Source organism: Girardinichthys multiradiatus, chromosome 5, assembly GCF_021462225.1.
Source record: "Girardinichthys multiradiatus isolate DD_20200921_A chromosome 5, DD_fGirMul_XY1, whole genome shotgun sequence".
NCBI lineage: Eukaryota > Metazoa > Chordata > Actinopteri > Cyprinodontiformes > Goodeidae > Girardinichthys > Girardinichthys multiradiatus.
Genome location: NC_061798.1, coordinates 46,110,384 through 46,182,472, shown reverse-complemented (window position 1 = coordinate 46,182,472; position 72,089 = coordinate 46,110,384). Strand labels below are relative to the sequence as shown.

Sequence of the window (72,089 nt, the reverse complement as noted above, 5' to 3'; positions counted from 1 at the left end):
ATCACTGTGCTCAATTGGCCTCCCAACTCTCCTGACCTGAACCCCATAGAGAATCTGTGGGATATTGTGAAGAGAACGTTGAGAGACTCAAGACCCAACACTCTGGATGAGCTAAAGGCCGCTATCGAAGCATCCTGGGCCTCCATAAGACCTCAGCAGTGCCACAGGCTGATTGCCTCCATGCCACGCCGCATTGAAGCAGTCATTTCTGCAAAAGGATTCCCGACCAAGTATTGAGTGCATAACTGTACATGATTATTTGAAGGTTGACGTTTTTTGTATTAAAAACACTTTTCTTTTATTGGTCGGATGAAATATGCTAATTTTGTGAGATAGGAATTTTGGGTTTTCATGAGCTGTATGCCAAAATCATCCATATTAAGACAATAAAAGACCTGAAATATTTCAGTTAGTGTGCAATGAATCTAAAATATATGAATATTAAATTTTCATCATTACATTATAGAAAATAATGAACTTTATCACAATATGCTAATTTTTTGAGAAGGACCTGTATTTGTCGTTCACTCTAGACATCTAGCCTTTTTGGAAAAGTGGAACGAAGAGAGCCGTTCTTGAAAGAAAATCTTAAGAAGTGCTGTTTTTAAGTTTCTCATGAGCCATGAAAGGTAAACAGCAAACTTGTGAAAGAAGGTCCTCTGGCCAAACTACACCAAAATTCAACAATTTGGCCTGCATGCAAAACTCAATGTGAAAACTAAAAGTGCATATCTGCCTGAACATAACATCCCTGTAGTGAAACATATTATGCTTTGGGGATGCTTTTTTTAGCAGGGACAGGGAAAGCTTGTCAGAGCTGATTGGAAGATGAATGGAGCAAAAAACATGACAATGCTGGAAAAAAACCTGTTAGAGGCTTCAAAAGACTTATAATAGGACAAAGTTTACCTTCTAGCAGTGCAACCGACCTTCAATATACAGGTAGAGCTACACTGGAATTGAAGGACCAACAGCGGCAACAGGACATTGGCAGACGAATGGTGGATGGATATATTTTAATGAAAAGAATGATAAACTTGCAGACACGTAGGAAACATAGGAACCAGTAAGACAGCAAGAGAGAACCCAACAATGAAGGGACAGAAAAGAGGAACTCAAAAACAACTGAGGTGAAAGAACTACATTGAAAACAGTGGGTGCAATTAAAACATAAACGGGTTACAGATGTCAGTAATGGTTTAGATCAAAGCATATTTTTATTTTACAATGGCCCAGACAATGGCCTGATCCAAATCCAATTATAAATTTGTGGACCAGAAGACCTCAAATCTTATGTTCACAGATGCTCTTCTTTCAGTCTGACAGAATTCAACAAAGAATGGGCAATAGATTAATTCGCTACATATGCAGGGCTAGAAGAGAACTCAAAAGACTTGTAGCTGTAACTGCAGCAAAATGTGCTTGTTTTCAGTATTGCATCGTGGTGGCTGAAATCAGAAGCACACCACACTTTTCAGAATTAATAAAAAAAAATGTTTGTAAATCCTGTAGCATTGTCCCTCAATTCCACAACTATGCACTACTGTGTTTGTGTATCATGTAAAATCCCAGTAAAATACATTAGTTAAACATAAAGAGGTATGAATTTCAGCATCAAACCATGCAACTGAGGTTTCCAAGCCCCCCCTTTGATAGCAGAAAGGTTTCCTATTACTTCCAAGCCATTACCACCACAAAGTAAGGGATTACACAGACACAAGAACAGCGATTCACTGTCCGCCAATCTGTTTTTTTATTTGAAAACTCCCCCAAGCTTTTCCATTATCTTCTCGATATCAAGCTTGACCTAGGGAGAAAGCCTTCCCTCAGAAGAGTCAATCAAGTCTAGAATTTCTCCCCATGTTGCACCCCAACCCATATCCTTCTATCCTGAATATTGCTTTAGGATACAAGGGGGATGCACCCCCTCCACCTATATTCCCACTCACCTAAAGCCCTGACCTGCTTCAAACCACTCCTATACTTTCTTATCAAAAACAGCATCGTCTACTGCCATAATAGTCCTTTTTTTACCAGCTCATTCCTCAGGTTTTTTTTTTGACATGGACACAGGATTTGGTCAATGATCTTACAGCACTGCTATGAAATCATGACTTCTGGATGACTATCCTTCTCTAGATGGGTAAAGTATTTTCTAAAAATGGATACTCTTTGTTTGTACAGAGGTGGGTTTGGGTAAAAAAATGAAGTGCTACAAAATGGATGTCTGCACAACATTCCACCTAGGGTGGTTTTACCTATGATGAGAGCTGTGAGTTGAGGACAGTACAACCTGTAAAATGAGATTAAAGACACTAAAATACAGATCATAATTTGAATAATAATTAATTTTGTTAGTTTTTTATTATAGTTCAACTCAAGACAGCTGTTTATAATTCTTTGTGATCAGACAAGTGCAAGTTTCACGTCTGAGTTAATCAATTATCACAGTTTGTTGTAACTATGACATGTTTCTGAATCTCACTGAGAACAAGTTTGGGTCAAATTAATCTCATGGGTTTTCAGAAGATGATGCTGTATGAATAAATTCAAAAAATACAAGAAAAAAATATACAGCTTCTGGAAAAACTAAGTAAAATCTTACAGCTTCCATAGTATTTGGGAGAAGACAGCGAGGTGCCATTAATATAAATTCATTTTATAAAGTAATCATCAGCAGTGATCATTTGCATAGAGTTCTGACAGTTTTTTGGTCTGGAGCATACACATGTGTGTTTACACAATGTCAAGGTGTCATGACATTGGCAATGAAATAAGGAAGCAATTTTTGCAGTGTGAAAATGGGTATATGGTCATTTTCAAACAACTTGAAGTCCATCATTCTACAATGAGATATATAGGCAAATCACACAGCTCCATCCATCCACCCATCTATCATTTTTCACCAGCTTATCCTTGCAGGGTTGCCGGGAGCCGCTGCCTATTGTCCAGGAGTCACTGGGCGAAAGGTGGGGTACACCCTGGAGCGGTCAGCAGTCCATCACAAGGCACCACAGAGACATGCAGGACAAACAACAATTCACACACACTTATAGCCAGGGTAATTTGGAGAAACCAACTGCATCAGATCCAAAGTCTGTTTAAGGCACAGATCAGCATCCACTGGCACAGTGCTCCTGATGTGCAGGAATGGGCTTCAGCAAACATACAGTATTTAACTAATACTAATACAACAATGCGAGAGTATTATAGGAATCATAAACTGTACATAATTATATTCAATATGTTGACAAGCTAGAATAGATTATTGTGAACTGGGATGATTAGAAAGAAAGCGGATAAACTCTCAGGAAGATGGTTTGGTGGTGATTAGCACTGTTGCTTGACAGCAAAGAGATCTCCAGTTCAACTCTCCATTGGTTTGCACTGGGTTCTGTGAATTCTCCCACAGTCTAAAAACATGCATACGATGGCCGGGTGATCTGTGCAGAGCGTACCCTGCCTCTCTCTTTTCAACAGCTCAGAAATATTCCAGCCCTTTTATAACCTTTTTATCACCATGAGTAGTGGGTAAATAAAATTAATGACTAGTCTGTAAATAATTTGATTCTAACTGGCTTGTTTATTTTTCTTTGTATTACCCCATGGTGGATTTTCTCTAATTTCACTCCATAAGAAGAAACATACTAACATTTTTGTGCTAGAGGGTATTGTTGGAAAAAAACGATAAGAGAAGAAAAAAAGATCTGACATTTTAGATTTGCACTTCCATGCACTTTCATATTAAATAATGTATAGGCAGCAGAATGTGTGGCCATCATTGATATGCAATATGCGTTATAATGAGATGCCGTATTAGCCATAATTTTTAACCCATAGTGTCAATGATTACATTTAACCTCTTTTAAACTGAATGACTTATTGCATCAATTCAGTTATTATAGAGAAAAACACACTAATCTCATAACCACTTAAAGCCATGATTAGTTTAGGTAAATGTTTTACATATATATTTATAGTGTGCAGCTACAATGCGCCACATTAAAGGTTTGGCATCATTTAGAGTGGCTGACATATTAATGTTAAAATTCCTGGTTTTTCAGACTTACAAATTTCATATCATGATAAATTAATTCAAAACAAATTCTGTCTTTAATGTGACATCCATTAATCAATCCATTCCTTTGATCCATCCATCCATCAATCATCCATCCATCCATCCATTGTTTATACCTGCTTGTCTTTGCATGGTCGCGGGGAGCTGGTGCCAAAGGTCATTTGGTGAGAGGCAGCGCTCACCCTGGAATGGTTGCCAGTACATCACATGGCAACACAGAGACACACAGGACCAACAACCATGCATGTGCACACCCATACCCGAGGGCAATCTAGAGACCCCAATTAACTTAACTTAGGCAAGCCTTTGGACTGTTGGAGAAGCCGATGTTCCAGTGGGAACCCACGCATGCAGGGGGGAGAACACGCAAACTCCATGCAGAAAGACCCCAGGCCGGGATTTGAATGCAGAACTTTCTTATTGCATGGCAGCAATGCTACTAACTCTGCCACCGTGCAGTATCTTTTCATTTAAAAACACACACAAAAAAACATTATGTTAGGAAGAAACATTTAGGAAATAAAAAAAAAAAACTGGTTGCTTAAGTGTGAACACCTTGAAACCAAAACTTTAGTCTTCTTTGTTATAAGTCTATCAGCATGACTTAGTAATATTTGTCCACTATACCTTGCAATGGTTCTTAAAATCTGTCAGTTTGTGAGGAGATCTCTGGTCCACAGCTTGCATGAAGTCATTCTAATGTGGATTCGGGTGTATGCTTGGACTCACTTTTATGCTGAAAAATTAAATCACTTAGGAATTTTAGCTCTCTTGGAAACAATACAATGGCTATGAGTCTTCGACACAGCTGCCTAGAGTTCGATTTCCGACCCTTGGACCTTTGTTTTATGTCTTCCCCCTTCTTTCTAGGCTCATTTCCTGTCTATTTCCTGTCTTTTTGTTATTTTTTTGTGGCCCACTGGGGCCACAAAATATAACAAAAAACTGACTGAATGTTGGAACTGTTCATAACTTCATCCACAATTTACAAAAAACCCAGTTTTATCTAAAGAAGTTAAAACAGAGCATGATGCTGCCACTACTTTATTCACAGTGGGAAAATTTGGTGATGAACAGTGTTGTAAACATACCCCTTTGAATTGTAGCCCAAATGTACCACTTTTGTTGCTTTACATCATAATGTTCCCCACAATGTCTTGGGAGGTTTTTGCCAGGCCTTGATGTTTTCTTTGGAAGAAAAGAGTTCTGTCTTGCTACCCTACTACTCTGTTGAGGCATATGAAGAATACAGAAGATCTTTGTCACATTTTTACACAAAGTCCTCCATCTTCTTCAGTGTTACCGTCGGCCTCTTGGCAGCCTCCTAGACTCATTTCATCCGTGTAGTTGTATCAGTTTTGGAAGAAAACGTTTTGTTTCTGTCACTGTTTCCCATATTTACTCCAGTTATCAATGACTATTGAGGACCTTTTTAGTGTGTTTTATATTTTTCCGCTAACAGATATGTTTGTTTTTCAGTTAAATTGGTAAGAGTATGTGTCAAATTGAAACAGGAAAAGTTCAGATGATTTATGTTGGATTCTACTTTTTACATTTCAAAGACCTTTTAACAGGGTGTGTAATTCTTTGAGAGCCACTATAGCGTTTAGGATGGATTTTAATTTACATAAACATTAATAATCAGGAGGGAATATTAACCTTTTATTGACTGGCTGGATTTATTGTATTTCAAAATAAAAAAAAAAGGTATTTAGATTTGTTTAATTTGAGGACAGCCGCAAACATACCTACCTTCACTATACAAAAAAACCACACTCCCTTCTAACTTGAGCCAAGTGTGATGATATAAAAATAAATAAATGTGAGGGCACAAAGGTCAAGTTTGAAATCCAAATAAAAGAATTGTGTTTCTCTTTTCCTTTCTTTCCAGAAATTTCCCTGAAAGCAAGCATCAACAAATGGAAGAGGGGACAAGCGGGAAGAAAAACTCTTCATTGAATATTCATTAACCGGTGCCTAGGTGTATACATGGCTCTTAACCACTCTTGTTTATGACTTAAGGACTTGTAGTACTGACCTTAGTTTAACACAGCAGCAGATACCAAATTAACCTCTAGCCTCCACAGGGCTAGCCATGCCCTGCTAACAAGCAACCTGTCTAGACACACAAGAAGTACTTTATGATTCCACCTTTCACAATCCCCCCCTCTTTCTCCGGGTCTCTCTCTCTCCTTTGTTTCTCTCTTACCTTCGCTCTCCACCTCTCTATCTCCGCTAACACAAACTGGCACATCCTCTTGCCCTCTATCCTCTTCTATCATTCTGCTCACCATTTCATCCTTGTTTACCCCCCTACACCGTTTTTCATGTACCTCCCAAGCTGTGTGGTGTTTAGGTCATGCACTGAACAACCTGAGTTTATTAGAGGAAAGACTTTCCCTTAACCTTCACAGAAAATCTCTCAGATACTATAATAAACAAAACGAAATTATATTAATGTTTCTTAGGGCTTAGATTTTATCATCAAAATGAAGAATCATGTAACAGCTGTAATGACCATTTAGTTTCACTTGGAAACCTTTACATTTTATTTTAAAATGCAATGTATCCCAAACCCAAAAGCACTGTGATTATCAGTCAAATTCAATCAAATAAATGTATTATAATTTCAGTATATGCCCCATAGTAAACAACATAAAGAGGCAATATTGTTATTTTGTTTTAGTCAGTTAGTCATTTTCTACCACTTATTCCATAGTGGGTCACAGGGGAGCTGGTGCCTATCTCCAGCAGTATATGGTCGAAAGGCAGGGTACACCCTGGACAGGTCGCCAGTCCATCGCAGGGCAACACACAAACGTCCAAGCACACACTCAGTCATACACCTAAGGGCAATTTAGAGAGACCAATTAACCTAACTGGCATGTCTTTGGACTGTGGGAGGAAGCCGGAGTACCCGGTGAGAACCCACGCATGCACGGGGAGAACATGCAAACTCCATGCAGAAAGACCCCCAGCTGGGAATCGAACCCATCTTGCATCTTGCTGCAAGGCAACAGTGCTACCAACTGTGCCACCATGCAGCCCTATTTTGTGTTATTTTTTACATAATATTAAGTTTTTACATTATTTTGAAATAATGATTAGTTGTGGGAATTACAAAGATACAGAATCTACAAGACCACAGGCTAAAATGTAAAGAAAGCATTTTTTTTGGAATTTACTACATTTTACTAAATCTGTAATGACATTTTACTGTCTTACGCAATGACTATAATAATGATAATATACTTAAAAAAACAATGGAATTTACTACACTCCCCACCAGGCCAAAAAAAAAAAACCAACAAGAAAACACTCCGTTTTTATGATATCTCTAAGATTGTACTTCTCTACAAATCAAATGTTTTACAAAAATAACCATATTTGTTTTTATTTTAAATGCAGTCTCATTCCTACTTTGTCCTCCTTGCCAGATTTGTTCATTCAAATCTCAACCAGTCGCGTAAATAAAATCTTTTCTCTAGAAACACTCATTTTGCAGTATAAATCATGTTTCTAACCGTGCTTAGAAGATATCAGTCGAATCAACCTACTTCGCTTTTATGATGATTGTCCTTACGTTGTTTCCGTACACTATACGCACCTGATTGGTTGATTCGCTGCACGCCGAACACAGTCGTTTGTGAAACGTTCAGCCGGTGAGTAAAAATGCTAGCAAATATGTCGCTTCTGTTAAAAACTCTGAAGACTTTGAGATTTGCTCAGCGGCTCGCATTTATACCACATTACATGAACATTTTACTTATACATTTACCAACCTTTTCATGTATTTAGCGGCTGACAGACTCATGTACGGAAGTAGTTAGCCTGTTAGCTGCTGTTGCTAATTAAGCTAACTTCATCCCGCTAACACACTTTTAAATATTGTAACGGCGCCTATTCAAATAATTTGTTGCAACGTACTTTAGTGTTATTGTTTTAAAGAGATTTCTTGTGTGGTTCAACGTGTAAACATCGCCGAACATTGGTGAATTACCCTTCAGTTACCTCCATTGCTAACGTCCATTGTTGAGATAAACAAACCCTAACATTGTTTGTTTTAACCCAGTTCAGGTCAAGATGAGTCTGAGAAAACAGACCCCCAGTGACTTTCTGAAGCAGATAATCGGTAGGCCTGTGGTGGTCAAACTGAACTCTGGCGTTGATTACAGAGGTACTGCAGCTGCTATGCTAAAATCCAATGGTATCCTGATGAGTATCATAAATGTAATCCGAATCACTGCTGATGTTTGTCAATGTGCAGGGGTTTTGGCCTGCCTCGATGGTTACATGAACATTGCTATCGAGCAGACAGAAGAGTATGTCAATGGGCAGCTCAAGAACAAGTATGGGGATGCCTTTTTGAGAGGAAACAACGGTAAGGTAGCACACTGCTAATTAAAGGAAAATGTGCCAAGTGTCTTCTATAACAGGTGTCCATAAAAAGTCCCCAAAAAATTTACATTTGCCAGCCATATCTTCTGCTTCTAGATGCTAAAAATAAGAAATGATCAAACATTTTATGTACAAAGTTTGGAAAATTCTAATAAAAACATATACTATTGAAATGCATGTCAAATGGTATAATGTTTTATGGGGTTTCAAGTAAGAGGTGTTTATTCAGAAATGAGTAAATAAATAATACGTTTAATTTAAAAGCCTGAGACTTTAAGTAAGTAAGACATGCATCATTTTAGGGACAGAATACAGCTGAGAACACCGAAATACTATAAAACGTTGCCAGTTTATGTTGAGATGATATATTTTAGGTCAATTAAAACAGTAGGAGCATTTTATAGCCCAGAATTCCTGGGTAGCTATATCCCTTAATTTACATATAATTGTGACCCAAAATGGAGTGTTCATCACGAAAATGGCAATATTCCCAAATGTTTCTGAGCTTTCTACATTTTTCGGTGGGTAGAATGGAGGTTGACTTGACCCTTTATTGCAGCAGTCTCCAACCCTGAGAGCTACTGTCCTGCAACTTCTAGCTTCATCTCTACTCTAAAACACCACTTTGTCCCTCAGTAGCTTTGTACAGTGTGACATCATTACTTAAATTGATTAATTCGCCAGCATGTAGAGTCTACACAGTAGGACAGTCTGATTATGGGAATTTATAAATGAGTTATTTCTGTCCAAATTTAATTTATTTTTATCTAACACAAGCACTGACCGAGTTTAGAAGTACATTTATCCAGTTATCGCATATAGATAATGAAATAAAGCAGAATGTGGTATAATAATTGATTTGTTTTTATTGATTAAATTTTGTTTTCTTTCTGTTTTTCTTTGGAGCTGAAATTAAAATGCAGTTTTGATTAATTTGAAAGCCCTAGTGCACAGCCACTACATCCATTCATTTGAACTTTGAAGTTTATGGATTCCTCATCCTCACAGGTGGTCTTGGTTAGGTTTAGGAAGAGGAGAACAAGCTAGCATGCGCTCCAGGGATGCTTGATTATTTTTTTTCTTGCCATGTAGATCATTAAAACTTTCAAAGGTTGATTGTGCTGCATCATTGAGAACGTTTTCATATTTTAATGCAACCGTAATTCTTCCTAAAATCCCGCTCTACTTAACTTTTTTGGGCACTTTAATGATTTTATACTAGTTTATTCTTCTGAGGTAAATTAGACAAAAACTGAGAAATATTTTTAAAGTCTGTCTCTACAATTTCTTGATTTATACTCAAGTTTTAGTCTAGATCTGTATCCAGTTATTTTCCTTTTTCAGCTGAAGCTGAGGAATAGTTTAAATCCCTTGAGTCCTGTTTAGACATGCATTCATAACATATATTTAATGAACTCAGGTTTATTCATGATGTGAAACCTTTCTAGGCCCTTGGTAGACGGAGAAACTAATCATGTATGTCAGAGATACAGAATACTCCCAACAGGACTGTCACGTCTTTCTCTTTAGTGATTATTCAGCCAACTGTAAAACTGAGCTGATTAAATGCTACTTTTGAGTTAATTGACATCAACTGATTATTAACCAGCAGACTTTGATAATAATCTTGTGACCGGATAAGAAAAAGTGAATCGAGACCCGATTGCACCTCTGACAACATTGTCAGCATCGTTGTTTCGAATGTTTTATGCAAGTTTTAAAAATTAAAAACATTACGCTAAAAACTTATAACTTAGACTTGTTATATTTCTCTTAGGTGTGCAAATCTGTAACAAATTTTTAAACAAAATTGGGAAATTTCTGAATCTTATTTTAAGGAATTTTCTTTTAATAATGAGAATAACTCAAATTGACAGATTTTTCCGTAATCCAAAAATAAATGCTACTTCTACTAATACCACATTTGTGTTTTGACTTAATCAGTGTGGCTTGCTGCTGCTCTAGGTACTCTTTACTACAGTCAGTCACTGTTATCTAAATTATACATTTTGCGTTTATAAAATAGTTTTGATTTGAATTCTGCTATTGTTGACCAGTATAAAGTGTTGAAAGATGAAAGGCTTCCTTCAGACCGGTTCTGTTAGCATAGCCTTTCCAAACACAGATTTTCATGTTTACTTGGCTAAATATTCTTGTAACCCACAAGTTCAAGGATTTTAATATTTAATTAGAATCATAATGTCTGTTTTTCTAAACTGATGTCTGCGTCCTCACTTCTCTGGCTACATTTTCCAGACAGTACAGTATGATTCAGTCGTGAATGTGAATCATGCTGGTGAGTGGTGTTTACAGTCTCTAGGTGGGATTATTTTAGTCTCGGTGGAGCAGGTGGTTAAATGTAGATTAAAGATATAAACAGAAATAACTTGCCTGTCTGCTGTTCATGTAAACCACTCTTCCAGACAGACCATGAATAATATGCATTGCCATAATTTGCCAAATTATTGGATTCTTAATGTGAGCCCTTGAATTCAGTCACTTCTTGTGCTTCTAGAGCCATCTGGAAGCTGTGGCAAAAGCTTTGAGCTTTTTAGAATTATGGCGCCGAAGTCCGAAATCCAAAAAATCTTTAATTCTTTACAAATTCTTAGTTCATTCTTGGGCATTGGAAGCGATTCCTACGTGTTCTTAATTTATTCTGGGATACGTGAAGCATTGTCCACTCAGGGCCGTTGACCCATCAAACTGCCCAACTCTCGTTTCTGCCCTGGGAAAAAAATTAAAAGCCAAGAAATTAAGAAAAAAATGTATATAAAAAGAAAAGAGGACAAAAAACTAAATAAGAAATATAAAACAAAGTAAAATTCAATTTTTCTTATTACATTTTATGTCCAAAAACAAACACTTTAGTTTTTACATTTTATTGGCAAAAACAATCACTTCACTTTAAAAATTTTAACTATTAAATATCAACAGTCAGCATTCAAATAATTCATGCCTGCTAGTCTATTTTTATTGTACCTTTTTGGAAAAATCTCATGAATAGTAACAAATACAACTTTAATTGTATCAGGTTGTTGGATGCTTTCAGCATATTGTTAACTGATTCCTTACGTTCGTGCAGTATTGTAAATCATACTGAATTCTAGAGAATATTTGTGCAAATCAAGCCGATCACCACCTGTTGTACCTGTGTCGTAACCATATCTTAAGGTGTCACAAATTAGGCCCCAACATTTGCAGAATTCCAAGAATCCTCACAAATCGTACAATTTAGCAGTTGCGGTGATTGTTCTTCGTGGTCTGTGTGGAGTAGTAGCAGACACCACTCAGGATGACCAGAACTGTTTAAGTCGCGCTGCTGTAGGTCCCACAGACAATTTGTGGCGGGTCTTCGGAAGTAAAGGGTAGGGATGACTTCAGAGATCAGAAAACATCAGGAATCAATTGTTGTTTGCAACATTGTTTTTGAATGAACCAAGCTTTTTGCCTTTTAGTTGGACTTGGGTCGGGCCACCAAAATCAGCTGCATATTTTGGGTAATGGTAGGAATGTTGTTTCTGCTGAAAACAGAACTGAAAAGGGAATCTTGATGGCTTTAATGTGCTGAACCTTAACTGGTCTTTTGGAGAGAACAGTCCCATAAACCTGTAAATTTTCTGAGGCATAATCCTGTTTAATGACTAAAAAGGTGAATGTTTTATAAAACTTGTTTTTATTTCCCTCTTTTCTCCTGCAGTTCTGTACATCAGCACCCAGAAGAGGAAGGTTTAGCAGAAGTAATTTTTCATTTATTTTATTGTCAGTGATGTTTTAGAAAACAACAGTTTGTTTTTCTGTGGTTCTGTAAAGCTGAAATTATTTTCTAAAAATGACATAAGTTAATAAATTGTGAATTTCATTTACATTTTCACACTGTTATGACAAAAATAAAATTCTGTTGAATGGCTTGTATAAAGTCCTTTTGTTTTTTTTTTTGCCTGAAATTAACAGGAACAGTAGATGGTTATAAAAGTAAAAATCCTCAGAATATTTTATGGTTGTGTTAGAATTGGACACTGGATAAACTTAGTAAAATCCAGCTTTTAGTTTGAGTACATTAATTTAGTGGGGGGAAATATCTCTATGGTGTCCTGGGTTCTCTCTTAAGCTCTCTTCTTTTTGGCTCATCTCACTTGGTTTCTATATGATTTAGCTCTGGAGACAGATGTAGCTATGGATGGTTGATTTTTGTGTCTGAAGCATTTTTGTGTTGATTTGGTCATTTATTTTAGATCAGACATAAAGAAAACCTGTTTCTAGTTTTCTGACAAAAGGCTCTAGATTTTTAAAATGTGCCGATATTCCAGAGAGTTCATGCTGCCCTTTATTCTGACAATGTCTCAGACCTATGGAAGGGAAAAAGGCCCACAGCACCACAAATCCTCCACTGTACCTAACAGTTATCCACATACTTTGTTCCACACCAAACCCACCTGAAGTATTGTCTCCTCTAATCAAAGCACACGATCCATTATAGTTAAGCGAAATGTACATATTTGTTTGTGATGGTAGGACAGGAACTAGCTTATTTTTTTGGCCATTGTTCCCAAGCATCTTGTCAGGATGGATTCACTAATGGCGTCAAATTCTGCTGCAGTTCAGTCAATAGGGGTCCTCGTTCGTCCAGCCTCGTTGCCCCTGGCTTAAAGAAATGAAGTTCTGTGTGGTATAAGTTCCTAGAAAGTTGGATCAACTTAAAAAAAGAGTAAATTACAAACGAATGTTTCAGTGTTACGTTTATGTTAAATGTACTTTTGGGGTACCAAAATAAACTGCTGGTCATTTCTATTAAAACCAATTATTGCCAAACATTTCTTGTTTTCCCACTGACTAACTAGTCTAAGTTTGGAATAGATGGTTTTCATTGTGAGATTATTCTACTGCAACAATAGATGAATTTATAAATTTTACACATCTTTACCAGAGCTGCCAATAAGTGTGGCCGGCACTAAAAATAATCCCCTTCAGTGAATTGTCGGAGCAAGCCGAGTCATGCATATCTAGCACAGTTTTCCCACACTGCCTGGAACGGATTAGAGCATAATATAGTCATTTGTAAGCCTTAAAGTGCCGGTTTTGTAAGGGATCCTTCTTTTGGTGGCCTCCAGAAACCATAATGGGATTGACTCGTTCAAATTCTTCATCTTAAAAAGACTTGAGAGTTTCAAGTAAAAACACAATTTTTTGTTTAGCTTTTACCTCAGGACTTCTGGTGTTCAAACAGAACATTTATGTTACCTGAAGTGGTCCTACATCTTTTATTTTATCCTTGCATACACATCAAATCAGTTTCAGAGATGCTATCTAGAGTTTGGAGTGAATTGTTGGGCAGGTAGCATGATGGACCCCGGCATACAGGAGCAACCTGTTGCTCTTTTTAATGCACCATTACAGACAGAGTCAATATGTACCTGAGACAGAAAACATTTCTCAGGCAGCCAGATGTATATTAGTGAACAAAGAGAGCGACTGCAGCAGGAATCTATGAATGTTGCCCCCTGCAGGCTGCATTAACATGTAAACGGATCAGTTGGATCGACTTCCTCTACCCACTGCAGCTGCCTTCAGAGCCTTAGTTCTTTTAAAATGACTCGGCCCACCTTTTGTCTGCTTTGACTCTGCGCAGGTTCTGTTTGCTTGGTCGGGATTGGATGTACGCTGGGAGCCTTCGACCTGTGAAAAATCAATGCAGCAGCATATGCAGGGATTCATTTCAGAGTGGCCCATGGTCATTTAGCAAATAAGTTCAAAAGCAGCATCACCTCATTACACAAAGATAAAAATCTTACAAACGTGATTCATTAGATTGCTAATGAGAGAGCCCCATTGTAGACACAGCAAGGAAGTTAATTTCCTTCCAAGGGTGGATTTTATTTTTTTATTTTTGAGAGCCTTGTTTTCCAACCTGTACATGCGCACTCTGGCCCCTGGAAGGAGACAAAAGGCTGCCAAGGTCAGGCCTGATTTGAGAATGAAGGACGTGGTATTGATCAAACTCCGCCGAGCTGCAGCTTTAGAGAAAATGTTGTATGGTGGGGGTGATTGAACTGCTGTATACACACACACACAGAGCGGCACTGAGTGATAGGTCCACAGGAAACGTGCACACTGCAACACACAAAGAACCATTATGGCACCTAGTGAGGGGTTAGCACAGACAAATATTTACCCACTGGAATCATAATTGAGCTGCAGGCTGTGTGGCCTCAACGGGAACCAAATTATTATTATTCACACAAATGACCTTGTAGTAGATATGCAAACCAATTGCATGCTTCTTTTTGGTAATTAAAAACTTTTGTTGCAGCTATTTCTTCAGCTTTCCAGAGCATTTTTGTATCCATATGAATTTTAAATATTTTCAAATCCTTTATATTTAATCTAAAGCACTAAAAAAACAGATTTTTTTATTTTTTTATTATTCACACTTGATTCTGAGTATGTGTTTCCTCCCTTGTCAAGGGTAGTTTGTGCAAGGTTCAGGTCTCCACTCACCTCTCCGCGGGGGCTGAAGGAGGAGGATGCTGCAGTGGTTCACTGCTGATAAACGCAGGTGAGTGATGGAGCGGAGAGGACAAAAGAGGATAGAATAGGTGACAGCCTTGTTATGTTTGGAGGAAAAGGCAAAAGGGGGGGTTCAGCTTGAAGTCTTACAGCACCACCGTCTGCCTGAGACACAAAACTGCAGGAAGGAAGGAGCTAAGAGGAGTGGAGGAGGAAATGACCCTGACTGATCACTGCAGCATGACTGCCTAGCCTCTTCACAAGGGATCAAAAGATGATGAGGGCAACTGGTGGTAGGTTTTATGTTTGGCTTTGCCACGTTCCCATTTAGATGAGGACAAATATCTGCCTTCTTTTAATGCAGATCTATTCACAGTGGAGCTTTTCATAAAAGTGATTTTTACCAGGCTTAAAAAATGGAACATTAATGTACACTTTTATATCGAACAAATACATTTCTCTCCTGTTTTTTTCCTTGTGCGGCCTTGACATTTTTTAAATTTATTTAACAGGACCAAATATTTTAAAAACCTATTGCAACTGTGCTACATTGTATGAAAATAAAAATATTAAAAGCTGAATTTACAAAGAAGTAAATGGGATAAACATTAACATAAAGTTATATCTATCTGTGTTCCATGATTTTCCAGGCCATGTTACAATTTACACAATTACGGGAAAGACTGCTGGCTTGACACAATTTACCAAGGACCACAAACATTCAAAAAGATGTTACCCAAGTCTGTCAGTTTTTCAGGACAAAATCTTTTCATTCCTTTTGGGTCCTTCAGACCCACTGAAGAACATAGATTAGAACCTGATCTGTCTCTCATATGCAGATGCATCTAATTAAATTAGAATATCATCAAAAGTTGATTTATTCAAGTAAATCAGTTCAGAAAGTGAAACTAATATAGGTTCATTATACATCAATATTTTTAATAGCTTTTCTCTGGTTTACAGCTAACAAATGCCAAAATTTATTTTCTCTGAAATTTAGTGTATTACATAAGACTAATAAAAATTTATACAAAAATGTTATGGCATGGCGTATGCAATCAGTTTCAGTTTATTTATATAGCGCCAATTCACAACACATGTCGTCTCAAGGCACTTCACAAAGGGTTTGGAATGGTGCAGGGTTGTTGGGGAGGTTAGATTAAACTACTGGGTGTTAGAGTTTGGCCATTTTAGGATGGGCTATGTGTAGGGGTAGTAAGTAAAATAATAAACTGATGAAGTTTGTCCATCTAGAACCAACTGGTGGCCATTGTTATACTAAAAACCACAAGGATTGGGGATACCTCTCTATGTCAGACTGATTATAACCATTGGAAAAGAGAAGGGGTCACACAGGTAGCAGAAATGGAGGGTGTGTTTGCACCTCAACCATAACTGAGCCGGTTTAGGTTAAACCTGACTCCCTCTTACTCCAACCAACAGGGAGGGAAGACGGCAGAGGTAAAAATCATTCCCTTTTAACAGGAAGAAACCTCCAGCAGAACCAGACTCAGTATGAGCGGCCATCTGCCACGACAGACTGGGGGTTTGAGAGAGCAGAGCAGAGACACAAAGAGAACAAAGAAGCACTGATCCAGGAGTACTTTCTATGGGAAGGAAAGGTAAATGTTAATGCATGTAGCTCCTTTAGTCATTTCATCTAGGAAGAAAGAATAGACCAACTCTGAGCCAGTTTTCAAGGTTAGAGTCTGAAAGAGAGCACATAGAGTTAGTTACAGTAGAAGCTCAGTCAGTAGGAGAGAGACAGGGTTAAACACTGAAAGACAGGGCAAAATGTATCATCAGTAGAAGGTGAGGATTAAGTTGTTGGCAGCAGAAGCTTGGATGATGTCCCCCCTCCATGACGGTGTCACAGGTGGATACAGAGTCAGCCCAGGTGTAGCTTCTAGGAAGAGAAAAGACAGAGAACATAAAGTTAAAAGCTGAAATAATGCAATCATAGGGAAGACCTTTGACTGGAGAGTTGTCCAGCAGATAAGCCATTAGTCATACAAAGCTGCTGCTAAACAACCTGGCTGTATCCAATAATATTTATGGGAAGTTGAGTGGAAGGAAAAAATGTGGTAGATAAAGGTTCAAAACCGCTGACTTGAGAAGATTGAAGAGCAAAGCTCATTTAAAAGTTAGGGGGAGATTCACAAGGCTTGAGTCAGAGCTCCAGGACATGGACTACAGTAGTCACGTTCCTTGTGGTAAACCACTCCTGAAACAGATATGTCAGAAGCATCTTACATGGGCTAAGGAGAAAAAGAACTGGGCTGTTCCTCCGTGGTCCTCTTTTTTTAGATGACAGTAAAGTTTGCATTTCATTTGGAAATCAAGGTCCCAGGGTCTGGAGGAAGTCAGTGATGATTTGGGGTACATGTCACTTGCTGGTGTTGGTGCAATGTGTTTTATTAAGTCCAAAATCAGCACATCACTTCATGCTTCCCTCTACTGGCAAACTTCATGGATATATTAATTTCCTTTCCCTGCAGGAAGTAGTAATACCTGCTTCAATGACAATGGTGTTACTGTTCTTGATTGGCCAGCAAACTGGCCTAAACTGAACCCACAGAGACACAGGGTGATCGCCTCCATGCCACGCTGCACTGATGCAGTAAACCAATGCAAAAGCAGCCCCAACCAAGGTTCTCCCTAATGTGTAATACATAAAAATGCTTTTAATGGGCTGACGTTACTCTGTTAAAATCCTTTTTTTTTTATCTAACTTATGTAATCAAATTTATTTGCAGAATATAAATGAGCGTTTTCACCAGTTAGAAGCCTTCAAATTTCATCCAAATTATCAGAAAAAAAATGCTTGAAATCTACCCTTCTATGAGTAATGAATTTCTATACTAGATGAGTTTCGCTTTTTGAGCCAAACTGCTTCAGTAAATAACTATATTTTTGGTTAAGAGCAGCTGTTTGTTTTTGCATGTGTTGTTTTGTGTTCCTGACCGGCTTTAACCTCTGCCTGACAGCCTGTCATGTGCTCAGGATGTAAACGATCACAGTGACCTCTCACTTTGTGCCTTTGCTTTCACATTCAGCAGCCTGGGTCAGAGGTCCTACTGGGTTTCAGTTAGATAACCATCACCTAAGGAACAGTGCGACTGTTGAAGTAAAAAAAAAAAAAAACAGACACTTCCTTTTATTTTTATTTGATCGAATCTGCATTAGTTTGGATTTGTATCTAAAAATAAGGGGGGAAAAAAACCTTCTTCCAGGACCTGCTGGCATTTTCAACCCTTGATTCTGTGCTGTCCTTCTGCGTTTCTCAGAAGCCTCATTCCAAGTTCAAGTCAGACAGTTGTTTTGATCCTAACTGAGTATGAAGGCCTGTGGTAGCCCGAGCAGCTTTGCAACTCCTAGGCTCTTTATTTAGCCCCCGAGGACACTCAACCTCAGCCAAAAATGTGACCCTTGACCTCCTTATCTGGAAAAGTTCTATTCCCAGGATGGACAGGGCTTCTGTGATTAATTTCGGCTCCAAATGGCAGCTTGATGCAGATGGTAAGGTTAGAGGAGGGTAACTAGGTGTTCTTCCAAAGCAGTATAGCTGTTAGGTTTCACTTCATGTTGTTGAGGACATTTAACAGATGCATCCAAGACTGAGGCAGGAAGAGACTCGAATGTTGTGCTCCACGTGAGTCCTTGAACTTTGACTACAAAAGACATTGCATTTGTCCCACAATAGTAGGCTCTATTTTGGAAACACACTGAGTTGCCGACGAGTGTTACCCGTATTGTCTTATTGACCGTGACCTGACCCAGTTCAGCCTGAAGGGCTGTGGACACAAAGCAAATCAGATGCACATTTCTCAGCAGAGTAAAAAGTGTTTTCATTTAATGTTGCATGTCATTTCTCTGTCTTGAAGAAATCTAAGTAATTTTGTTGTTAGAAACAGTTGAGTATCCAGACAGAGTAAAATGTTGCACCTCAGAGACATTTTTATTATTAAACTGCTCATGGAGATTTATTAGAGTCATATTTTTGATCAAAAGCTTCATCTCAGCCACTACAATGACTCACATGATTTGTGGTATCCTTTTAAATTTTTGACACAATGTCCCTTTACAACTTCACTGTATTTTATTAGGATTTTATGTGATAGGCCAGCACATAAAATTTATTTTTATTTTGTTTGCAAAATAGCTCAGGCTCAGTCCGATTGATTAAGAGGGTCAATGAAAAGTAATTAGAAAATCTCGCCACAGACGTTTAGATTTAGGTCTGGGCTTTGACTTTATTTTCTAAAACATGAATATGCTATGATCTAAATTATTAAAACATAGATCTGACTGTATGTCTTGAGTTGTCCTGCTGGAAGGTGAACCTCTGCACAGTTAAGTCTTTTACAGCCTCTAACAGGTTTTCTTTCAGGATGGTCCTGTATTTAGCTCCATCCATCCTCCCATTCACTCTGACCAGCTTCCCCATCCCTGCTGAAGAAATGCATCCCCACAGCATGATGCTGTCGCCCAAGAGTTTTACCATCAGGAAGGTGTGTTAATGGTGATGTGGAGTGCTTGTTTTACACCAAAGAGCTTTGCATGCAGGCTGAAAAACCTTCTCCCACATGTTTGCTGTGGTTAGACATGCCATGTGTCAGAATGGACGGCTATGTCTTGGTAAGTTTGCAGTTATGTCATCCTTTTTCCATTTCCAGATGATGGATTGAACAGAGGTATGTCCGTTTTTCAAAGCTTGAGGTATTGTTTTAGACCCTAATCTTGCTTTTAACCTGTTTGTTGAGTTCCTCTGTCTTCATTGATGATGTTTGTTCACCAATGTTCTCTAACAAACACTTTAGAGGGCTTCAGCTGGATTTATACAGAGATTCAATTACACACAGTTGGACTCTGTTTACTAATTAGACAACTGGTTGCTCTGGATTTTATTTAGGTGTATCAGAGTAAAGGGGAGTGAATGCAAATGCATGGCGCACCTTTCGGATTTTTATTTGTTAGATAAAAATCAAACCATGTATCATTTTCTTTCCACTTTAAAACTATGCACATGTTTGTGTTAGTCAATCTCACTAAATGTCAACTTTTTCATGGTTGTAACAAGTGGTGTGGAAAGTTATAAGAGGTATGATAAATGAATCTTCAGATGAAATTGTGTCCAGGTCAAGGTTGAACTTTGAGAGTTATCCCAGATTGTTTTGGTGACGAAACGAAGCAGAACACTGAGTGCTGCTTCTTTTTTAAGAACTGTAAAATGGTAAACTAACGAATACTAGGTGCACATCTGAACCTAATACACTAAGAGTGCATTTTTTCTCACATTAAGCAAATAATTATTGTCCCTGTTTTTTAAAGGCTGGGATGCTTGTTTTCCTAACATTTTGAAAAAGAAAACCTTAAAATCATGAACTGAACACTTTTGCTATTTTAGCAAAACCTTAACCAGAAAAAACCCTAAAATGAAGACATTCAACCTTTAATTAATGAAAAGGAAAGAAAAATGTTTCTCTTCAGGCTGAACAAAAGGGTTTGCATTAGTAGCTGCCTTTGGACTCAGAAATGTGAGCAATGTTGAAAATGAGGTAAACTTGTTCAATAAAACATCAATCAGGCTTGCTGCACAATTTCTGCTGCCTGTCCTGTTTATCAGCCAAGTCTCACCACTGTGCACAGGAGATTTGCATGAAGTACACGGTAACCCTGCATTCAGGCAGTTAACCTCCATTATGCTTCTGTTTCGAATGCCAATTTGTCTGCCATGCAAGGTGTTATGGAGTGTTTCTGGCATGCACCCAAAATAGTAATAATGGTAATGCACAAGTCTTTTATTGTTGATTCCTCTCAAACGTACACGAGTGGCTGGGGTGTCACCGGATGAAATGATGAGGTGCTGGAAGCATTCAGGAGTCTGAAAATGCTTTTAGCATCATGTTGCGCAGGATTTATTCTGCCATGTTGATTTATACGGTGTTTTGTCCTGTTTTTGTTTCGGAAAGTGTTTCAAGAGGAAACCAAAGAGTCAAGTTGTTCCCTGATCAACAATCTACGAATGACTGGACAATTACATACAGAGCCGATGCAGATTCTGTGAAGAAATATATATTTTTATTTATGATTTATGAATCATGATCAGTGTCAGAACATCGGTGTCTGCTTAAAATAATTATAGTGGAATTACATTTATCCACTAAAGGAGATGGTAACCCTTCAAATGTGGGAAAAAGAAATGTTCTCACATTTCCTTTCTTTATAGGCATAAAATACGTAGGGACAAGTCGAAATTTGTTTAATTAAAGACACATAAAAAAAAAGATTTATTTCAGTAAATCAATTCAGTGAGTGAAACATTATATGGATTAATTACACACTGAGTGATGTCTTAAACCTTTGTTTCTGTTTGTATGATAATTTTCTGCATACACCCAATAAAAGCCCAACATTTAAGATTTAATTGAACCAATGAAAACATTTTTAATACAGAAATATGGGCTTAATGAAAATTATGTTTAATACCTGCTTAAAGGTTGTTGTTTTGAAAGATTTTTTTAATCTGACAAACGAGCCTCATTGGAACGCACATTCCAATTTACTGAATATGACTGTATAACCAGTTAAGTCTGTTGGGACCCACAGCCATGGATTACAACATGAAGTCAGGTACAGACTTTTCTGGAACTTTCAAAATAAATTGCCTTAACCTACTCCCGGCACAGCCAGGGAAAGGGGTACTTCCCATGATGTCACTGTCTGTATAAAAGCACCCCCTTTCCAAGGAATCAATCTCTTCCAGCCAGACCCCGCTGCAGAGCTGGCAGGAGAGACACAGCGCGCTAATGTCTCTTTGCAGGCAAACAGACACAAACTCAAACTCTTCAAACTGGATCCAAGAGTGTCACGATCATCGATTATATGCACTAAATTAAGTTCGAATGAATTACTGTTCGTGTGTCCGGTAGATTCATTCATGAACGGGATGATTACGGTACCAGCGTTGCTTGACTTTCTCTCTGAGGCCTACAGATCAAACTTTGTTTCCAGAGAGTTTCCCAGCAGAGACGCTGCCTCTACGACGCAGAGTGAAGCAGTTTCCCGGTCTGAAAGGAGGACAACAGGGACCGAATCACCGTGGTTACCGTAGCAACTGTGCAGTTTGGTCGGCCCGACAGAGCGAGCCGCCCCTACTCAACAGCTACGGAGGTTAGCTGTAGCTAACCCTTTTGCTCACAAAGTTTTCTTCAAACTTCGTCGTCGCCCGGACAACTTTTCCTCAGCATGGTTCAAACGAGGTTATGTTTGGGCAGAGAGAAGTGATTTAGGATGAGATGATCTAAAAGTTTTTCATTTTATGAAGTTTGGTTTTGTTTGTGCCAAAGTCCAAAATTGTTCTTGCACCTGGCAGAAAAACAATGCAGATGCATTATTCTCCCACCACCATGCTTGGCTGTGGGGTTGGTGTTCTTGGAGTAAAAGGCTTTTCCTTATTTTCATTAAATAAAAACTACAACAGTGTGCAAACAGACCCCAGGTATTCGAACCAAGGACCTTCTAGTGTCAAAGCAACAGTGCCAACAACTGGGTCATCGTGCACAAAACCCACAGATCAAAAACCACCGTACTAACAGCCGAGCTAGACGTGACACTTTGATTGTGCTCTAAGTGACAGCAGATAACCTAACCCGTTAAAGAAGAACAGATTATAATGTGGGGTGGGGGAGCAGTTTTCTATCTCAACAACATTGCCTGCCTGACCAGGAGAGAATTAAAGGACAACACCCGATGCTTTACATAGGTAATACAGTACGTCTGTCTTCCTCCCTTTTATACGAAAGGCAGCAGGGCAGGTCTGAAACATCTGGATCAGAGCAGCCTCACCTGTTAATACCAGGAATACCAGGAAGCTTTTAGCTAACTTCGATTTGGACCATAGGCTCTTTGAACCAACTTAAAATGTAAAGAGTGGCAGACACATATGTTGTATTTCTCTCCCGATGAAGTGTAACAAGACAACTAAGGTAAGCTTGTGTGTAACAAAAGCCTTATGATGAATTGTGACGGGCATTGTCTTCTTTAACTGTACTGCAATGTGGCTCAGTCTTAACTGTGTTTTCATGAGTGGTTCTGCAAGATGCACAGGGTTTCATTGAGTCCAAACAACAGCTAATTCTCTAACTTCAGGTCAACCTCACATTCTTTCTTTCTACGAATATTATAGTTCTGGATGTCTGGACATGGGGAATGTTTGACAGGAAGTGCCCTCATGGAAATGCCCGTGCATGCGTGTGGTCCTCCCAGTTTGTGTGTGCAGAATCATGGTGGTAAGCTCTGTGGTTTGACTTGCTGCTCTCACACAGCCTGGAATTGGGCTCAAGGGTAAAACCAGACAGAAGAGTTATGACTTCAGCCCATCTCTGGCCATTATGGAGGTTAGAAGGAGTCTACAGTTTCATGTTTTAAATGGCATAGACACATTTATGTAAAACATATTTACTTCTTAAAGCACAGACACACAAATCTGAGACGGGATGCCATCACAGTCATTCAGTCTTCTCCTTTGTTTGGTCTTTTCTTCTCCTGTTTGTAGCCGAGGGAGAGCAAAAGTGTTCAGTTCATGATATAAATTTCCATCCAGCACAGCCTGGGAACAACAGGCCATTAAAATCAAAGTGACTCTCCTCAGTTTTACACGGAGAGGCTTTTTTTACACCAGTGTGTCACTTTGAGAGCTTTTAATGACCGTCATGGAAAGTGAAGAAGGGGATGCTGCCTGTCTCACTCTCTCCCCCACACACACGCACACACACACACACACACACACACACACACACAGACCTAATATACAGAAAGAGATGTGAGGGTTGCTGGAGCAGCTTTTATAGGGCAAATGCATTTAAAGGTATACGACCTGAATGATGAGACATCTAATAAGCTTTTATGAAGAGCCAAAAGTGATGGGGGAGGGCTTTTAACTCTGCACACAAAATTAAACTTGGGACACTTTCTTACATCATTATTTTTCTTTTTGTTTATTGTGACAGCTGATGTCACATTCTGCTCAGGAGAAAATCATCTAACCTTCAGATTAACTGCGTAAAGTGGAGCTGTGACTGTCACTGTGTTATCTGGGCCACCAGCAGTCCCCCTGGCTGAAATGTTTTTTATGGTTTCAAGACATCTCCAAACCTCTTGTGCCCTCTTGTGGTAGGTAGTGGTGGTGACGTCCCTTCCACTCAGCCACACAGGCCTCTTTCTCCTTCTTTTAATTGACCTGGATTTGTTCCTTTGCTGTGCTGTAAATGAAAAACTGTGAGGCGCCTCGAGACCGAGAATCCTGTCAGCTTTGCCCTGCAGCAATTCCCACACCCCAAAACTGGGTCCCCCCCCTTTTTCGTTTTAAATGCAACATCTCCTTTTTGAAGCTGAACATAAAAAATTCAAAAGACCTGGGTGCTTAAACGCCTTTCAATAAATAATTAAGAAATATGCATTTTCATATAATGGAGAAGGAAGTTTTAATATGTTTGGATTAAATTCAATGGAGAACAATTGTGGCATATATTTGCATGGAAGGAAGGCATGAACATGAATGTATTGTTATTTCTGAGTAAAGATGCAGTAACATTTTCATCCACATTTTTGAGCTTTGTTTAAAAAAAACATTTATTTTTAAACACCAAAAAAAGCCTGTACAAATGGAGAAGGAGCTCATTTGGTTCCTGCAATAAGAGGAGCAGATAGTAATGCTGTCTCACAGCTCACTATCGTCAATATAGTCCAAGTACAGTACAAAATCTAAATGTGACAATATTCAATAATAAAATGCGAACATCCTGCAGTAAAATACAATAACATTGAGTTTGTTATTTAAATCTTAAAAATATTGATTCGCTACAGTGTAACAGATGAGTCTGATTTAAAGTATTTTCTTATTTTTGCGAGCAAAAACATATCTGTATGTATGCAAAATCCAGAGCAACCATTTGCCTTTAGAAACTACTTAATTAATCAATATAGTTCAGCTGTGTTTAATTTAATCGTAAAGAATCGTGAAGAAGTTTGAAGCAGGGTTAGGTTCCAAATCCATATCCTAAAATTTGAAAATCTCACAGAGCTCTCTTCAATCCATTATCAAAAATTAAATGAGGATGGACCAACTGCAGTCCACCTAAACTGACAGGCAATGAGACAAGGAGAACATTAATCAGAGAAGCAGCCAAGAAGCCCATGGTAACTCTGGAGGAGCTGCAGAAATCACTCTACTGGGAGAATCGGTTGACTGGACAACTATTAGTCGTGCACATGATGTCTGGCCTTTGTGGAAGCGTGACAGAAAAGAAAGGATTAGTTGAAAGAAAGCCCTAAGAAGTCCCGTTTACAGTTTGCTATAAGCCAAGAAGAAGCTCCCTGGAACAGCTGGGAGCACAATGTAACTTTTTGGCCTACATGTAAAAAGCTAAGTGTGTCGGAAAACACCATCCCCATGCTGAAACAAGGTGGTGGCAGCATCAAGATGTGGGGATGCTTTTTTGCGGCAGGGACTGGACACTGGTCAGAGCTGATGAGAAGATGGAGGGAGCTAAATATAAGCCAGTCCTGCAAGAAAACCTGTCAGACACTGCAAAATACTTTAGAGAAAGGCCAAATGTTTGTGGTTGTAATATGAAAAAATGTGAAAAAGTTCATAGAGTGTGAATACTTTAGCAAGGTACTGTAAATTGCACATCTAAGAGGAACAACTTTCTTTAACATTGTTCTTTTTTAAAAACTTGTCATTACTAAAAATATCTCCCCATCCACTCATGAATCATATACATGTTCAGGCTTTTTGATTTTATTCTCATCAGAGGTTTCACTCTTCACATTAGAGGCTTATAGTCTCATATGGACAAGGAGCAAACGGCTATGCAGGGTGACAACAAAAACCCGTCCCGACCTTATAACTGGTCTCTTGCGGCGGCGGGAGATGGACTGAGTCGTCGTCGCTCCAGTCTGGCAATGCTAAAGCTGAGGTGTTGTGTCTTTGAATGAATATTCGTCCTAATTAAGCATTAGAAGCTCCTTGGACCAAGGGGAGGCAAGACTTCACAGCCATTAAATCAGGACAATGCTTTTTGTGTCACTGCCTGGTGTGACTTGCCCTGCTTCCCTCACCTCACCCCCCTTGCATCCCTTCCTCCATCCTTACCCTCATCAACCCCTGCCAGTCTCACAGCAGCTACGCAGCCTAAGGCTCCAAAATTAAATGATAGCTCCCCAAGTGCATGGTCAAGGCCAGGCGAGTTGGCAGGACTGGCCGCTCCTTTGAAATTCTTCTCACAGGTATGACCTCTAGCGGTGGATTTTGTTTACTACAGTTATATTACAAGAGGCAAAAGATCCACAGGATGGGAGGTGAACACTTTAAAAGCTACACATGAGTTTCATTTTCTTCATAGATTCATCTCAGGCTGTGCAGCTCAAGATTTTTTGTTGAATTCTGGAAAATTATTTTTGCATGCATGTTTGATAATCTTGTATTTATTGATTTTGAGAGCAAGATGATTTGTTTTTGGATTACAAAAAGGATTTTATTGCACAAGTATCTGCTTGTAATCTTTGTTTGTTGAGACACTAGATCTCATATCAAAGAAGATAAAAAAACTCAATATTTGGATCAGATTGGGAGTTTTTTTTAAACCTTTGGGGTTCTCATTTGTCTCTTATTGAGAGAAAATTAGGACTTAAAGACAACAATGTGCAAATCATACAGAGGAAATCATTCATTCATGCATTCATTCATTCATCTTCTATACCATAGTGGGTCAGAGGGAGAGCTGGTGCTTAAGAGGAAATACATATATATATAAGCATCAACACCAGGATTATGAATTCAGCTGACTTGTTTAGGGTTAAGATGGCTTCGCAGGTTGAGGGAGCTTCCGCCTCTCTGCCTGTTCAGACGCTTTTCTCCTAAGCTCCCTGCTTGCTTGCATTATTTTACTCCTAACTTTTTATCTCTTTGCCAAAATTACGGAAATATTTGACTAAAACTACTTCTAACCAGCGACTCCCAAGGATTATTATTATTTTAATTTTATTTTTTTCTAAAGGATTTTGATGTTTTTATAATTGAACTCGAAAGCAGGATAAGTTGACGCCAGCTAATCATCACAAAATGCCTCCCTTCACCACAGAGGACTTCGACAAACCTTTACAGAACTTGGCTGTTTTGGAGATGAAAATCCATGGACTAGAAGTGAATGTGGAGGTGAATATGGGGTACAACGATGATTCAACTCTGCCTGTGATCCCAAACAGTGACAGCCAGCTCAACGACTCAGCCGGCAATCAGAACACTGAGAATAAACCTACCGGCAGACCCACCTGGCATGTTTTAGGCACATGCCCAAAAAATCAAGGTGGACGACTCACTGGAAGATCTCAGCAATTAAATAAATTGGAATGGCTAGAATTACAGAGAAATGTCCTCGTTTCCTCTGGGAAAAGGAGACTTCGACAGCGAGCTGCTGTCACAACAACTGATAGGAGTGAGACAGCTGGAAATAATGGAGTTCTCCTCCAGAACAGGTTTGCTTCACTACAGAATGAAAACCAGGAAAATTATCCATCTTCTGAGATCAATAAAAGGTTTGAGAACAACCTTCAGTCTAAACAGTCTTCTCCTAAATTGCCAGAGAAAAAGCACCTCACCAGACCAAGAACCCTAATAGTGGGCAACACAGCTGTGGATGGGATTAAAAACTTCTGCAACAAGAAAAACACAGAAGTTATGATTGGTACCAGTAACGTGGTCTCTGATATCTCAGAGAATATTCTTGCAATCACAGAAAAGCGCCCGTCTCTAGAAAACCTTATTATACACTGTGGAGCCATGGATGACGTGGCTAAGAAAAAATCAGAAAGACTGAAGGAGGATTTCACTCGTCTTCTGAATATTGTTGGAGGTCTCAATATCAAGGTGTTTCTCAGTGGACCCTTTGCACCGATTTTCTGTGGAGATGAGATTTTTTCCAGACTTCTGATGATTAATAAGTGGTTGAAAAAAACATGTGCCACCACACCTGTGAACTTCATCGACAACTTTAATATTTTTTGGGAAAAAAGGCAACTCTTCAAGCAAGATGGTTTCTGCTTGAACAAGCCAGGAGCCAGACGTTTTACATCTAATCTCTTCTATTCAGTAAATAATCTGCCAGCAGCTTCGACCTTCAGCAGAGAACATGGAGTATCAACAACAATGATAACGCTGCCTCCAACAGCTCCAGCAGAGACAACCGGCCAATTGGCTGAGAAAGAGAGGTCATCAAAAAGGTCTCCCCGTTGAAATCCACAGGAGAGGTGGAACCCCCCATTATACCCCCCTCCCCCCAAACCCTGACCGACTCCGCTGGTAAAACCCCCTCAACCCAGACCCCGACCCAGACCGCACAGAACTCTCCCATCTCCCCACTGAGCCCGCTTTTTGCTTTACTGGATTCTGATAACATGAAAGGAGCTCTTAAAATAGGGATCCAAATGGCTCTGACATCTTCCCCATTCAACGCCCCCCGTGGCCGAGGCCCTGCTACTAAACTAACATCTTCCAAATGCTGCAGAGCTCCACCACCTCATAATCTATCTCCTCCTAATCAGGACCTTCAAATCACTTCTCTGTGATACAGTCTGGGCCCCAGTGGTAACTCTATCAGAAATGAGCATATCCAGGAAAAACTTGGGCCCCTAATAGGAGATAGTTGTAAAATCTCTGTGCTTCTACGTGACAGAAAGAGCAAAGCCAAAAGGATAAGAGACAGTAATAAACAATCAACAAAAGCCATTAACTGTCAGGTACAACCAGACACAGAGTTAATATCAGCAACTAAGTCATATAAACTGGCTTTATTGAACATTAAATCTCTGTCAGGAAAATCATTTTTAATCAATGACTTCATTACTGACCACGATCTTGATGTTCTGTTTTTAACAGAAACATGGTTACATGAATTTAATGAAGCTCCTATTCTGATAGAGGCGACGCCTCCGAACTACAATATTCTTTGTGAGAGCAGACAGCAAAGAAAAGGTGGGGTGGCCACTTTGTTTAAAGATTTATTAGAGTGTAAAAAAGTATTTCTGAGCAAATTTGACTCTTTTCAATATTTGGCTCTGCGGGTAAATAGCCCGGTCCGAACCATGTTCTTGAATATTTACAGGCCTCCTAAGTCCAAAACAAACTTTATCAGTGATTTTAATGAGCTTGTATCTGTGATATGTGTTGATTATGACTGTTTAATTATTGTGGGAGACTTCAACATTTCACATGGACAATCCTGAAGACAGAAGTGCAATAGATCTATGTGACACTCTTAGAAATGTTGGTTTGACTCAACATGTTAAACAGCAAACGCACAAACGGACATATTTTGGACTTGATCATCACTAAGGGTCTAAACATTTCCAAGGTGTCTGTAACTGATGTTGCTCCATCTGACCACTTTTCTGTTATTTTTGAAGCATCATCTCTAATGACTCAGTTTGCCAAAGAGACTTGATAAGAAAACACATCTTTAAGGACGGTGCTGCTGAAACCTTTAACCAGATTTACTCTTCTACCTCCACTTTGCTCTGTAACACTGTAGATGAGCTGGTAGATAACTTTCATTATAAAATCTCGGACATCATTGATTCAATTGCTCCAATTAAAGTGAAAGTCGTTTCTGGGAAGAAAATGTCTCCATGGAGAAGTGCTCCACCAGTCAGAAGTGAAAAAAAGGAGTGTCGAAAAGCTGAACACAGGTGGTGAAAGACTGGACTCCAGGTTCACTATATTATCTATAAAGAGAGACTATACAGATATAATCTACAACTGAAAAATGCAAGGGAATCTTTCTTTTCTGAGATCATCAGCAAAAACATTAACAATGCTCGTGCATTATTTGCCACGGTCGACAGGTTAACAAACCCTCCTGTAACTGTAGCATCTGAACTCCACTCTACCAGGGCCTGCAATGAATTTGCTAAATTCTTCACTGAAAAAACCCAAAAGATCAGAGAGGCAGTCAGCACATCCACATCAACTCCAGTACCAATGTTGTCTCCAACTAGAACCGATTTTGACAAAAGTTCCCAATTTCACCAAATAAACTACAAAAACCTAGAAGAAATCATACAGCAACTAAGCTCTTCTTCCTGCTGTCTCGATGTTTTACTCACAGCTTTCCTTAAGAAAGCTTTGCCTGTAATAACATCTGATTTAACACAAATAATAAACACGTCCCTTTTGTCAGGTGTTTTCCCCCAGGCCCTGAAAACAGCAATTATCAAACCTCTATTGAAAAAGAGCAACTTGGACAAGCTGCTACTACAGAACTACAGGCCTATATCAAACCTCCCCTTCATCAGTAAGATTATTGAAAAAGCTGTTTTTCAACAGTTAAACAACTTCCTAACAACGACCAACCGCTTCGATGTCTTCCAGTCAGGCTTCCTGCTCACCACAGTACAGAGACGGCTCTTGTCAAGGTGTTCAATGACATCCGTATAAATGCAGACTGTGGAAGAACCACAGTGCTGGTATTATTGGACCTTAGTGCAGCATTCGACACTGTTGATCACTCCATTTTATTAGAGCGCCTGGAAAACTGGGTCAGCCTTTCTGGTACAGCACTCAACTGGTTTAAATCCTACTTGAAGGACAGGGACTTTTTTGTGTCAGTAGGTAACTTTACATCAGAGAGCACAAAAATCACATGTGGCGTTCCCCAAGGGTCCATCTTAGGACCCCTCCTATTCAATATCTACATGCTCCCCCTAACTCAGATTTTCATAAACAACAACGTAAGTTATCATAACTATGCAGACGACACAGCTATACGTTACGATGTCACCAGGTGACTATGAACCCATTCAAGCGCTGGGTAAATGCTTAGAAGAAATCAATGCATGGATGGGCCAAAATTTTCTTCAGCTGAATCAAAACAAAACTGAAGTAATAATCTTTGTACCAAAGGAAGAGCGTTTAAAAGTTAGCACACAGCTTCAGTTAATACAGCTAGAAACCACCAGTCAGGCTTGAAACCTGGGTGTAGTGATGGACTCAGACCTGAACCTTCAGAGGCACATAAAGGTAGTAACTAGCCAACTAGTCAGCCTTCTATCACCTAAAGAACATCTCCAGGATTAAAGGACTAATGTCTCAGCAGGACCTTGAAAAACTAATTCATCCGTTCATCTTTAGTAGAATTGATTACTGCAACGGTGTCTTCACAGGTCTGCCTAAAAAGTGGATCAGACAGCTGCAGTTGATCCAGAATGCTGCTGCCTGCGTCCTCACTAGAACTAAGAAAGTGGAGCACATCACCCCGGTTCTAAAGTCCCTACACTGGGTCCATGTAACTCAGAGAATAGACTTTAAAATACTTCTGTTAGTCTATAAATCACTGAATAACTTAGCACCTAAATACATCACAGACTTGTTGTCAGTGTATCAACCACCCAGACCTCTCAGGTCTTCTGGCTCAAATCTACTCTGCAGAACCAGAACCAGAACCAAACATGGAGAAGCAGCTTTTAGTTCTTATGCTCCACTAATCTGGAATAAACTCCCAGAAAACTGGAAAAGCGCCGAAACCCTAAGTTGCTTTAAATCAAGATTAAAAACGTAATTGTTGAGAGTGGCCTTTGACTGTGTCATCTAAACATTATTAGTTAAGTTTTCAGTCCAATTTTCCTTTCATTTTCTTGTCCATCATTCTATTTTCTTTATTTTATTTTTATTTAATTAAATTTGTTTAATTACCTCTGTTGTTTGATTTTCTGTATCATTGTAGTGTTTTTCCTTATGTACAGCGCCTTGAGGGGCCTTGTTGCTGAAAAGCACTATATAAATAAACTTGACTTAAACTTGACTTGATGGTTTTTACAACCAGTCAGTAGCAGGATTTAAAAGCCTAAACTCCATAGAGTGAGTATATATTTAAATTTGAAGCATTTGCTCGCCATCAACTACTGAGTTCGTCCGCCATTGTTGTTTAGAAAAAGACAATTTAGGGAGACTTAAGATGCTGTTTTTTTTTTTTTTTTTGCATAGTCCCGATTTAAAAGAAGAGAACAAAGAGCAGACATGTCTGTTTTAAATATTTGAATATAAACCATTCAAGAGCTAATAATGCCGCAGAATGCACTAATAAGCCCAAATAAACATGCACTAAATATACTCACATTATCTCATACTAATATATGTACCACCTCATGTGCCCTCCGATAGTCCAAGCGTGCAGAGTGAATGAGCTGGCTTCGAGGCAAGTTCTTTGCTCCCCCTATTCATTTTACACACTCTGAGGGGGGCGTATATATATTTTATCCATTTAATTAGTTCTGCTGTCTCTGAGTTGCTCCGATCTATTTTACTCTCCATGATACAGTCTGGTCCAGTCACTCAGGGAAATTCATCAACTAAATGCATTGCATCTCTGAGGAGTTCTCCGAAGTTCATCCATATTCAGACTCCTGAGTTATTGTCAGTCAGAGACACTGAACCGCGGTTTCAGACAACAGAGGGTGATTTTTCCTCGCATTCATGTATAGCTTTTTATTGACTTTGGCATCAAACACCATGAATAATGGCTTAGTCTCCTTAAACACAAATAAATGTTCACAGACACAACTGGTGAGGGCCTGCGGCGTTTTAGCTAGAATACTTTGCGCAACATAATTCACTACATGTGCATCTTGCGAAATCTAATCAACACATTTTAATAGATGATTTATTCATTTTAACAAAACTTATACAACTTTTATAGATGTTTTCCATCTACTGTTCTGTGTGTGTGTTGCTTAGTAAAAGGCGGAGCTGTGCGCCATTTGCTGCACTGGATGTCCACTAGGGGGCAGGCTGACACTAAACATGCAGGAGCTCCTGTTGGAGAGAAAATTTCACACCAAGAAACTTAAGCACTTTAAAGTAGAATGTCTGTACTGATCATACAAACATGTTAGAAAAGGAAACTGATTTAAAAGCAAATGTAATTAATTTGAAAACTATTTTAAATAAATAATAAATAAGTTACAATTACATTAAACAAAAAGGGAAAGTAGATAAAAGATGTCTGACTTTGAAAAAAGTTACTTCTTTAGTCTACTGAGAGCAAGATATTAATACTGATTAATGTAAAAAACCAAATTATCACGAAAATATTAAAAAAAATATAAATGACAGTTCTCATAAGTGAAATATATACGATATAAAGATGGAATAAGTTGAACATAGAACAGATTTTTTATTTTTCAAATTAGATCTTTAGATTTATTTTACAATCAAAGTTTCTTATCCCACTTTTCTTACATTTTACATAATAAATCTTATAATCTAAACCTTTTTATTGATTATTTACTCTAGCTATTCTTTCTAAAGTAAGAAAACCGAAAAACTAAATATTTTTTCTCAAATGTAATCGTCTTCTTGTAAAAAAAGTAAAGTGGGTAAAAATACCTTTCATTAGCTTTTAAAATGGTGTCATAATAATTCTTAAATGCTCACATAGTCCGGATAGTCTAAGAGAATCATTGAGAATTAAGTCTATGACTTTAAGTAAATTAAAAAGGTTTCATTGGAGTCAGTGGTTTACTACAGAACATTTTTTTACCTCTGTGATAATTAAACCACTGACTCCACTACATTTTTACACCAAGGTAATTGAAATTACTTGAACATCTATGATGCAGTGCATGGGAATGTTTTATCATATTTTTCAGATTATGGTGTCTCTTTTTTTTTTTTTTTTACTAGGAAATGAAGCTTCTGTCTTTTTAACAGCCCACTAACCCCAGTTCAGATTTGGAAGGTGTTATTGGGAACCAGTGAAGAACAGGTTCAGGCTTAATGTTATTCAGAAGAGTGGTGGTTTTCTTTATAATGTCAAAGATGAGAACACGATGCTTTTTAAATGTGATAAATACACATTTAAAAGAAAGAAAATCAAGTTCTGTCAAACTATTTATATTGTTTATATTGTTTAAAAGCCTTTTGTCCTCCATCATTTCTTTATACACTGCTCAAAAAAAATAAAGGGAACTCTCAAATAACACATCCTAGATCTGAATGAATGAAATATTCTCATTGAATACTTTGTTCTGTACAAAGTTGAATGTGCTGACAACAAAATCACACAAAAATCATCAATGGAAATCAAATTTATTAACCAATGGAGGCCTGGATTTGGAGTCACACACAAAATTAAAGTGGAAAAACACTACAGGCTGATCCAACTTTGATGTAATGTCCTTAAAACAAGTCAAAATGAGACTCAGTATTGTGTGTGACCTCCACGTGCCTGTATGACCTCCCTACAACGCCTGGTCATGCTCCTGATGAGACGGTGGATGATCTGCTGAGGGATCTCCTCCCAGACCTGGACTAAAGCATCCGCCAACTCCTGGACAGTCTATGGTGCAATGTGACGTTGGTGGATGGAGCGAGACATGATGTCCCAGATGTGCTGAATCGGATTCAGGTCTGGGGAACGGGCGGGTTGGTCCATAGCTTCAGGGTCTTCATCTTGCAGGAACTGCTGACACACTCCAGCAACACAAGGTCTAGCATTGTCCTGCATTAGGAGGAACCCAGGGCCAACCGCACCAGCATATGGTCTCACAAGGGGTCTGAGGATCTCATCTCGGTACCTAATGGCAGTCAGGCTACCTCTGGCGAGCACATGGAGGGCTGTGCGCCCCTCCAAAGAAATGCCACCCCACACCATTACTGACCCATTGCCAAACCGGTCATGCTGAAGGATGTTGCAGGCAGCAGATCACTCTCCACGGTGTCTCCAGACTCTGTCACGTCTGTCACATGTGCTCAGTGTGAACCTGCTTTCATCTGTGAAGACCACAGGGCGCCAGTGGTGAATTTGCCAATCCTGGTGTTCTCTGGCAAATGCCAAGCGTCCTGCACGGTGTTGGGCTGTGAGCACAACCCTCATTTGTGGACGTTTGTGGCCCTCATACCATCCTCATGGAGTCGGTTTCTAACCGTTTGTGCAGACACATGCACATTTGTGGCCTGCTGGAGGTCATTTTGCAGGACTCTGGCAGTGCTCCTCCTGTTCCTCCTTGCACAAAGGCGGAGGTAGCGGTCCTGCTGCTGGGTTGTTGCCCTCCTACGGCCTCCTCCACGTCTCCTGGTTTACTGGCCTGTCTCCTGGTAGCGCCTCCAGGCTCTGGACACTACGCTGACAGACACAGCAAACCTTCTTGCCACAGCATTGATGTGCCATCCTGGATGAGCTGCACTACCTGAGCCACTTGTGTGGGTTGTAGAGTCCTTCTCATGCTACCACGAGTGTGAAAGCACCACCAACATTCAAAAGTGACCAAAACATCAGCCAGAAAGCGTAGGTACTGAGAAGTGGTCTGTGGTCCCCACCTGTAGAACCACTCCTTTATTGAGTGTCTCGCTAATCGCCAAATATTTCCCCCTGTTGTCTATTCCATTTGTACAACAGCTGTGAAATTAATTGTCAATCAGTGCTGTTTCTTAAATGGACAGTTTGATTTCACAGAAGTTTGATTTACTTGGAGTTATATTGTGTTGTTTAACTGTTCCCTTTATTTTTTTGAGCAGTGTATTTTGCTTCCAAGCATCCAGACTCTCTTTGAAAGTGTTGTTGATCAATGTTTTTTAAGCTTTCTGAAGATCTTACAAAGCTTTTTCTCTGACTTTGGCTACTTTTTCCCTCATTTCTGGTCAATTTTCAAAGGAATGCAAATTCGATATTTGGGCATTTAGCAGCCTAGCATAAAAAAATGTTTGATCCCACAAACATGCAAGATGACTTCATGCAACAGAATGCACGAATGACTACAATGTGAAAATGTTGTGGAAAAGTGAAAAATAAAAAGAAGTCTGCATAAAGATGCCTATTGCTGTCTGTCTGTCTGTCTGTTTGTCTGTCTGTCTGTCTGTCTGTCTGTCTGTCTGTCTGTCTGTCTGTCTGTCTGTCTGTCTGTCTGTCTGTCTGTCTGTCTGTCTGTCTGTCTGTCTAACTTAATCTCTCTCGAGAGCTAAAGATTAGGGTGATGACAAGGAGGCATTCCTACCCCAGAGGCTTGAAACTCATCAGCACAGTATCACAATACCAGTGAAACATGTGAAAGCTATAAGAGGGAAGGCTACCATGCAAATTAAAAAGACTTTTTTTTTTAAACGGATCCTCCTTTTAAGTTGTTTTATTGTCTTTTGAGGGATGCTTGTCTCATTTCCTGTCACACTTCTAATCACACTTCTAGGTTGAATAAGAATAACTTTAAACCTAAATTTGCCGAGGGTTTGAATAGTTTTATAAGTGTATCTGTTTATCCCTCTACCACATTACAACCACAAATGCTAGTGTATTTTAATGGCATTTTAGCTGAGTCATTTTTATAATTTTTATAACTTAACCTTGCTTTGTACGTCCTTACGGCTTTTTCCCTGACCTGTCTGCTTTGTTCCCTGGTCTTCAATATGTCGTTTGTTCACTAATGTTCTCTAAGAAACCTCTCAGACTTCTCAGGCCTTTACAGAACAGCTTTAATTACGCTTACTGAGCTCAAAGTACACACAGGTGGACTCTATTTCCAGTCAGCTGAATTAGAGTTTATTTAGGGGTCACAGACCAATATAAAAAAACACGCTACACTTTTCAGATTTTTGTAAGAATTTTGAAAATCATTGATTCTTTTGTTTCAAATCTATGCACTAGCTTTGGCAGAATGTAAAATCCAAATAAAGTGAAATGAAGACCTGTAAATGAAGAAATAAAGCAGAAATTTGTTTAAAACAGAAAGTGATGTTTTTGAGTGCTGAGTGACAGCATGTCTGTTTTTGTTTGCTCAGCTTGAATTTCACCTGTGTTTTACACTCACACATAGCAACACACAAACCCTATATGTGTGTGTATGTGTGTTAAATATATGTAGTGTATTGCAAGGTGCTAATACACAGCCCAGCAGACAACCCAGTGAAGTCTTTAACAAGCTGTCAGGGGCCACAACATTGTTCTCTCCTGCAGCAGTGCACCGTGCAGCTCCAGGTCGGGACACTCAGAGCCTCTGTGGTCCAAACACGCACGCAAACACACACAAAAAGCTGGGTCTGCACTCGCATTTGCACTTGTAGCCCCCTCGCACACCAAAGCAGCTAATAGGCGGCAGTGTTGTAGCTTAATGGAAGTGCTGAGAGAGTCCTGCTGTTGAGGTAGATAGGGCCCTCTGGGCAAAAACACATTAACCCATTTGGAAGGCGTGAATTCTGGATGGTGTTATTAGCAGAGAGTCTGAGCACCTTGAGCCGAGGCTGCTCTAATACTCGGCTTGGGTTTTTGCTGGTGTGACACAGGAAGTAAGGAGGTGTGAGGAAATAGAAATGCTTGTTTTATACCTGACTGTCTCCAGAAGAAGAGAAGGCCTTTACTCGATCCATCCATGGTGTGAATCAGCCGGTTGGAGGGAAAAACGCTGCAACTCTTTCACTCAGGTAGTCAAGTAGTGGAGAAAACAAAAACTGACAGTCAGGCAGAAACATGAACAATTTTATAATAATAAAAATATGAAACTCTAGTTGAAAGCCAAATTATGCCAGTAAATAAATAAATAAAATCAATATAAAATGTTTGAATATCACTGATCAGTGGCTTAGCCTTGCAAAAGTTCCCTTAAAATGTTTTTTACTGTCTTATTACAACCAAAAACTTCCTGTTTTTTTGTACTTACATTTTTTTTTTTACAAATTAAACAGTTTGGTGCACATTTGTGTTCGGGCTCCTTTACTATGATACCCCTAAATAAAATTCAAAGGATCCAGAAGTCACATATTTAGTAAATAGAGTCCACCTATATGCAATTTAATCTATTTATAAATACAACTGTTCTTTGAAGGCTTCAGAGGTTTGTTAGGTGAACATTGACATTGGTGAACAAACAGGATTATGAAGACCAAGGAACACAACATCAGGTAAGGGAGAAAGTTGTGGAAAAATTTAAAGCAGGATTAGGTTCTAAAACAATATCCCAAGCTTGGAACATCTCACAAAGAGCGTAGAGAAGAAAGGCATTGTTAAAAGAAAGCCATAGGAAGTACTGTTTGCCACTGTACTGCAATGTAGCCATGTAGAAACAGCAAACGTGAAAGAAAGGGATATGGTCAGAGGAGGCTAACATTTAAGTATTTAGTCCACATGTTTAGATTAAAGCATATTCATGTGTTAGAAACAACTTAAAACTGATTTTAACAAATTACCTCCATCCAGTCTGACAGAGCTTGAACTGTTTTGCAAAGAACAACTGGCAAAAATTCAGTGTTTAGTTGCGCAAAGCTAGTAGAGACATGGCATAAAACCTATAATGAAAGTAAAATGTGGTTCTACAAAGTACTGACTATGTGGAGCTGAATACAAATGCATGCCACACTTCTCAGATTTGTATTAGTAAAACAAAAAAAAAAACAAAAAAAGCTGAAGCAATTCTTTGTTGTCGATGTATTAGATAAAATCCCAGTCAAATATGTTGAAGTTTGTGGTTATAACATCAAAAATGGTTTAAAGGGTATGAATACTTTCGCAGGGTGCAGTAAATCCTTAATTTTGCACAAAAAGCTTTTGAAAAAAAATACATCATTATTCGTTTAATTGCACTAATTCTTCCCAGTTAGCCAATTAAGACTAATTGCTGTTAAGCTTCAGCACAATCATTTCCATAATTAACCATTTATCAAATCTCTACCCTACAGTACTCCTCGTGAGAAGACATCCAGGCAGCGGAGAAGATGAGGGATTTATCCAATTCATCCTGACTCCGAAGGTTAGCATTTGCAGATAAAGTTGGATTTAATCCCCCTTTTTGCAAATGAGAAAGTTAATTCATCGCTTTGTATTCATTTTTGGAGTATTCTGTGTATCGGTTTAACGCCACCTGCTCAGGATGCCTTCACAGAGGTAAACCCAGGGTCATTTGGGCCCCTAACCTGCCCCGTTTCTCTCTGCCACACGCAACACTCTTAGCCCTATTGTACCTCCGCATTATCCACTTTTAGTACGATTCTCCAGTTTCACAGTGTGAGTCAATTTCGCCAAGTTGTACATTATTAAAAGGCAGAAATTATTTATTGAATATTCATTATTTATATTTATACAAGGCACTTGTCCGCAGGGAGCAGGTCTCATTTTCAGCCTCGTAGTTTGTAAACAGCCAGTCACAGAAGTGACAGTTCTTCTGATTTCAGGAGACAGCCCTGCTTATGGAGAATGATGCCTACCTTGAATTCAAATGGAAAGGCTGATCAATATTTAATTTTTTTTTTTTTCACACAGCATTTGCATTGACTTGCTCTCAGAATCCTACGCTGCTGCTGGTGTCCCTCTCTGATGGACAATTAGGGCGTGCAGGTGAGTTTCAAAGTGGAAAAAATAGAGTAGAAAAAAATCCCATCTAGGCTCACACAGGGAAAAGGATTTATTTGTTTTGAAAAAAAAACAAAAAATAGGTAGAGAAGTGAAATAATGCAACTCTGCTGTAGGTTGACCTTTTTTGCAAGTTGAGAAGAACTATTGATGAGAGATTAAATAAAAATATTGTGATTTCTAAACAAATTAAATATTCTTTGCTTTTCCATTAAACCAAATCAGATAAAAATATTTCTCCTATTTTAGTTTCCCTTCATTGGCTCCCTGTTAAATCCAGAATAGAATTTAAAATTATCCTCCTCACATATAAAGCCCTTAATGATCTAGCTCCATCATACATCAGAGAACTGATTGTTCCATATGTTCCTAACAGAGCACTTTGTTCTCAGACTGCAGGTTTACTGATGGTTCCTAGAGTCTCTAGAAGTAGAATGGGAGGCAGATCCTTTAGTTATCAAGCTCCTCTCCTGTGGAACCAGCTCCCAGTTTTAGTCCGTGAGGCAAACACCCTGTCTACTTTTAAGGCTAGACTTAAAACTTTCCTTTTTGATAAAGCTTATAGTCAGAGTGGCTTAGTTTATCAGGGAGGGAGCCTTCCTCCCTCCCTGTTGGTTGGAGTAAGGGGGAGTCAGGTTTAGCCTAAACCGGCTCAGTTATGGTTGAGGTGCAAACACACCCTCCATTTCTGCTACCTGTATGACCCCTTCTCTTTTCCAATGGTTATAATCAGTCTGACAGAGGGATGTATCCCAATCCTTTTGGTTTTTAGTATAACAATGACCATCAGTGGGACCCTTTGTGGGGTTCCTTGAGACGACATTGTTGTAAATAAGCGCCGTTTAATTAAATAATCTGAACTGAAACTATCTGTGTAGTTATGCTGCTATAGGCTTAGGCTGCAGATGGCCGCTCACACTGAGCCTGGTTCTGCTGGAGGTTTCTTCCTGTTAAAAGGGAGTTTTTCCTCTCCACTGTCGCTACATGCATGCTCAGTATGAGGGTTTGCTGCAAAGTCAACGCCAGTGACTGTCCACGGTCTCTACATGCTCATCTGGGAGGAGGGAATGCTGCAAGTCACTGACTGGATGCAATCTGCTGGGTTTCCTTAGACAGAAAAATGTTTTATCCAATTTGAATAAATAACTGAATCCGACTGCACTGTTCAATGGTTAGGATTAATTGGAATGTATGTACCTGACTTTTGTGAAGTGCCTTGAGACATTTGTTGTGAATTGGCGCTATATAAATAAAACTGAATTGAATTGAATTGAATAAAAATAAAATAATATTAAATGAACATAAAAAACAAAGAAATCAATGTAACTACACAGTTCTTTCAAGATGAAGCAACTTTTTTTAACCCAATATATCATGGTTGATACTTAGTGTCAACCCTGGTAAACAAGAGTTAAAAGCACAGAAATAAATGTGTCCTCTGTTGCTGTACCATTATATCAGGTAAAAAATACCTTTAATTTAGCACCTCTTATTAAGGGTAAAATAATTAATTAAAGCTAAAGAATTTGACGCAATATGATGTAACAAAGGGGCATTTCTCCTAGCCTTCAAAATGGGAAAGACAAGAGAACATACCATTTCAATAATGCTGATGTGTGTTGACTTTTTATACATGAGGAAGTGGCAACAGAAAATTCTACTCGGCTAATCTACATATCTACAGTCAGAGAAATAGTTACACCAAGGTAATTGAAATTACCTGAACATCTATGATGCAGTGTGATGGAAATTTGTTTGTGTATTTTTCAGATTATGGTGTCTCCTTTCTTGTTTTACAAGGAAATGAGCCATACTTATCTTGCCATCACACATAATGAGCAGGATGGTAGGATAGCTCCAAAAATATCCAAAGCTCACAGTCAGACAACTGTGGCAAAGAAGTGATATTTTGGGGTCACCAGATCTTCATAGACACCATCTAGTTGCCAACTGCACTTGAGTTATACAGCTGGACAATGATCCAAAGCAAGTCCACTTCTAAACTACCCTACGCCCCTGGCCCCCCAAAAAAACACAAAATAAAGGTTCTTTGACAAGTATCCTATTCAAAGTTTTGACTTAAGTGTGACTGAGGACCTTATACAGGTATTCACCCTCAAAAACCCTCTAATTCTCAAAAGAAGAGTGGGACAAAATTCCTTAACAGTGATCATGCTTTAAAATCTTTCCTTTTCACACTTAAATCATTCAGTTTTGGTCCATATAAAGTGGAACTGCAATGCTTTGGTCTGAATTCCTTGTTATTGAGAGCAACCCGTTTTGGTGCCATCTCTTTAAACGCTATTGAGGCCCTTCATTCTCCGCCCCCCTTCAGGTCAAAGAGCGTTCCATTCCACCCCCTTCTGCCATTTTTGTAGTTTAATAGCAGAGATGCAGAAAAAAGACAAAAACGGTAAAACAATTCAAAAGTATGGTTCTGGTCTTAAGGAGCTAAAAGCAGCAGACAGTGCTAACATAAACAGCAGGCACTGCTATCAGAACAATGGCCAGGATGTCATATCAACCCACAATAAATTCATGTCTAAAATAAACTTGTCATTTTAGCGTTGTTCGCAGCTTACTGCTTTGATGTGTCCGTCGTTTCCATAGACAGAAGGAACTGACCCCTTAATTAGATGAAGTGTTTCAGCAAATCCTGGCGGAGGTTGATGAAGCACTCGTCCTTGAAGTGCTCCTCGATGAAGAGGAATTTCCCTTACTGATGTGGGTAGATTTCCATGAAAAATAAATTTTAACCAGGCACTATAAATAGGTTCTGATGCTTGGGGACAGTGTAATGAATTGTGTGGGTTAATACACCCAACAACTGAGCATTTAGACTTATCCACATGCAGCATACAGTCCTTGGACCTTTAAAAGTGTTATTTCAAATACTTGATCGCAGTTGTTGCTACCTGCACAACCAGCGATTGAGCTTAGGGGTAATTTCTTTTACTAGTAAAGTGTTTCTGTATTTAAAATGCATTGTCAAAAGAACAAAAAGAAAGATAGCCTGCATAGGCTGATATATTTAGATGAATTACCCCACTGAAAATTAATGTTTTAAGTTTATAAAATTTTGGCAAACCTTTGCATACTTGCGCACATATTTTTAATATTTTAGAAAATTCACATACTTCAACTGTATTTATTTTGTAACAATTATATATTATATATAATTATATAATTATGTGTAGTACATATATGCATATGTATATATAGTACATTTGTTTGCATATTGGAAAAAACCTTATAAGAAAACTGGAACATTTTAAATATATTAAATGTAAATTTATTTTTTATGAGGGTACATCTGGTATTAAGTACATGTATGTAAATCATGTATATTTATGTAACAGAAATCAGAGAAAATGATGCTGTATTAGTTTCAATACTTCACAGAAACAAAATAAAACAAAACAAAATGATTACCTAAATTAAAAATGCAATAAAGAACAAAAAACCCCTTACTGTTATGAGAAATCATTAGGTAAGACAAATATTTTTTTAATCAAGCATGTAACTCATTTGCTATAATTGAATCTGTTCGGTGAAATGTCAGCATCATCAAAAAGAAATGTACCCTTGTAAGAGAAATCGAAGGTTTTGGGTGGAACTTTTATCGGGCCTCTTCCTGCAGTAAAATGAGTCGGAGAAGACAGATGGGCTGTCGAGGCCAGACAAACACGTCTACGTTTGTTAGCACGTACCTCAATGGTTGCCATGTCTGTTCAGCTGGCGAGTTTGAACAAAATCGCTTTTCAAGGGGAATAATGTAGAACAACATCATGTCAACGTTAGGATATATTTAAATAATTCTTTGTGCCCACATTCATTTTAAAGCGCCGTTTTAAAGTGCAGGGAAAGGGAACGCTGCACTCCAGCCGAGTTGGATGGTTATGCAAATGAATGAAGTGAATGTCAAAACCGAAGTGAAGAATTGATGAGGACAGAAGACGCTTGTCTTGATTGCGAGGCATGTGGATGACTGAGAGGACAAGTGAGTTTCATTTTTAAAGGAAAGTTTCATGCTCTTATCATGGCAGCCTCTGTGACTTGGAGATAAATTTTAATGCCTCCCCTCTGACAAATTCTGTGTCACTCTCCTTCTCTTTTCTTTCTTTCTTTTTTTTCCTAAGCACCCATTGCCATCTCCTCTCCCAATATGGGATGACATCCGAACAGTCACATGTGCATGTGGCACACCAGGACCCAGAAAGCCTCTGCACATGGAAAAGAAAGATGGAGGGAAAAAGTCTTTATAAAAGATTCATCACAACTGTCTCTAATCCACTACTGCATTGTCAAGGAGATGTTATAAAGCACACATTGTAAATGGATTCTTCCCTCACTGACTAAAGTCATTTCAGCAGAGGGATGGTGGAGTGGTGGTGGAGCTGGGGCGACAGGGGGCATCCTTGTGTGGCACCAGACAAGTACATAGTGTGAGCAGATGAACGGCGCTCTCTGGGACTGCATTACTACCTGTCCCCAGTGCTGTGCTGCGACTCTAATGTACAAGCTGGCCACATTCTCCTTGTCAAGGCCTTGATGTGCACATCAAAAATTACCCAAGCTAAAGTGACAGCCTGCTTTCCCCCCCATCTCTCCCCTCTCTGCAGTCCACCCTACTCTCCAACCTGCCTCAGGAGCAGGATTTGAAAGCCAGCACTGCCAACGCCACTGCAGCGGCATACACTTTATTTATTCCTCACTGCAGGCATACCGAGGTAAAACAATATGGATGGCACTGTGGAAGCTCATAATATTAGCTTTAGCTGTGGGCTCTTGGCCATAAATATCACACTGGGTCGTGAAGAAAATGATTTGAGGAGAATCAAGATTTTGAGCAAAGGTCTAAAAAAAAATAAAAAGAAATGGCAGCTGTGGTGTCACCATCTTCCTTTCATCTTTTATCAAATCACCCCTCTGTCCTTACGGCGCAAAGTGACATAAGTCTCTCATGCTTTTAGTGGCACTTTGAAAAATAAGACCTCAGTGAAGCAAACATAATCACCCTTTCCAACACTTCACTTCATCTGCCGATGCTCTTCGCTCCTCCATTTCAGAGCTTCTTCAGTCGCATAAGATGATAATGGGGATTACTTATTTATTTTCAACACGTTGGAAGGGTTGTAAGAAGAATAAAGTGACAAGACGGTGGGAAGGGAACGACGTCCTGCCACTAACATGCATTCTAACATCTGCTGAAGATTTGACGCGTTTTGTGCAGCTTTGATCTGTTCCACTGTCTAACTTTCACTTTACCCAAATCACGACACTTTAAGATCTTTTTAATGCTGGCGCTATATTAATTTACCTCTTTGTCCCCCTCTTTCAGTAACATGAGGGCATGTGTTATAGGGTTTGAATGCTGAGAGGTGCATTGACACTCAGATGGGTCCTTCTGATACTTGTTCATCAGCTTAAGAACAGACTGGATCAAGGACAGCAGTACAGGCTTTCCGGTCTGGTCTGGAAGAAAAAACATCTTGCTGTTTCTCCCAATCAATACTCTTCTGTTGCTTGGATTTCACCTCTGTTCTGTTGGACAGGTCCCCAGACCAAAGCCATTCAGTCGGTGTTTTATCTCTGCTAAAGAGAAAGAGAATAGAGGAGAGAAATTGTTCTTGAACTTCACCGTACAAAACAAGTATTGATTGGTACACTAACTATGTCAATGTTCGTAAACTGATCAGTTTGACAATCTATTACATGAATTAATCTCATAATCTATCAAATGAATTCTTTCTTCAAAACTGAGTGATTTTTAATGACAAAATGAAAAGCGCAAGGAGAATCTGTTTCTCAGATTAAGATTTATTTAGCATCAATCGTGATTACACTTAAAGTAAGAATAGTAAAATCAAGAAATAACCTATAATTATTAAGACAAATTTTAACTCTCTAATATCAACTAATTAGAAGTAAGAGAAAAGAAACACACAAACCACTGTTTATTTCATTATCTCTGATGATGAAATAAATTCAAAATGTTTCTTTAGTGAGGCAAAAGTTCACACTGGTTCTGTTTGTGAGTCTCAGAGCTCAGCTGCCTTAGAAGCCAGCAGCTTCTGGTGAAAGAGTTGTCCCAAGTCCTTGATCAACCAGTCAGAATAGGACTTTGGAAACGTGTGCTATGGACAACCAATAATAAAAATGGATTCTCCTATTTTATTAAACCGCATTAAGATTAGTGAGAATCCAGGAGTGTAAAAACTGTAAAAAATAATCTCCTGTATGGAGCTGTTTTCACATTCACTGTTTCACGCATGTAAGCATTTTCTTGAATAAAATGATCGGTTCTCATACAGTGTTTCACCTCATTATTCATTTAAAATTAACTACTTAATATCCTTTTTTAAAAGTTTTCTGAGCCTCTTAATTAGCACCATAGGATTATTCACACAAATAAATAAAACAGCATTAATTTGTAAAATGTTTGCCTTTTACGCCTCTTTGCTGCCATAGCAGACAGTTACTTGGACTGGAAACGCTTTACATGCACCATTTTACACAGAAAGATCACTGGTGGTACACCACTGCCTACCTTCAGTTCCCATGTAGTTAATCATTGGCTTCTAATTAACTGCCGAATGCAAACACACCTGAGGTTTAGAGGTTCTTAAAGTGTGTTTGTATAAACTACTATGATATTTTTAAGATTGTAGGTTTTTAGCACACTGGAAGTCTGGTTTGATCTTTACCCCTATTGGAATAGCCGTTAACCTTAGCTTATGGGACCACCTAAAATACAAAATAAAGACAGGTTGATTTCCTGCCATAAACCTGGCTTTTAAGCTTGTTCATACATTTTCAGTATGACTGAGGGTGGGACTTTAGAAAGGTCATTCCAGAAGCTTGATGTAAGCGTCCTTTAATCATTTGGAGTCCAGTTTTGATATGCATCTGTGGTCATTGTCCTGGTAGACCACCCAAATGTGGCTAAGTGTCAGCACCTTACCCAAACTGCACCTCCTACATGAAGGGCAATTGTTTAGGATGTTTGGAAACAACCTAAAAACAACCTAGACCGCTGTGCTGCTATAAACTGGAAGATGTCCAAACACCAGTGTCATCGTGTAGAGTGAGTGTTACATCTCCATAGAATGACAAAGGCAGAGACTAGATTGAGCTATTTAATCAAAGTGACATGAAGGGAGTTTGGAAGAGTCAACTGGAGCCTTTTAAACCTATAAACACTGTTGCAACTGTCGAAGAAGGTGGTGGCAGTGTCATACTGAGGGCCTGATTCATTGCTTGTGCATTGCACTGACCTTTATCTCAAAACAACAGCTAGATGGTTGAAACTTTGACAAAGTTAGATGTTATGCAAGAGCCCTAACCCCAAACACCCGTCAAACTGGTTTTATATAAACTTTAATTTTATTTTGGTTTTGATAATCGTGATTGTCCTTGTGTGAGCTTTGAAAAGTTACGCTTAAGATAAAGCTTGAATTAAATATAAACCAGTGCAGGAAAACCAGTATCATTCCTTCCTCCCTCACTTGTCTTCAGCCTCTTCTCTTGTATCCACATCAGCGCACAAGCAATGCTCGCACTGGGTAACTTAGGGCCCCTGCCTCATCACTTTAACTAAATTACAAAATCCTTTGCTCCGCTGTCTTTGATTCTCCACATTCCTTCCTCCCAGCTCACCCTCCTGCACTTGCATCTGTGAGCATCTGTGTCCCCAACTGCTGCACAATTAAACAGAGATGAGCCACGCTCTTAGTTCACGAGAAAAAGGAGTGAAAGAATATAATGTAGTTTGTGTGTCAGCATCAATTTACTGCACGCTAAAACTTTTACAGAGCTGCTGAATAATTTGAGAGGAGTGCAGAGGGGAAGAGGAGTGGATGTGGTGGCAGTGAGGTGATAAAAGACGAAGATGGGATGTCGAAAAGAACGGGAAAAAGAAAACATCTGGAGCGAAGGTAAAGAAAGTAACATTGTTATTCATCCGGTCCTCTGTCACAAGCTGGGCGTCAAAGATGCAAAAAAAACTTCAAGCAGTCGCTCTCTCCTGGGTGAGTTCAAACAAAGTAAACAACTGGTTTACTCTGATGCACACTTTAGTGTAGCTTGAGGCTAAGTTGCCTTCCTGCTGCAGCTGGTAATGCGGCACATTTTGCCGACAGGGGAGAGCATGAAAATTGTTGCAAAGATCTCACAGTATCCTAACCGAGCGCAGCACACAGGAGACTCAGCCTTGTTGTTATTTACATAAAACAAGCAGGCTGCTTTTTATGAGCTAAGAGGTAGAAAAGATGCCAAAACAGGTACTATGTGATACAAATATCATTCAAAGAAAACCTTAACTCATGGTTTTCATATACATATATATGAAAACCATATATATATTTATAGCGGATTTCAAGTGATTAAACAAAGTCGGAACTGTTTTGTTGACATAAATTTTAAAGTTATTTCCACTTCCAAACAATTATTGCCATTAGATGGGTGAAAGCTTTTATGCAATGAGTTGTTATATTGGGAGCTAACTGCTCATTGGTGCCCATTCCTTATAAATGGCTAAAAACCTAAAAGTTAGTTGATGTCTTATCCAAATATCCAAAAGGACCAGGGGAAATGTTTTAACTGCCAGAGGACTATCATTTGTCCAGCCTAGTTTGTTCCAGCATAAGCAGGTTATTTACTGCAACAACTGAGGTTTTATCATGCGACTACTTTGAATAAAAGACATATTAGTTCTGGTTTGATGCCATGTTGACATGACCTGTCCTAATTAGTAAATCTTTCACCTGATGTGAGGTACATATGTAAGGTGGAGGAGAGCCCATGTATCAGTTAATGTTTTAGTTGTGCAGAAACAGCATGTATGCAGTAACTAATTAAAACTAAACCTCCTAACAAACAGAAAACCGTTACAACGCTGAACAAACCTGCGCATTACTTTCTGTTTAAATATACATACTAAATAAGATATGGGGGAAAATGAACCCATTTCCCCCCCATGTTACTTTTAAATGCAAATTGGGTCCTTCATTAAAATGTGTGGCTAAACTTCATTAGCAGTAGATATTGATTTTTAGGCTGTGACGATCTGATAGGCCCTATGGGCACGAGAAGGTACAAAGGTTTGTCTAAATGCTAACTGGTAGTACGTGGCTTGGGGCTAGTTGGGAGGTCTGGCTCTGATAGCTGCAGAACATCTGGAGAGGTAACATTTACATAAGCTTCTCTTTGTACAAAGGAACCTTCATTAACATCACGTCGCTTTGAACTTAGGAAGGCTCACAAAACTGAAGTCAGTTTTAAAACTGAAACTGCTTTTCTTTCATTTTATTGAATCTAATCCCAGTTTTTACCATTTTAATTAGTATCAAACCTGAAAACAAACACAAATAAATCCTTATTTTAGCTCCAGTAACTAACTAGAAGATAAACCAAATAGAAATGTCTAATTTCCCTTCATTTGTGTTAAATACCCTTTTTTAAAGTAACATATAGTAACATATGCTACCAAAAACAATCAAAATGTCAAGATTATTATCTATAGTTAAAAACAAGATATTTACATTACTTTTATCTCACTTTCTGACTTTAAATCAGTCTGAACCTTTCTTGTTTAACTCAGTTAAGATTAACCAAATTATTTTTATTTGCTAAATGTCACAATAATAAGCAAGATAATTTGAATTTAATTTGACATAATTTCATTTCTTTAAACAGTTTGGTGAAGCCCAGATGATGATGTTATTCCATTGTAAGCTTCTTTTAGGTTAATTTACAACATCTGAGGCACATCTGTGGATGTATTTTAGGGAAACACCTTAAACATGCTGCCTCCTAATGTGACAGCAGGAAAAAAAAAACAAAAAAAAAAACACAGCGACAATATCACGATGAGCCTTGTGGACCTCAAAAGTGTTTGACCATGATGATGATTGTTGCTTTCGAGGAAAAAGTAGGAAGCATGCAAGCCTGAGAACACCTTCCACACTGTGGAGTGTGTATGTGTGTGTGTCGGGGGGCATCTCAAAACATTATCCAGGAAGTTAAAGCTTGGGCACAAATGGGTCTGTGTGCACAAACAAGGAATTTTACTTCGGTTTCCATCGCCTACCTTGTGTATCAACATAATCCAAACAAGAACCACTATATGTAAAAACACTTATATGAACCAGGACTAAGAGCATTAAGTGTGTGTGTGTTTTTTTTTGTATACAAAAAGAAGGAATGTCGGTTGTGATGGAGCAGTATGCTTATTTTCATATTGTTTATAAATGCTTTAAAATGAATACTAAATAAATGAATCAGGCCTATTTTATCTGAAAATGTTTTGATGCATAATGCAGATGTACATGGATTCCTTCACCCTTGCGGAATAAGTCTTCGCTGTCTTTCGGTCCTAGTCAAATCTCTGCTCAGATCTGTTGAAAATTTGTGGGCAAAGCTAAAGAGGTGTGTGTTAACAAGGCGGCCTACAAACCTGACTCCGCTAGAACAGTTCTGTCAATTGGGCAAAAATTTCATCAAAGAAATGTGAGAAGCTAATTGAAAGATATCTAAAACTGTTTGACCCAAGTCATACAGCTTAAAAGGCAATTCTACAAATGTATGTAAACTTCTTACTTTGAATGAACTTTAAACAATCCTATAAAACATTCTCCCTCTCATGTTTCTGGCATTTAGCAAATAGAAACAACTTTGGGAATCCTAAGAGAAATAATGTCAGGAAATAATGAAATAAATTTGTCGTTTTTTAATGTGTAAGTCAATATCTGGTTTCAATATCAAATACAATCCGGTGATTGTGATATTATTACTTGTAATTCATGTCTCCAATAAAGTTGATGTTCATTGTTAGCACAATCAATAGAAAGCACAAACATACTAGGAATAAAAGATCAAATCTGAGTAAAGCTCACCATGTTCCAGCGAGTGACCCACGTTTTTGGACTGAACAGTAAAAGAGCTGCAGCCAAACTTTAACTCTGTGTTTCAGTCAGCGTGTGTCTGTGCACACGCAGCTTGGCTATTGATGTTCATTGGACGGTAAACATTGTAACTCTAACCTCCAGCTGCCTGTTGGGAAGCAGTGAATAAATGATAAATAAATTACACACCAATCCATTGTACTCGAGCTTGCTTTGCAGACAATTACAGTTGTTTACACGCATGTTATGGGACCTAGCTTTTAAAGCCATACGTTTCTGTACTTCATGTTGTGCTGACTTAGGCCACTGACACTGAGGATAATTTTAATTATTTACACATTATGTGCTAGCAGGAGATACCTCATGTGTTACTTTTTAAAAATGTAAAGCAGGACATGTTACGTTTCTGCCTACAGACCACAACACCAAAGAAAACACACACACACTCACACACACACACACACACACCCACACACACACACACACACACACACACACACACACCCATAACAAGGCTTTAGACCAGATGAGCAACCTGATGATGAAGAGCAGATGTTTTCTCAGCTGGGGTTATGCTCCTAATGCTTCTACACCCCTCAATCCTATAAAATCACCCTCACATTTTTTTCCTCTTTCTCTAACTTTTTCTCCGGTTTCTGTCCGAGCCGTCCATTTTTCTTCAGAGCAAAGACAGATTAGGGTCTAAATCCTCCGGCAATTTGGGTCGTGGCCTTTTGTGGGCTCTGAACGGCGAGGGGCAGAGACACACAGCAGTGCTCCATTTGCCAGAGATCAGGGGGTTAGGCCAGCCGCTGATTGAGGGAGAGCCACACAGTTCGACCATGTTTGGAAAAATAATGAGATTGAAATACTGGGGAGTCTATGCTGGAGACCCAGGAGTCAGGAAGAAACAGTGGTAGAAAAATGGTAAAAAAAAAAAAATGGTAAGAGCCTGAGAGGCTGGGAAGACTGGTCAGAGGAGCTACAAACAACCCCCATACCTATTTTTACTGGTAAAAATACTGCATGGGTGCTTTTGTCAATAGAACATCACATATTCTTCTCCTAGACTATTTCATAATGCTGGAGCATACTGAGAGAGAAATCTTACATCATTCTTTGGTACAACTCTCTCATCCTGGGTCCTCTCAAATGCTCTTTTCTCTTTAAATCACCCAACAGAATTGAGGTCTGAGGTCTGATGGACATGGATGAAGGTTAACCTTCTGTCTGGTCACCCATTTCTGTGTCCAGTCCCATGTTTTAAAGAGTTATTTTCAGTTTACTAGGGGAGTCAAGATTTCAATTCAAAATATCCAGGTATGTCAAATTATATGATGCTACAACACTATTCCCAGGGCCTTTGGAAGAGGCCCACAGCATCACAGATTCTCCATCATGCTAAACAGTGGACATTAAGTGCTTTTACAGACCCTGTGGAGTTGAAAAACTTCAAACATTTCTGTTTGTGGTGGTTAGATAGAAAATACTTTCTACTTGCATGCTTGTAAACAGCAGGTTTATCTGTTCTTGGTGACCCTGAGATGCTACTTTTGCAGCAGTTCTCCAACAGTGAACTTTGGAGATTGTTTTTTTTTACCTCCAAGTATCCTCTTCACTGTTAACAGTGCCAAGCATGAGTCCTTGGTCAGCCGTATTTGTCAGAGTTCTAGTTGTTTAAAACGTTTTAAGTATTGCTCTGATTGTAGACAAGGCAAAGCTGAGGTGGATAGCTGTATTGATTGCCATTTTCTGACCTCAGACAGGCTTAGCTGAATGCCATGTTTTCTTGTCTGTCCTGTTTTGAATGGTTGCTATCAGAAAAGAGTATCTGTGTCATTCCATACCAAGTGAAAATACATATTTATTTCTGTGGAAATATTTTCTCTACTTTAATAAATGCGGTGGTTGTGTGCAGGTTGGGTGCAGTCTGTGTGTCTGTGCAGTGTTTTTTCCTCTCACTCAGGGTGTGACCGGCAGGTGCTGCGGCGCAGCAGTTGCTCATCAGCGAGCAATCAACCTGGGCTCAAAAGGAGTGGCGATCCAGAAGGAGGCGTCAACTCGTTGTCTCACAAGTGTGGAAATGTTTCTACCTGAGTTTCTGTGGGCTTAATGTCTCCTGCCTTGTTCAGATGAATGTGGAAGTTCAAGCCTCAAAGAACGTTGGCTGTATGTCTTTCTGCCTCCCTCCTGGACCCGGGCTTCTGGAAATAACGTTTTATCAAGCTTCTGAGAACCATCCACCTGCCTGTCCACCCTCCCATGGATCATCGTTTCCCTATGGGGCCCGCTGAATGGAGTAAAGCACAAAGTCAGAAGAACGAGGAAGTACTTTTCTCCGCTGCTGGACCCTCGTGTCAACCTCAACCATCGTGGTAAAGACTTTTTCCTCCCTGACCTTGCTAAAGGTTTATTTGTTGTAAATTTAATCCTGATGGACTTTGGTATTATTGATCCACCTTTTCTCAAACGCTCTCCAAGTCTCATTTCTTCTCCCTCAGTGAGATCCCAATCCTGTCCGCTGACCCAGTCCGGATTCCAGAACGAACTGTTTGTGAAGAAATAAACTGTTTAAACGCTGTCCTGGTTTCCTCGTGATTGTGTTTATCAGAGTCTTAAAACTATCCCTTATGACAGGGAGCCAATATGTAAATGTCAAGCAGTGCAGAAACGTTTTATTTATAGTGCCATTTAAGCATATTTTTACACAAAGATTATAATTGCATGTGTGAAGTTGGTTAAATCCTACTTAATATATTGTTTGAATACATTTAATAAGTAGCATGTTTTGCATGACTATCCATATACATGTACTGTATGTAGCCGGAGTGAACGTCACTGCATTGTCAAACATGTTAAAATAACATTTCAAGCCGTTTTCACACAACGTAGAACAATGACTGCTGTTGGTCTTTATTTAAAAGAGAGCTGGACGTTCTTTGCGTGAGTTATGTTTTCACTACTGGAAACGCTCAGATGTGGTGTTTTGGTAGAGTTGTGGACATGATGCAACAGTGTGGAAATGTTTGTAGTTTAAAGGTACATGGACAGAGCTGCTAGCTTATCCATGATAATAATGTTGCCTGTGTTGCTGTCAGTCAGACCAACAATTCTAACCAAAGACTGGGAAGAACTACAGAGGCCAGCATTTGACTATTGGGTATTAAGAGGAACAGCAAAAGCCATCAGCATATACTCCCACCTATAATTAAATCCCTGTGTAGGTACCTATTTGATTCACACAAATCAACTTATTCATACTTTAAAAAAATCTTTTAATACTGAAAAGGTAGGATGTAGACTTTTTGAAGTCAGATATCTGTGTCAATGTTAAGTGTCAACATCTGTCCAGGGCTATCCAAAGACTGGGATGCAGCTGAATGAGGTGAAAATATTCTCAGAACAAATACAGGTCAATCTTAGAGTTCTGGGACAATTTTAACAGCATTGGCTTCGGACTCTGCAAGCAAACTGTCCTGGAACTTAACAACCTTTAGACCTGATAGGACTATAATGTCAGGTGCCAAAGATGCTATCTGGACTTCTCCTGAATAAAAACTGCTCATTCTGCATAATACTCGAGTACTGCTTCTGGCTTATTTAAGGTGAGTAAACAGCAATCTATAGAAATATGATCAAGATAGGATTTTTTTTAAATAATTTATTGGCTCATAGAAAAAAAAGTACAGTTTTGTCAGCTGTTGTCTGAGGGTTACCAGGAAGCTCGTTCAGCTTTAATTGTACTGAAATGTTTAGATTTTTTTTTTTTTTAGCTGACTTTAGTCACCATCTCTTTGAATGTTGCTGTCTATCATATTAAATATCTTTGGAGTGGTATTCTATCTGTTCACCTACTTCTACATATTGTTCATAGGAAGTAAGGTGGCTGCCAGTAAGACATAAATTAGTACATTAAATTATTTTGTATAAAACCTTTGTGACACTGTCCTCAGCAAAGTCATAAATCATTCAGTGCCCCTCTAATATATCTGTAGGCTGCCTGATTACATTTATTCGACATTTTTGCAAGTAATTTTACAATAATCCAGTCTGGGTGACTTTGTAACATGTTGATATCTGAACATTAATATGGTACAGGTGAAATATCAGTTGATCTGCTGATGGTGTTGTTGATGTGGCTGCCAGCTGGTTTGCATGGAGTGCTGAACATTCAAGCCAGGTAGGAACACCCTCTGCTTAAAGCTGTCCACTTGTAACACAGACAGGATGTAGCCTGGATCTACCATCAGGGTAGCATGGGAATGTACCTAGGGTCCCTTTTCTCAGAGGTCCTTTGTAATTGGATTTTTTTATACATATCTCTGGCATTGGATTTCAATGACTACTGAAGTGTTGATAAGTGATCAATCAAAATACTTTGTCTTTGCTGATTGGTGCCAAGCAGGTGTTGGCAGAACAAGGAGGTGAGTTACAGGGGTTGGACAATGAAACTGAAGCACCTGTCATTTTAGTGTGGGAGGTTTCATGGCTAAATTGGACCAGCCTGGTAGCCAGTCTTCATTGATTGCACATTGCACCAGTAAGAGCAGAGTGTGAAGGTTCAATTAGCAGGGTAAGAGCACAGTTTTGCTCAAAATATTGAAATGCACACAACATTATGGGTGGCATACCAGAGTTCAAAAGAGGACAAATTGTTGGTGCACATCTTGCTGGCGCATCTATGACCAAGACAGCAAGTCTTTGTGATGTATCAAGAGCCACGGTATCCAGGGTAATGTTAGCATACCACCAAGAAGGACGAACCACATCCAACAGGATTAACTGTGGACGCAAGAGGAAGCTGTCTGAAAGGGATGTTCAGGTGCTAACCCGGATTGTATTCAAAAAACATAAAACCACGGCTGCCCAAATCACGGCAGAATTAAATGTGCTCCTCAACTCGCCTGTTTCCACCAGAACTGTCCGTCGGGAGCTCCACAGGGTCAATATACACGGCCAGACTGCTATAGCCAAACCTTTGGTCACTCATGCCAATGCCAAACGTCGGTTTCAATGGTGCAAGGAGTTACGGTGTGGAGAAGCCCCAAAGAAGTGTACCACCCAGACTGTTGCATGCCCAGAGTGAAGCATGGGGGTCGATCAGTGATGGTTTGGGCTGTCATATCATGGCATTCCCTTGGCCCAATACTTGTGCTAGATGGGCGCGTCGCTGCCAAGGACTACTGAACCATTCTTGAGGACCATGTGCATCCAATGGTTCAAACATTGTATCCGGAAGGCGGTGCCGTGTATCAGGATGACAATGGACCAATACACACAGCAAGACTGGTGAAAGATTGGTTTGATGAACATGAAAGTGAAGTTGAACATCTCCCATGGCCTGCACAGTCACCAGATCTAAATATTATTGAGCCACTTTGGGGTGTTTTGGAGGAGCGAGTCAGGAAACGTTTTCCTCCACCAGTATCACGTAGTGACCTGGCCACTATCCTGCAAGAAGAATGGCTTAAAATCCCTCTGAACACTGTGCAGGACTTGTATATGTCATTCCCAAGACGAATTGAAGCTGTATTGGACACAAAAGGAGGCCCTACACCATACTAATAAATTATTGTGGTCTAAAACCAGGTGTTTCAGTTTCATTGTCCAACTCATGTAGTTGCACTGATTTAAGACCAGTTTTTCTTTAGCCACTTACCAAGTGAAATGTATGCAACTTAAAGTTGGCTGTGGTGGACCCAGTTTCTCTGTACCCATACGAAATAAGCAGAAAAAGATAAAAGGACAACTCTGGCTTAAGAAAACAAAACAAATGTATTTTGCAAGGTTCAAAATGGAAATACAAAATACATTGAAAATAACACTCATTATGAAACAACATTGCAAAACTAAGCAATTAATAAAACATAATGCCCTAATAATGAAAGAAGGGTTGAAGTGTTTTTGTGTTTTATGACAATATTTGCTGAAGTAACTGCTTTAGTTTTTATCTAAATTGATGCCAGTCAGTGTTCAGTTTCAGTCCTGCAGGTAATTCCAGAGTTTTCTCCAGAAACATTTTACCTGAAACCATCATCCATCTGTGTGATCCAAGAGTCCCTAAACCAGTTGCTCTAAGTGGAACCAAAAGGTCTCTGAGCACCTGAGAAAACCATGCAAGACAACGTAAACATTTAAACATCAGTTTGAGGTCAGACAACTCAATGAAATCTTCAAAGTGAATTAAATTTAGTTTCTATAGAACATGACAGTGATTTGGTCCAATAGGCTTGTAGTCCACATACGAGTTAATTGAGCTTTGTTTGAGAATGTTGTGCACAAGAGGTTATAATGTGATTTAAATGGTAAAGGGTTTACATTGAAAATTATTTTTTTTATAATTCAACATGACACCAAGATATTTTACCTGCTAGTTGTCTATTGATCCTTGTGTTTTTTAAGTGTGAGACATGACTAATGCTTTAACATACTGAGGCAGTTATGCTGAAACAGATGCAAAGTCCTTATCTACTGTACATGTATATAAAATCGTATCATCAGCATACATCTAAAAACTTGCACCAGGGTACAAATATGGCAAATTATTTATCTATTAGGAAACAGCAGCGAACCAAAGCTGAACTTTGTGGAATCTGTGTAAGGATTTACTGTCATTTATGACAACGAACTGTTCATTATTTACAAGATAAGGCCAGCTAATCAGAATTTACTGAAGAACCAAAGTGACTTGTCTACTGGAGCTAAGATTTTAACTGCATACAATGTTTAACAGGATCTCACTTTAAAAAATCCCTAACTATCATCCTTTATCCTTTCAGAAAGCATTATTATTTATGTGGTTTTCTCCTTAAATGTGATCTCTCTGTTGATCGCTGTAAAAAAGTTTAATTACAACATTTAAGAATTAATCTATTAAAGCAAATTAGCAAAACAGATGCAGCAGTAGCTATTGCTCATTATAAAATTGGCTCGCTCTCTATAAACAACTACTGCAAATACTTTTTAGTTTACTTAACCTCTATTTGCTCAAGTTGGGTTAATTGTTGAGCTTTTCTCAGAGGTTAAAATCTTCGAATGTTAAGCATACTTTTAAACATGTAAAGCTTTTTTCTGCTCATGTGAGTTTTTTCCCTGTAACTCCAAACACCACAGATTACAATGTGTGGTCACAGTATTAGGCAGCCCCAGGGAGCTGGATTATGAACCAAAAAAGCTTCTGATTTCGTCCTCCTCCCCTGACCGCTGCCTCCCCCCTCAAACCCTCCCATCTCATCACCACCGCTCACTCACCCCAGCCTCCTATGATTAAGGGTCAAGCGTGCCACGTCGTCTCCAGGCCATCATTAAATCGGAGCCAGCGAAGAGAACGAGAGAGAGTCAGAAAGACACCCTGGCACACAGGGCTAATGAAAGCCATGAATCACCGTGTGGTCTTTAAAGAACATATTAGTGACATCATTAACTCTGCTCATAGGCCAGAGCCGGGGTGAAGAGGCAGGTCGCTCCACCAGCCTTCTGCCACCCGTCTCTACTACACTGCTTTCCAGTGCTCAGTAAAGCCGTCCCTCATTTGGGAGCCACCCATACTGAAAATCTTAGTTCACATTAAAAACCAAGCAGTTAGATGTCACCGATCAGACTATTAAGGTTTATTTTCGATATGCTGTTGTTGAAAAGCTTTGACATGCTGATCCTGATTTTGGACAATTCTGATTTCTCTTCAGTAGTTGTTATGTATGAAGATGGAGGACCACCATTTAAGCTATTTCTTTCTAGCCTTGAATGGTTTTTAATTATTTAAATTGGCAGCAGAGGCGACATCACGCCATGCGTCTTACAGTCGCTGTAAAACCAGGTTTTACTGATATTTCAAAACAGGAGAGAGTGATTACAGAGCAGTTAACGCACACCATGACTAATCTCTTGTGTATTCTTAAGAGATTGTAGATCCTTACCTTAATTCTGAGACTTTGAACATTGCCAACATTTCCAAATCCTGTCTGTTTGATGACAGAGTTTGGAAGATCAGAAAGATAAAGCAGATAAATTTTGCTGCAATATTTTCAGCCTTCCTGTTATCTGATTCAAACCTTATGTTTCCTCAAAGTCTTTTAGATTTTGTCAAATAAGACCTACAATAACAAATTTTTTAAGATTTTATATGACAAAAAAAACAAAGTAGTGCATAATCGTCAACAGGAAAAAAAAAAACATGCAGCATAAGCTATGTAGCATGGACTTATGTAATTACGGATGTAAATGTAAACAACAGAATGTGGGTGCACAAAATGCAACAGTAGCCCAGTAAGGTCTATGTGGTTTATGAATATTTGCACCTTGACCAAATGAAACAAGAAATGTTACTGTAAAATTCTCTGGATCGGAAGATATCCATACTAGCTGATATTTGAACTCCTATAACGGGATCGGATGGGACCCAAACATCCTGGACTGAATCATCTTTTGTGTACTTCAGAAATCTGGTCTTTATGAAAGAGTGGAAGGAATAAATCTGTTCTTAAGAAAGCCTTAAGAATTCCTGTTTGCAGTTTTCAAGGGAACCAACTTTAGAAAATTTGTAAGATTGATCAGATGAGAGGAAAACGCTATGTGTGGCAGAAAAACTAAATCAGACCATCACTCTGATTATGCATTCTCCCACTGTGAAACATGGTGGTGGCAGCATCATGCTGTGCAGTTGTTTTCCATCAGCAATGACAGGGAAGCTGGCCAGAGACGGTGGTAAGATGGATGGAGGTAAATACAGGAATATCCTGGAAAAAACCTGTTGGAGACTACTTGAGACTGAGGCGTAGGTTCACCTTCCAGCAGGACAAGGACAATAAACATACTGCCAGGGCAACAATGGAAGGGTTTAGATCAAAAGCATAATAATGTCTTAGAATTAAACAGACAATCTGTGTCAAGGGTTAAAAAAATTGAGGTTGGCAGAGAATCTCCATCCAATCCTAGCAACATTTTCTACTTGGTGAAGAAGAATGGGTAAAAGAACTGATTGTCAAAACATGTTTAAACTAAGTTGCAAGAATAGTGGGTTCAATCCAGCTGCACGCCATACAAGAGTCATTCTCCTTGTACTTCACAATTATGTTTTACTATTATGTTGATCAAGCACATAAAATACCATTGAAATACACTGTAGTTTGTAGTTATAACTTGACAAGACGTGAAAAAAGTTCAAAGTGAATGAATACTTTTCCAGTGTACACAACTGGTTCAACCAGAATGGAGCTGGAGATTGACAGACAGATTGCTGCGGCTGCCACAGAAATGGGGACGCTGTGCCATTGTCCGTTGTGGTGAAGAGAGAGCTGAGCCAAAAAGTGAAGTTCTCAATTTACTGGTTGGTCTATGTTCCTACCCTCACCTATGGCCATGATCTTTGGGTCATGACTGAAAGAATGAGATCCCGGATACAAGCGGCTGAAATGAGCTTCCTCCGTAAGGTGGCCGGGCACTCCCTTAAAGATAGGGTGACGAGCTCAGCCATCCGGGAGGGGCTCGGAGTAGAGCCGCTGCTCCTCCACATCGAGAGGAGCCAGTTGAGGTGGCTTGGGCATCTATAACGGATGCCTCCTGGACGCCTTCTTCAGGAGGTGTTCCAGGCACTTTCCAGCGGGAGGGGGCCCAGGGGACGGCCCAGGAGATGCTGGAGGGACTATTTTTCTCGGCTGGCCTGGGAATACCTTGGGCTCCCCCCAGAGGAGCTGGAGGAGGTGTCTCTACTGAGTCTGCTGCCCCCGCAACCTGGTCCCGGATGATCGGAAGATGACGGCGACAACGGCAACTGGTTCTGTTTAGCAGCTGCCATAGGTCAGTTGACGAAAAAGAAACAAAAACTGCATACCTCTGAAAAAGATCAAGTACTGGACACAAAATGAGTAAAAAAAACAGCCAAGCCCAAAGTAAAACCTGTTAAAGACAATCAGAAAGCCTGGAGAAATAATACTCAATATCAAATAAAAGAATACAAGAATGTCCTGCTCCCTGGAAGTAAAATATAAAAGGAGAGATGACTCAAAACTTTTGCACAATGCTGTATTTCTGCTTCTGTGAGCAAACAGTGGACATATTTTTATGGATGTGCTCCTCTTAAGCTGCCACTTCCTGTTTGAACAAAAACAACTCTCCCTCCAGACACCCTGCAGCGGGGGCCCGTGGCTACTCCTCTCGGGCAGTGACCTTTTCACACAGCCTCGGGACAAAGTGGCTCTCCTGACTCGCCCCGGAGCAACACCCAACCCCACCCCCACCACCGGAACGTTCTCTCTTCCAGTACTCAGGATCTGCTAGTGTTTACTGGCAGAGCAGGAGCTGGAGCCCCTCAGTATCCTCAATCTGACTGGAGCCTTCAGTGCTCAGGGAGGCGGCCCAGGCCTCATTAGGAGCTCTATGATGAAATGAGCTGAAAGGCCCCAGCCTCAGCCAACCTCAGCCAGCAATCACAGCAGCCTCAACTAGTAAGGCTCATCTCATGGCCCCATAGGCTTTAAATCATGGATAACCTTCTTGTTTCTTTCACTATCTAACTATCCACAACCCCCTAACTCGCTCTGTCTCACTCAAACTATGTATGGCTCGCCTCTACAATGCCCCCCATCACCTTCTTTTACCCCCCTGCATCTCCTCCCCTACGTCTACCTCGACTGGCCCGTACTCTATTACTGCTACTCACGACCACACTGTACTGTACTTTGCAGCTTTGCTCACTGGAGGCATCAAAGTTTAACACCTACTACTTACAGCTCTCAGTCACATCTCATCTCAGATTTACAATGTTTCGCTCTTGGATTGTTTCGCCAAGCTTTTCATCATTCGCTGTAATTGCAAGCTGTCTTTTTTTTCATTTACCCTTCGCTTCACTTCTGTCCATCCTTGGCCTCCGCCTTCAACTATTTATTATTTCTCTCCCTTTTTTAATCAAAGTAAGAATATTTTCCACAGTTTTTTATACAAAGTTGAACTTTTTGAAAGTTTAACCTTACTTTGCAAACATGCAAGCTGTATGTAATGTTGCAGATGGTAAAGAACCTGATTTTTATGTGCTATGGTACTTAAATGAAAAAAACTTGACTTTACTGATAACGTGCATATGTAGAGCAACACCTAACATTATTCAACCTCCACTGCAAATTAAGCTAAATTCTATAGTTTAAGTCTAAATAACTTAAACAAGAAAATTTTTTAATCCAAACTCAACTCTCCTACTTTTAATACTTTAGTCTCAAAATTATTCAACTCCCTGCATTAAACTTTTAATAAGGGCACACATTTGCAATTCAGGTTTGCTCTCATGCACACCTGATGTGATTTATGCACCCCTTGATTGGTTGCATCAGTTGGCCCTGAGATAAATCAGTTGATGGTAACATTTCATTGCATGTTAGAAATATGGCCATAAATTGTCCAAAGGGTTCAGAGAAGAATTTATTTCTCTTACACAAACAATTTGAAAAGGCCTTGAATTTTCTTAGAAATATAGCTGGAAGCAGAATGACTAAGTTTAAGGTTAACTGAACATTAGCTATGCCTCCTGGATGCGAACAACAGAAGAGGCTGCCACCAGATTAGGAGGGAGGTAGTCAAAAATCCTCAAATAGTTGAAAAAGACCAGCAGCAAGACTAGCAGCAGGCACTGTGGTTTCTGTTTCCAGTGTAAGGTACAAACTAAACGCTAAATGCCTTAATGCATCAAAAACTCACTACTGACCCAAAAGCACAAGAAAAGTCAGCTCCAATGTTGTCACAACTTAAAACCAAAGAGCAAAACTGAAACTTTCGGTGCCTTTGAATCAGAGGTAAATCTGGAGACTGAAGCATATGCTGGAAATAACACCATGTCCCCAATGAGGTATAGCGGTGGCTCAATGATGCTCATGGACTACTTGCACCAGAAAATTGTAGCATCTGTAGACCAGGATGTATTTAATCAGGTGTCAAGAAGTTCTGGGACAAAATGTAATGCAGTCTCTTAAGACACTAAAGCTTGGGCATCATTGGACCTTTAAGCAGAAAAATGAGCACAAGAATATCTTAAAGTCCAACAAGGCTTGGTTTCAGAAGAAGTCATGAAAGGAACAGGAGTGGCCATCAAAATCTGTACTGGGAGAAACCAGGTTGCAGCACGTGAACATGTACATTTCATGAACTTAAGGCTTTTGCCCATAAAGAGGTTCAAATATTGTGAGGTAAGTCAGTAATCATTAAAAAGTGCAGTTGGTAGCACTGTTGCCTTGCAGCAAGAAGGTCCTGGGTTTGATTCCCAGCCTGGGGTCTTTCTGCATGGAGTTTGCATGTTCTCCCCGTGCATGCGTGGGTTCTCACCGGGTACTCTGGCTTCCTCCCACAGTCCAAAGACATGACTGTTAGGTTAATTGGTCACTCTAAATTGACCTTAGGTGTATGAGTGTGTGCATGGTTGTTTGTGTGTTGCCCTGCGATGGATTGGTGATCTGTCCAGGGTGTACCCCGCCTCTCGCCCATAGACTGCTGGAGATAGGCACCAGCTCCCCCGCGACCCACTATGGAATAAGCGGTAGAAAATGACTGACTGACTGACTTCGTTATTTTAGAAGTAACTATATATTGAAAGAAAACATTGAAGCATCTTACTATTGACTATTGACTGAGTTTGCATGTTCTCCCTGTGCATGCGGGGGTTCTCACTGGGTACTCTGGCTTCCTCCCACAGTCAGAGATGCCTGTTAGGTAAATTGGTCTCTCTAAATTGCCCTTAGGTGTTTGAATGAGTGTGTGCATGGTGGTTTGTGTGTTGCCCTGCGATGGACTGGCGACCTGTCCAGGGTGTATCCTGCCTCCCGCCCATAGACTGCTGGAGATAGGCACCAGCTTCCCCATGACCCATTATGGAAGAAGCGGTACAGAAAATGACTGACTTTTCATGACTGTCATGCAGCTGCCTGTAGGCATGCAGGTTTATGCTTTGCGTGCATTTAATCCAAGCACTGACTCACTGGGAACCAGATTTAAGTATCTAATAGAAAAAGGGACTCTAAACAGAGTCATATAACTACTGAAGCATGCACTTGTAAGTTGAACCAGAGCAGCATCCGAGAAGATGATATTGAGCATTACACCGCCTTTCTCAAACATATGTTTGAATAATTAAGAGCCACTTAGTCCCATGTGAATGGTTGAGTATTGTGGATCAGCTTCACCTATGGAGCCATGAGGTCAGCATGGCAGGCAGAAGCAAGCATTTAAACTAAAGCTTCTTATATATTCATGAACCGTGAGTATGATTCTTTTCTTATTTCTCCACGTATGTTTCAACACACAAGAAGCAGAGGATAATTAATGCCTGTCGCAATGCTTTATTTCTGCAGGCAAAACATCTCTCCCTCCCTGCCCTTCGCTCCACACCTCGTATTAAAAGCATAATTCTATGATAAAGCCAGTTTAGGGAAACCTAATGTTATATTAAAGTGGAGTTAATCTATGCAAGTGGGGCCTTCTTACCATACATTATTATGCACTACAGAAAGCTTTAATGTGCAAAAAAGACCTTTTTTTCTGGCCAAGAGTAGACATTATATTACTACAGGTTAATAAAACTTTGGCTTTCTTAATTTTTCATAGTGGTTGGTGCATATGTAAATATTTAATGAAGGCTTTATGCTCCAAATATTCCAACAAAAAGGTTAATAAGCTCCAAGATGGAAGATAGGGTATATAATCGCTAGTCGATCCTACAGAGGAAAGAGAGATGTTGGAGAGGTAATAAAAGGCCCCAAAAGAAGTAAGAACAAAGGCAGCAGAATGACACTTTAACTGCTTTCTTAAACAAAAAATACAAGGAAGTAATATTAAAATTATAACCAGGTCCTTTTATTAAACAAAGACATTCTGCATTCAGAAAAATACTGTTTGAAAAACAGTTGACAGGAAGACCACATTGAACTTTGATGAAGGTAAGCTAATTTTTTTTAATCCAACAGTCTAAAACATAACAGTAAAAAAAATATGTATATTTCTAATATAAATAATAATAATAATAATAATAATAATAATAATGACATAGATAGTAATGGGTAATAATTTTTAAATAAATGAAAGGTCATTAAAGTATACAAATTCCCATAGTTTGTCCCACTGCAGCTGTCTTTTTCTCTCTTTCACCTCACAATATCACTGTGTGACAGTGATACTTCAGAACACTGGTCAGTGCTACAATATGTTGTATTGTACCAAAATTTTTCCAATAACCACAGTCAGTTTTACCTGGTGTACAACTGTAAACACAGATCTTGCAGAAGTTCTTTTTTTCCAGTGTCCTTTGTGAGGCATAATAGAATGGTGCTATAAAGGCTGGTTCATGTTAGTGCATAATTTAGTGACATAGAACAGTTTGTTATTGTGGTACCACTCTGAGCTCTTTAAATTAGCTGGGTGTAGGATTGTGCTGCAAGAGATCTTGCAATATTAAAACACTACAATCTTTCTCTGGATGCAATCTTTCTGTTGATACATTTTCCAGGTGCAGTTAGCATGGCTTGTCCCAGTCAACCCAGTGACACACACAATTTACTAATAATTTCTAACTCTGGGCCAGGCAGCTGATTATTATTATTAACACACATGTTTTACGCTGATTAGAGATTCTTAAGATATGATAAAGCTTTGAATAATTCTAAAAACGCAAAAGATTATTTGTACTTGTGGCCTGTACACTAAACCAAAGTTAGCATACCATTCGCGGCTCAGATTCTGCCTGTTTTAGAAACCGGGACTACATTTTATCAGCTCTTGTTCCAAATCTAAAATACAAAGAAATATCAAACTTGAACTGGATATGGTTTTCTGGATATTCGTTTTTGAATTCGTTAAAACACAGCTTGCAATCACTGTTGCCAACTCAAGGATTTTGTTGCTATCTTTAGCACTGTTGTTCAAAATACAACTAGTTGATTTTTTTCCCCTGGTGTTTTTAGAGATTTTTGGTGACTGACATAAAAGCATATGTACTTCTTACTATTCCCCTGCCCCAAAGAACTCACAGGTGTCCCAGTCCATGCACAGCAGTCCCTCCCAGCTGCAGACAGAGTTGGAGATGTTCTCAGCCTGCAAATAAATCGTGCATGTGCATGGTCTATTTAGATTATTATTGTAGATTGTATACTACAAATGTTAAAATGGCCTCGCTTAAAATTTACATGTTTTACTGTAACTTGTTTTAGACCAAGTGGACTACTAGGAAAAAAAAAACAGACAAATGAAACTGAAAAGCTAAAAGCCATAAAATAAATGAAATGAAAAATAAAGAGGTCTTTTTGGGTCACCTTTGGCAGTTCCAAGTTTTACTCATTTACTTTCACAACTATATTCCTTTCTTCAACAGTGTCTGTTATAATTACATGCACATGGATAACTATACAAATTAGGAAATGCTGTTATTTAGCTTCTTCTACAATTTTAGGGCAGCCTATAGCTACTTTTCTTGTTGAGAAAGTGACAGCACAGCTCCAACTCCTCCACGTTGCTAAAAGATTAGATAATTATACTAAGGCTTGCACGAGTACCTGTCCTTGTTAAGATGAAAGGGATAACTTATTATTCATATTGGCGTTAAGTTCTCTGTCATAAATTTCTGTGTTCAGAATGCTGATGAGATGGTTTGGTTTGTGTCATCTTGTCTCAGAAGGAGTGCATCTTTACAACCCAAATAATAATTACCATTGTAGGAGACAAGGTCAAAAATACTAACTGACTGGAATGCATCTGTAAGGCATTGTTTTCAGCATGTTGTGTCCCCGGTTAACGTTTTTGTCTGTATGTTTTTGGGGAAAAAGGGTGATTATTTAAAAATAATCTTTGCTAACACTTACCCTAACTACAAGCAAAATACAATAGTGGTTTTGCTTGAAATGTCAATTCCTAACCATAAAGCTCACAGTACATTTTTTGTGCGCACCCAGATGCATTTTATTTTTATCAACATGCAAGCTCCTTATACAATAAAATCTTCATATACACATGACAAACCCAGATGACAAAATCATTTAACTCATCTCCAACCCTTGCCTTTCTTTGAGAGCCCTGTCCCATCTAAAGCACATAGCTCTTTCCTTAATTAACACACACAGTGGTGTGTTGCAATATCAAATTAATATTTCAGTCCCTGCTTCATTTTATGGTCTCTACCATTTGAATAGTTCTTAATAGAGAGACAAGACATTCCCAGCGACCACTATTCCATAAAAAATGCACAAGCCACTTAAAACCAATGGCCAGTCACAAGGAGACACTTGGCCCCTCAAGACAAACCGCCATGCCTCCCTGATGAGGGGCAAAGCAGGCGTATTTTCAGCGCCTGCTGTGGAAAGTAATGCCCTCCTCTGAGCACACATCTGCTCTGAAGATTGGATAAAATAGTTTGATAGTGAAACATTAGCTACTTTTAAATCTCACGCCTGCTGAGCATTGCTCAAAAACGCACAATTAAAAATTTAAGTGCCCTCTTTGGCGTGGTATTAATCGTCAGGCCCATTGTATTTTCCCCAGAACAGAAAACCTCTGGCCCGGAGGTTGCTTAAACATCTTTGAACTGAACATTTGGGTTCAGATGAAGGATATCATATTATTAAAAGGCAAATAAACAAAGAACCGACTAGGTCTGCTGAAGTTAAGGTAAGCATATCAGAAAAATAGTTCATATGAGTTAGCTGATGATAATTTATTAAACTTCACTTGAGCTTAAGTTGAAACACTCCACAATCATGCAGGTAGCATTTAGGGACAATCTCTCTGACTATACACATTAATCTCTCTGCAACAGATCCTCTTATCTTGTATGACAGGCACTGTCCCCACATGATTGTCTAACATTACAGCATCATCAAAAATATTTAAAAAAAATGTTACAGCATCTTTCAAATATTCAGAGAATTTTTGACATCTCTGACTTTTATTTTGTTAAACCAGCAGCGCAGCAGGTCTCTATTTTCTCCACCCATTATCAACACTAGGTGTTATTTTAACCATGCAATCTGCATAACACAAATAGACCTACACTTTGAGAATTCAAAGTTTATTGGTCTGGCTATCATTCATGTAAATTAGAGACAAAAATAATAGAAATGGTTAAAGAATTCTTTTACTAGCAGGTCTGTCTTTACATCTAGTTTCAGATGAGAATAATGCACAACTCAGGTTTGCATGCACATTGCACCTACAAATGACTTCATGAATTCTACCCATGAGTTTCCAGTTGCTAAGAAATCCAAGATTGAAAAAGTATTGGGTATCAGGCAATTTCTTTAACATTCACCTTTTCCTACCACTATCTTCCTAAAAATTGTCACACTTATACTTTAAAAACAGTCTCATATCTACGTGCTGCCATTGTTAGAATTGCTGAGTGTCTCTGACCATGACTATGAGTTTACTGTGAAAATTAGCATCGAGTCCTTGACAATACCCGAACAACAAATTAAACTCTAAACTTACAAATCTCAATATATGATCAGTAACATTAAAATGGAAACTGAAGGTTCAGTGTATTAGATGTCCATGAACAAAATGTCCAACTATATGACCAAAATGTGTGCCAAAGGGGCAAATATCCCAAAGAACAAAGTATATTTTTTCACAGAAATTGGGGTTGAACAAAATTACATTTTATAAATCACTTTTATTTATTAAAAAAAATTATTAAAAGTGAGGTGGAACTTTACCTTGTTATTGGTTTATTTGTAGCTAATCCATCTTGAATTTCTTTTTTTCTGAGGAAAAGTGATGGAGCTGAAGGAATTTTAGCTGAAAGGCTACAAGACCTTTTATGTGTTGGTTTGACTAGAATTTTACTTTAGCATTACAACTGACTTTAACCCCAAAGTATAACATTATTTCTACATAATTATCTAAACAGATTTGACTGCATGCTATAAATGATAACAGTATAAAAATTCTTTGAGAACGGGAGCTGCTAATGATTGAAGGGTTGTGGGAAAAACAGAGCAAGAGATGAAAGGGATGTGGAATGACGGGACGAGGCAAGCAAAGAACAGGACCCCACACAACGGGGGGCCTGAGAGGCTGTCTGCAGCGGTGCCTGACTGACATACAGCTCCAGCGCTGCTGCCAAGCCCCCCCCCCCAACACACACAGAATTAGGAGACACAGAGCACAGTGTGAGCAGACAAATACACCTGTTCAGGAAGAGACAAACGAGCAGGCAGACGGTGAGGAAGAAAGTAAGAGCTTCTATGGATGTCAGGTGAGATATTCATCTATCAACTGGCAGAGGAGTTCATGAAAATAAGCTTCTGGGTAAAAGATTAAAGTAGAAGCTAGTTTATAATTAGCTGATTGGTCCAGAGTTAGAAATCATTAGTAGGGTTTTGCCACTGATGAGTGTGTGTGTCAAAGGGTTGACTGGGACAAGGACCATGGAACCTGTCACCCATAATTCATTCAAAATTCAGTATGAGACCGCACAGACAGTAGCTCCCTCCACAGTTATTAGCACCCCTGGTAAAAATGTTTTAAAGGCCTTAAAATGAATTCCTCTTTTACTCCAGTAGCTCAACCTCAAAGAGATTCTTTTTAGACAAATCCAACTTTAGTTTGACTACAGTTATTCAGAGAAGGAAAAAAGGTATGCTAACAAATACTTGTTTTTATCAAAATTAGCAGTGCCAGAATTTCTGGCATCCCTTAGGTTGATACTTTGTACCACCCATTTCCATGTTGAGTTAGCCATATATCTGAATCATTATCTTACTGAGAGACACAGTGATGACACTATTTCCAGTTTTATAGCAGAATCAATCAACCGTTGTTGAAATTATCATGTTATTTCAGAGTCTATCATGTCATATGGTCTACTACAGTGTTTCTCAACCCTGGTCCTTGGGGCCCACTGTCCGTTATGTTTAGATTTGTCTCTGCTTGTACACACCTGATTGAAATGATTGCATTACCTCCTCAGCAAGTCATCTTCAGCTTCAGTCAACAGTTTAATTACCCATTCATTTGAATCAGATGTATGGCAGAAGGGAAACAACTACAATATGGAGGATAAAGGGCCTTGAGGACCAGAGATGGCAAACCTTGGTCTAAAATAGTTGGAAGAGAAACATGCCCACAGCATCCAGATGCTCTGCCATACTTAGCTGTGTCCATGTGGTGCTTTTTCGGATTGTTGCTGAAAAGATCAAGTTTACTTTCAACAAACTGTTAAAAATGTATTCGAATAAAGACCCAGTACTATTTTTGATGGTAGGACAGAAAAGGCTTTATTCTGGCGGGCCTTCTAAACACACAGAGCCGTTAGTTGTAAACACTGTAAATATTGCTCAAACAGTTGATTTGGTCAAGTCAAGTCAAGTCAAGTTTATTTATATAGCACTTTTCAGCAACAAGGCACTCAAGGTGCTGTACATAAGGAAAAACATTACAATGATACAGAAAATTAAACAAAAGAGGTAATTAAAAAAAAATAAATGAAGAGAATAGAATGATGGACAAGAAAGGAAAATTGGACTGAAAACGTAACTAATAATGTTTAGGATACCACAGTCAAAGGCCACTCTAAACAAACATTTTTTTTATCTTGATTTAAAGCAACTTTGGGTTTCAGCGCTTTTACAGTTTTCTGGCAGTTTATTCCAGATTAGTGGAGCATAAGAACTAAAAGCTGCTTCTCCATGTTTGGTTCTGGTTCTGGTTCTGCAGAGTAGATTTGAGCCAGAAGACCTGAGAGGTCTGGGTGGTTGATACACTGACAACAAGTCTGTAATGTATTTTGGTGCTAAGTTATTCAGTGATTTATAGACTAACAGAAGTATTTTAAAGTCTATTCTCTGAGATACAGGGAGCCAGTGTAGGGACTTTAGAACCGGGGTGATGTGCTCCACTTTCTTAGTTCTAGTGAGGACGCGAGCTGCAGCGTCCTCACTAGAGGACTGGCTTTGTGTCGTCTGCATAGTTATGATAACTTACGTTGTTGTTTATTAAAGTCTGAGTTAGGGGAAGCATGCAGATATTGAATAGGAGGGGCCCTAAGATGGACCCTTGGGGAACGCCACATGTGATTTTTGTGTCTCTGATGTAAAGTTACCTACTGACACAAAAAAGTCCCTGTTCTTCAAGTAGGATTTAAACCAATTGAGTGCTGTACCAGAAAGGCTGACCCAGTTTTCCAAGCGCTCTAATAAAATGGAGTGATCAACAGTGTCGAATGCTGCACTAAGGTCCAATAATATCAGCACCGTGGTTCTTCCACAGTCTGCATTTATACGGATGTCATTGAACACCTTGACAAGAGCAGTCTCTGTACTGTGGTGAGCAGGAAGCCTGACAGGAAGACATCGAAACGGTTGGTCATTGTTAGGAAGTTGTTTAACTGCTGAAACACAGCTTTTTCAATAATCTTACTGATGAAGGGGAGGTTTGATATAGGCCTGTAGTTCTGTAGTAGCAGCTGGTCCAAGTTGCTCTTTTTCAATAGAGGTTTGATAATTGCTGTTTTTAGGGCCTGAGGGAAAACACCTGACAAAAGGGACGTGTTTATTATTTGTGTTAAATCAGATGTTATTACAGGCAAAGCTTTCTTAAGGAAAGCTGTGGGTAAAACATCGAGACAGCAGGAAGAAGAGCTTAGTTGCTGTACGATTTCTTCTAAGATTTTGTAGTTTATTTGGTGAAATTGGGAAATTTTGTCAAAATCAGTTCTAGTTGGAGATAGCTTTGGTACTGGAGTTGATGTGGATGTGCTGACTGCCTCTCTGATCTTTTGGGTTTTTTCAGTGAAGAAGTTAGCAAATTCATTGCAGGCCCTGGTAGAGTGGAGTTCAGATGCTACAGTTACAGGAGGGTTTGTTAACATGTCGACCGTGGCAAATAATGCACGAGCATTGTTAATGTTTTTGCTGATGATCTCAGAAAAGAAAGACTCCCTTCCATTTTTCAGTTGTAGGTTATATCTGTATAGTCTCTCTTTATAGATCATATAGTGAACCTAGAGTCCAGTCTTTTGCCACCTGCGTTCAGCTTTTTGATACTCCTTTTTTTCACTTCTGACTGGTCAAGTTAAACTGAGTTGCTTTTTTCTTGATTCTATTACTGGATGTATAAAGATCAACATGGATACTGTCATGTACTGATGCAGGCTGGTTACTATGCCACAAAAACCAGACGGGTCGACTGTGTTTTCTAAAATTGTGAATGCAGACCTATAAAATACACATGTGCACCTCACTTAAAGTTTTCTTGTTTTAACGTAATTATTACTTTATCCGGTCCAGCAGTAAGTAGAGCATGAACTTATAATAATTTCTGTAGTCGGATGTCAGTTTTAAGTACTAAAAACAGACCCTGAACAGAAAACAAGAGCAGCTCAATGTCTTACATTTAAAAGTCTCCTTCAACATAACACAAAGGAAGGTGTTCCTATGAAACGGCATTTACATCAGCTCCGTTCCTTAACACCAATAAAGACATAATCTCATAATTTAAAGTCTCAAGTATTCAACATTTAAAAAAAACCCAATATTCCTTACATTTTCATTCAATTTTCTATTCAATTAATAACAGTAAGAAAGTGATTAAAAATAAAAAGATTATTTATTTATTAACTACATTTCTAAAGACTATTGGTCCGCATGGTGTCGCACACGTTTATATTAGATTGATCAAGGTCTGCTCCTTCTCTAACTCAAGTGCTTTGGTTCCTAGAGCCTGAAACAAGTTCTTGGGTTTGCCATTTATAACACTGAGTGAAAGAGTTCTCTTTTAATTAGCTTAACAAGGGTCTCTGTTGATTTCCAACATTATGAAACACAATTAGAATATGAACAAGTTACATCTTCACAC

At 39.1% G+C, this 72,089-nt stretch overlaps 1 protein-coding gene and 1 long non-coding RNA gene across 4 annotated transcripts; both read left to right on the top strand.

Annotated features, from left to right (window-relative positions):
• Positions 1-7,639: 7,639 nt before the first annotated feature.
• Positions 7,640-12,391, top strand: lsm6 (LSM6 homolog, U6 small nuclear RNA and mRNA degradation associated). 3 transcript variants are annotated; one of them, XM_047364465.1, is made up of 4 exons: positions 7,640-7,740; positions 8,151-8,255; positions 8,346-8,459; positions 12,177-12,391. In XM_047364465.1, exons 2-4 carry the CDS (start codon positions 8,162-8,164, stop codon positions 12,209-12,211), a joined length of 243 nt encoding a protein of 80 aa, XP_047220421.1. In that variant the 5' UTR covers positions 7,640-7,740; positions 8,151-8,161; the 3' UTR covers positions 12,212-12,391. The 3 variants fall into 3 exon arrangements, with proteins under 3 accessions (XP_047220421.1, XP_047220422.1, XP_047220423.1); XM_047364466.1 differs by having other exon boundaries at positions 7,682-7,740; positions 8,156-8,255; XM_047364467.1 differs by lacking the exon at positions 7,640-7,740 and adding an exon at positions 7,815-8,069.
• A 39,879-nt stretch (positions 12,392-52,270) lies between these two features.
• On the top strand, positions 52,271-52,854 carry LOC124867747. Its single transcript, XR_007038137.1, has 2 exons — positions 52,271-52,648; positions 52,775-52,854. It is a non-coding gene; the product is annotated as an uncharacterized LOC124867747 (long non-coding RNA).
• Positions 52,855-72,089: the final 19,235 nt, after the last annotated feature.

Coding starts and splice junctions, on each gene's coding strand:
- lsm6 (XM_047364465.1), top strand. CDS start 8,162: ATGAGTCTGAGAAAACAGACCCCCAGTGACTTTCTGAAGCAGATAATC. Junction 8,256..8,345: donor CTCTGGCGTTGATTACAGAG/GTACTGCAGCTG, acceptor GTCAATGTGCAG/GGGTTTTGGCCTGCCTCGAT. Junction 8,460..12,176: donor CTTTTTGAGAGGAAACAACG/GTAAGGTAGCAC, acceptor TTTCTCCTGCAG/TTCTGTACATCAGCACCCAG.